We start from the raw sequence: 71,642 nt of genomic DNA, 5'->3' as shown, positions 1-71,642 counted from the left end.
ACACACACACATGTACACATGCCTATGACCACACCACATCTGTATCTTAAACAGTGATGAAGCTGGGGCGTGATGGCGCACGCCTTTGATCCCAGCACTCAGGAGGCAGAGGCAGGCAGATTTCTGAGTTCGAGGCCAGCCTGGTCTACAAAGTGAGTTCCAGGACAGCCAGGGCTACACAGAGAAACCCTGTCTCGAAAAAAACAAAAACAAAAACAAAAAACAAAACAAAACAAAACAAAAAAAAACAGTGATGTTACAATGGCAGCAAGCCATCAGGCAGGCAGTGTAGGTGGGACTGTGGAACGGCTCCTGCTTCCAGCTATGGGACAAGAAACCTCACAGCCATCTTTCTGAGCACCGCAATGCTACCTAATAAATGAAGTCACTCCTGAAACTGATTATGCTGAGCCTAAAGATGTACTTAAGGCTGCCCCTCTGTTGTCTCTCAGAGTCCTGGCTCTGTGGAGCCTACTCACAGTGCATGCTCTATAGTTGCTTTTGTCTCCTGCTGAAGCCCATTGGGAAGAGAGACTGTGCAGTAGGAAGCCAGTGGGCCTGTCCCTGTAAAGTCCTCAGAGGCTTAAAGCAAAGTCAGTAGGAAAAGAGAGGGGGCACACCATCCCCAACCAGCTGCCACTATCCCTGGGTACCCACGCTAAGGGCAGCCTCATTTGCATGTCATCTGCATAAGACACAATCCTATTCCCGGTGGGTCTTGTTGCCTATCATTTCATTTAGGCAGCTCTGTCTTCCATAAAGGAGCATCACGGGACTGGGAGATGACTCAGTTAGTAAAACACTTGCCTAACAAGTGTGAGGATGGGAGCTTGGATTTCCATAACCCACATAAAAAGCCAGGCACAATCGGGCACATTTGAGATACCAAAAGTGTCTTGATGGGAGCCGGAAACAGGTGCTCCCTGGATGCTTGAAGGGTATTTATTAATGACTACGTCCAGTTAGTGAGAGACAGACTAAAGGATGCTAGCACCTAAGGAATGGCCCTTAGGCTGTCTTCTGGCCATTACACACACGCTTACCAATGTACACAGGCACTTGAGTGTGCACATACATACGCACACATACACACATGTAATATAGAATCTGGAACCTCAAATTCTGGCTCTTTGATATGCTTCTGTGGGACCTTGTTTGGCCTCAAGCCATTTCTGTACTCTGGGAGCAATTTCCTCTGCAATCCTCTCCCCTGACTGCTACAGAAAAGAAAAGCAAACGCTGGAAGGCAGTGCTTTCTATGCAAGAAACTGGGTGCCAGGCAGCAGTCACCTCTCCCTCCTGTAGACACCAGGCAAATCTGATCTTGGTTAAACTGCTTGTTCAGTCTGGCCCAAGGGGCAGCTGCAGGCAACTATTTTGAACTCTGAATATGAACTCTGGATAAGCCTTGAGGACAAGTTGCCAACCCACAAGATCTATCGTGCCTTCTGAGAAGCTTCAAGATACAAGGACTCATCCACCTGGCTGTTGCTAATTATCCCAAAATTTCTTCCATTCTGCTTTGTGACAGAGTGTCATGTAGTTCTAGGCTTTCCTTGAACTTGCCACATTGCCGGGGATGATCCCGAACTTCTGAGCCTCCTGCCTCAATCTCCCAAGTTCTGGGTGCCTGATTTGTGTGGTGCTGGGGATGGAGGCAGAGTTTCTGCATGCTAGGTAAGTACTGAGCCAACTAAGCCTCATCCCCAAACTTCCGTTTTGGGTTCAATGTCTCACAGCTGGGAAGAACAGAGTCACTTCTGGAGTTAACAAAGACAACTAGAAGGGAATGACAAGCAAGTCCATGGATTTGACTGCCAACTGTCCATACCATGCAGCTGTCTTAGCCTTCTCATGCCTCAGAGTTCTTGTTTGAAAATGAGTAAAGTGCACTTAATTCTAAAAAAGATTAAATGAAAGAACATAGCTATAACACTTAATGCAAAATGCAGTCTCTGCTGTGTAGCAAGCAGACAAAGCAGTGTCACTTGTCTACCACAGACACTGTCCTCTTCAGTGTTCCCTAGATCTCACTGCCAGCAAAAGCAAGCCAGGCCTACCTCATCTGTACCTTTTCTCCCCAGCCCCTTTTTTGCAGAGTGACCTTGATATCCCTAACAGGCCAGGCTGGGTCACCAGACCTCAAAAGGCCAATAAAACACACAAATAATAGTAAAAAGTTGTTCTATAACAGTTTCCTTTGAGACTGCGACATTGTATCCTGAAGGGAAGTTCCTAAGACAGAGAGTAGCCAACTCAAAATAGCTTCAGGAAGTCCCTGAAGCTTACAGGATTCACTAGGGTCTCCCTTTCCAAGAGTAAACAATAAAGGCTACTGAGAGTTGCTATCAAACAAGCTTCAAAGAAGACTGATACGGGATCTGCTGCCTGGAAACTGAGCATCCTGAAAAGGGCTTAGGCCAACTGCACTGCCTGGAAAGGATACTCTTCAGCCCACTGAGTTGCCCGGGGTCTGTGTAGTGAGTTCCAGGTTTCAGCTTTTATGGTGAGCATTGACAATGAAGCTGTACTTGTGTCATTTCTCCTCCTGTAAGTAACCCCTCAAGCATAAGTAATCTGTGAGTGTTTGAATAAGATGGGCTCCATAAACTCATGTATTTAAATGTTAGTTGCAAGGGAGTGGAACTCTTTGAAAGGATTGGAAGGATTAGGGGGGGGTATGGTCTCTTTGTCACTGCATTGAGTTTTCAAAAGCCCAAGCCAGGCTTACCAAGCTTATTCTCTCTCTCTCTCTCTCTCTCTCTCTCTCTCTCTCTCTCTCTCTCTCTCTCTCTCTCTCTCTCTCTCTCTCTCTCCTCTCTCTCTCCAGATTAGGATATAAAACTCTCTGCTATTGCTCTAGCACCTGCCTGCCACCATGTTCCTTGCTATGATGATAATGGACTAAACCTCGGAAACTGTAAGCAAGCCCCAATTAAATGCCTTTTTTGTTTTTTTTTTTTTGTTTTGGTTTTTGTTTTTTTGTTTTTTTGGTTTTTCAAGACAGGGTTTCTCTGTATAGCCCTGGCTGTCCTGGAACTCACTTTGTAGACCAGGCTGGCCTCGAACTCAGAAATCCACCTGCCTCTGCCTCCCGAGTGCTGGCATTAAAGGCATGAGCTACCACGCCTGGCTTAAATGCCTTCTTTTATGAAAATTGCCTTGGTCATGGTATCTCTTCACAGCAATAGAACAGTCTCTAAGACCCAAGCCCAATAAAACTCATTGGTTCATCAGGTTGAACTTTGATGGTGTTATGGCTGTTCTTGATTGTCAACTGAATACATCTGGAATGAACTACAATCAAAAAACACACACCAGAGATTGATTATTTTTGCTTGGTTTGAAGTAGGTGAATCCACTTCTAGTCCAGACCTTTGAGGTGGAAAGACACACCTTTAATCTGGACCACACCTTCTGCTGGAAGGTATAAGGACACAGACCTGCTCTTTGCCTGCTTGTCCTCACCTTGCTAACACATCCATTCCTACTGGCACTGGGGCTACTTCTTTGGGATTCCAGCATATACTGAAGACCAGCTGAAATATCTAGCCTCATAGACTGAACAACTACTGGATTTTTGGACTTTCTGTTCACAGTCAGGTATACTGCAGCCTGTAAGTTATTCTAATAAATCTCCTTGTGTGTGTGTGTGTGTGTGTGTGTTGTGTTGTGTCTTCTCAGGAAATGTATGTTACACAACAAAGCAGAGAAAGCTTTATTCAATGTAGCAATGTTGGAAAGGGGAACAAATAAAGAAGTTCAGTGACACTTCCAGCTCCAACTTCCAGGTTCTGATACAAGTTTAGGTTTTAAAAGGGGACGAGAGGCATGCCTAGCTAGGCAGTCCTGCTCATGGTGTGGGCCTGCTTATTATGGTTGTTGGGGCTTCAGTATCTTCTGACAAGGCAGTCTGACATGGTGTCAGAGTTACAGGATGTCTCTTTCTAGGAAACTCATTTCCCCAAAGTCCACCAGACTTCAGATTTTTTTCTTCTCCCAGAACAAGATACCTGGAGAAATTCCAGTTTCTTGGAGTTCATTGTTTTAATAATCTTAGAGCTAAAGAACGTCTCTCTAGAATGTCTTCATTCCTGCCTGGAGGGCTATATAATCTCTAAGGTCCCCCAGCCTGTCACAGGATGGAGCCTTTTCCAGTAGCTTTTGCTGCAGTGGGGTGTTTCTAATTCAAGGGTCTAGGGTACCTCTAGTTGGTTGGTGAAGAGTCTGTGAGTAGCTGGGAAGATGGACTCACAAGCATGAGAACCTGACTAGCAATTGCAACATCTGGCAAAAACCAGGCACAACAGAGGACATCTGGATCCTCAGCCCCAAAGGGGCAGCACCCATGCATGTTCTATACTGATGGGTGACTCTGACGACAGAGGTGCCTCTTGTTCCTCTTTTACCCTAGAGGCCCCAATCTGAATGGTTAGAACACAGAGCCCTGGACATGCAGCATGCCCCAGGCCATCACTGCCTTTATTTGTTCAGGCCTCAGTTTCTCCTGGGCGTGGAAACCAAGTCTCAAGCTGGTTCTGAAGCCTGGCCGGCTAGCATGGGTGTCTAGAAAGTCAGTGGCACCAGGCAGAACCACTCTTGGTGACTTACTTGCTATGCCACATCCTTACTAAATAGCTAGGTGATTCTAGGGAGTTGGAGCATGGGGCTGCCACCTTGTTAAGAGGCTGGGGACAGCTGCTGAGCGATCCCTAAGCAGGGTGGGGTTTGTGGTGTGGTGTCTGGAGGAGAGTGTTATCTCCCTCCAGTCATTCAGCATGCACCACCCTGAGAGGCCTCACACTCTATCTCAGAGCTTGAGCTAAAGGACTCTCCCAAGGCGAGGGGGCTAGTGCTTACTGGGGCCCTCCACCTGGGAAGGAGAGGTTAAAGGTGATCCAGGGTTAAGGAGAACCTGGTTCAAATCTCCTCCGGTATGCCACATCTCAACTTATGATGGTGAGTCACTCTGTTATCTGAAAGATGGGCCTGGTCTGTTCTTTTCTTCTTACATTTTTATTACATTAACATTTTATTACCTTGATTGATTGATTGATTGATTGATTGATTGAGTATATGTGTGGGGATGCACATGTGGAAGTCAGAGGACAACTTGAAGGGAGTTGGTCCCAGAGATGGAACTCTGGTTGTCAGATTTTGTCTACACAGCAGTCACCTTCTGAGTTTTCTCATCAGCCTTGGTCCATTCTTTTTTGTCTGTTTTGTTTTGACAGACAAGGTCCCACTGTGTAATAGTGGCTGGCCTTGAATTTACAGAGAGCTGCCTGTTTCTGCCACGTAGAGCTAATCCTAGCTCTAAAGGTGTGTGTCACTACATTCAGCTCCGATCTAGTCATTTTGCTGAGTTCTCAAAGTGGCGCAAATGTCCACCACTGCCCTTCTCTCCCCTCCTTTTGCCAGGCCAAGTCTCAGGAAGTAGAGAACGAGAGGTTGGGCAGGGGGAATCCCAACCTTCACACTAGAGGCTCTGTGTCCACCTTTGACCTCGGTGTGCTTGGGGATGACCTGAGGTCATTGACCGACCGGCACCCCACCCCACCCCCATCCCACCAGGTCCAGGGCGGGGCTGTGACCTGCTTGTCTGGAACTTGGCTTACACTGTTTACCACTGCTCAATCGTTGCAGTGAGCTCCAGCCACCCAGCTTCAGAAGAAATGGCTTCAGAGGCCCACAGGCAGCAGGGCTCTTGCCCCACCATCCCCTCAGAGAGCTGTGGAAAATCACCAGAGAAGAAAGGCAGTGCGGCCGACTCTAGACCTGGTGAGCTGGGGTCTGTGGGGCAGGGAGGAAGCGGGGCATAGGCGACACAGGAAGCAACTCTACCCTGATTCCAGACTCAATCTGCATGGACTGATCCAAGGTGCTGGGCTCCTATCTCAGAAACCCCAGAAGTCCACGAAGGTGTGCTTCCTCCGAGCAAGTGTGCACTCTCTTCTTGTGCGTGTATAGATTTATGATGCCTAGTGTGTGTGTGTGTGTGTGTGTGTGTGTGAGAGAGAGAGAGAGAGAGAGAGAGAGAGAGAGAGAGAGAGAGAGAGAGAGAAATGTCAACCTCTGCCTTACTTTTTTTAAGAGGCTCCTACTTGGCCTGGAGTTCACTGGATTAGCTAGGCTGGCTGGTCAGCAGTCCCAGAAATTATTGGTTACTGCCTCCCTGGAGCTGGGCATAGCCCTGCATCTATCTGGCTTTGGGTGTGTGTGCCTATGAGGAAAGTTTTGGGGGAATCTAATTCTGATCTTCGTGCTTGCATCTCGAGAACTTTTCTTACGCAGTTCTCTCCCCCAGCCCACCTCATTCTTTCTGGATTATGGGGAAGGAGAAAGGGGTCACCAGTAAGTTGTGTGCTGATAGAGTGAGCCTGACCCAAAGGCATGGCTCACAGAGAAAAGCTTGCCAACTGAGCTAATAACATAATAAGGATAGCATTGTCAGGAGCATGGCCCCACGTCCTTGCCATCAGGTAAAGAAGGAAGGAAGGTCAGCTATATGGCAGCTGCTCTCAGAGAGGAGGACGCTCTAAGTATTTCCCCTGAAGCTTTGACAGGTATTGAGTGTCTGAAGGCTGAAGTCTTTTCTCCATATTTTCAGAAATTCAGGAATAGACTAAGTCGTGTGTGTGTGTGTGTGTGTGTGTGTGTGTGTGTGTGTGTGTGTACAATTTATAGGAATCATGGGTTCTGGGGCTGACTCAGGTTAGCAAGTTTGGCAGCTTACCTGCTGAGCTATCTCCCTGGCCTCCATATGGATGTAGCACACCTCCAAGTTTAGCCACAAGCAGGGACTGTTGATTGCACATGAAAATTTTGGTATAAGGTGATAGGTTATTTCTCCACCACAGGTGAAATGAGCAGATTCAAGCCAGATTAGATTTTATTAAAGGCAGGTTTCTTGGGAAGCTGTTTTCAGGCAAGTTCATTGACCCCACAGATTGAGGCCAGGGGAGTTGCCATGATGGGGAAGTGGGGGAGTGGAGAAGGAAATAGAAAGGAAGGGAGAGCACAGAGAGGTGAAGAGAGACCAAGATGTCTGGATTGTATAGGGAAGAGCATCTGGGCAAAGGACAGTTCAGCCCCTGGACTGGAAAGTTCAGGGTTGGGGGCAGGGTATGCTGGGTTGGGGGCAGGGTGTGCCAGGTAGGGACTGAGGGATGCTGGGAAAACCTGGAGGCTAGGTCTGCTTTGATATGTAAAATATGCAGTCCTTCGGTTCGAAACCAGACACTATGGAGTATTAAGGCCAGCTTGAGATACATGAAACTTTATCTAAAATAAAGTTCACTTCAATTAAAAAAAAAGTTCTACTTCAGTAGAGGAATAGAAAGAGGTAACCTTATTCTATAGTGGGGCAGCAAACAAGGTGCAGGGGATTTGGGAAATACTCAAGGTGGCTCCCAGTGTCTCATAAGCCACACCTTACAATACAGAGCGATATACCATACTAGGTCACAACAGGAACGATATACCTTTGGTTCCAAGACCAACTAGCCTCAAGGGCTATCCTCCTGCCCCCTCACCTGCCTGTCTCGGTTCTCTGGGTGCGTCTGAGATGGCCTTTTACCCACTGGGTTATGTTAATAGCAAAGGATTCCTCACTTTTCTGGGTCACCCTCACCAAGTGCAGTTTATCTCCCATATAGAAGAGAACAACCCCCCACCCCCCCACGCACCCCACACTGCCAAAGCTTGGGGGAGTCTCGTGGTGCCTGGCTTAGTTGGCACAACTGGACAATAGGATGTTCCCTGGGCCTCAGCCAGACAGGACCAGATTCAAGTGTCCTGGCTCTTGACCATGGCAGCCAGAAAACACGGTGGCTTCCTGTGGCCATCTAGTTTTAATAGTCAAGTAGAACATTTATTTTTGTACACAGAGACAGATGTGTTCTGTCCTCATCTATAAGTGGGGGATCAATCCAAGATAGAAAAGCAAACAATGTTCCACTCCTTGCTGGGTCAAGTAGAAGATGAATCTGGGTTTTCTTCCTGGATGCTCTTGTCCTCTTAGCCAAAGCGCTAGCCTTATCTTTATGTAAAAGAACTACCTCAAGGTCTCTGGAAATAGACTGCTCGGCAACTGAATGTACAGATACTGTATGTGTGGCCTCTGCTGTATCTGCCACATTCCAGTGCAGCTGGGTACACAGGAGAGTGGAGTAGCCAGAACCCCTCCCTCACTGACAGAAGCTTTGTGTATGTGTTCATGCACATGTGTGTGTGTGTGTAGATAAACGTGTACATGTATGTGTACATGTACTTATATGTAGAGGTCAGGCCTTGAGTGCTGTTCCACGGGGTACCATCCACCTTCCTTCTTGAGGCAAGGTCTCTCACTGGCCTAGAGCTCACCAAGTAGGCTGGTCAGTGATTTACCCATCTGCCTTCCTAGTACTGGGATTCCAAGCTTGTGCCGTCATGCTTGGCTTTTTTAATGGACCAAACCCCCAGGTCCTCATGGTTGTAAGACAAGTAAGTACTTTACTGGCTGAGCCTTCTCCTCACTTCCCCAGACACTTTTTCAAGACCAAGCACTGTGTGTAGGCAGCATGCTGAGCAAACATACTGTTCTAGACTCTGGTTCTTGTCTGTTCAAGACAGGGGCCAGCCCTCGAATTTTGCCTGCCATGAAACCTACCCTGTGTAGCAGGGCAATACCTTGGGGCAATTATACCTAAAATGGAACCTTTAAGAATGGCCACAGGAACTCAGAGATGTGTTTGCTGGTACATGTTTGGACAGTGGGACCCTTGAAGGAGGCTAGAAAGGATCTAGGCACTGAAGCAGACAGAAGAGAGAGCTGGTGGAAGAGGCAGGAGTGGAAGCCCCTAGCCGAGGAGAGGAAGTTCAGGATGCTTGTGGGAGCTCTGGGTTACTGGGAGAGCAGAGAAACCCTTAAGAGCAGCATTTCTTTCCACAAAGAGCACAGAACTCTGCTTCTTCAACCCACTGTACCTTTAAGAAAAAAAATCATTTATTGTGTGTGTGCACAAGCTTGAACAGTACACACATGGAGGTCAGAGGACAACTTTTCACTTTAGGGTCCTGGGGGTTGGGGGCTGAACTCAGGCTTGTTGGGAACTGCCTTTACTCCTTGAGCCATCTTGCTGGTTCTTCCTGGATACTTTAGGGCCATCCCTGAGGTCCAACCTTACTTCTGGCCTCTCAAAACCTTGTCTCCAGATACCCTGGGGCTTCCCAGAAAACAAGATTCTTAGAATTCCTCAATGTAACTTCCAACTGAGCTGTGAAGCTTCACACCTGTAATCCCTGCAGGGCAGGAGCTGTGGCCCATAACTGCTAAAAGGTCAAGGCCAATCTGGGCCTCTTAGGGAAGTGCTGTTTCCAAAACAAAACAAAACAAGGGGCCTGGGAGATGCTCAGTTGGTAAAGCATTGCCAAGCAAGCTGGAGGATCTAAGTTCCGGTCACCCACACCCATGTAAAACAGGCAGCACTCCATGATTGTGATCCCAGCACTGGGCAAAGGAGACAGCAAGCTTAGCCTAGCCAAACCAGTAAGCTCTAGGTTCTGCCAGAGACACTGTTTCAAAAAATAAAAATTAAAGTGGAGATCCAAGTGAAGAGAAGACCTACCGTTGATCTGGCTCCCATCCCCCAACACATGCGTGCACAGATATAAACACCTTCATAGGTTCCTCACCCTCCTGAACGCACTGTAAAAGTCAAAGCTCCTTAGTAGGAGTTAATGGACTTCTGCTCTAGGAAGTCTAGAAAGTCTCAGTCCTGTGAGTCAGGAAAACCACACTCCCATTTCCCATAAACTGAGCATGAAGCTAATGCCCCTAGGGCCATCGGTATCAGGTAGGAAAGGCCATGTAAGTCTGAAGCGACATCTTTATTCTGTGCCCTAGGGGGTTGCTGTGCCACAAAGCAAGGCGAACTGGGGCAGGGAATAGCAGTGGGCAGTGTCCCAGGGCAGGGGATACCTTTATCAGGGCAGGGTGGTATCTTAGAACTCAGAGGTGTGTGTAGGGGTTCTAGCTTAGCCAGTAGTTCCCAGAGAGCCATGATGGACCACCACAAAACCAACGGGGCATTGAAAGCTGAAGACTTCTGAGAGCAGGTCAAAAATCATTTCTGAGAGACAGATGTGATCCAGCTACAGTCACCCCGTTCTGGTTACAAACCTGTGCACCCTCATTGGAGTCAGAGGGGTTATGCTAAACTCACACCCGCTTGTCACCCACCTGTGCAGCCCTAGCCTGCTGCCTAAATGACCACTTTGACCTTGATCAAAAACTGCCCTTGAATTTTAAGTGTTCTTAGAAAGGGGGAGGCACGCAAAGGTCACCCCATCTTCCCGCTCCCTGTTCCTCCTAGTTCATGGTGGTGTGTTCTGCTGACTGTGGGCAGATCAGGAAGTGACAAGACAGGCTCTGAGACTCCCTAGGGGAACGGCTGGTGGAGGGGTGGTGGCTGGTGGCTTCCTCCACTTGTAGTGCAGGGCGGAGACAGCGATTGAGACTAGAAGGGGTGGCACTGCTGGATAAACGGCTACGAGCTGGCGGGCGGCCACTACCCCGCCAGGTCCTGCCCCACGGGCGGGCGGGGCGCAAGGAGAGGAGGAGCCTGAGGCCGAGCCACCGCCTCCTCCCGCGACCTGCAGCTGCCAAGGCTCCTCCAAGCGGCCGGCTGCCGAGGTGAGTGACCCTGCCCCGGCTCGCTCGCGTGCCTTAGGCTGTGCATGGTCCCCAGGACCCTTGTAGCGTGCCTGCTGTGACGCACCCTGAGCAGTCACTACAGGTCGGGAACCCTCGTCTCCTAGAACCAAGCCACGTGAGGCTGGAGGCAGAAGATCTCAGTGGGGTGCCCACAGACCAGGGAAAGCAGGCGTCTGGAGCCCGGGTTTCACTTGTGAGCCACCCTCCCGGGCAGTCCTGAACTACCAGGGTCCCACGTGCTCTTCGTTTTTTGCTCAGCGGGTTTCGGGGGAGGGAGTGCCTAGTACCCAATAGGCAGATCTGCCTAGTGCCCGCCTCTGTCCGCGGAACCTTAGCCTGGAAAGTTCTTCCTGTCCACTGAAATCTGGGAGTAGGTTTCCGGCAGGAGTATAGTGGTAACTTTGGTCACTCTGGTTAGATGTAGTGGAGGTTGTGTCTTAGGCTGTTTGGGTCAAGAGGCAGTTTGCGCTGGTGGAGGTCGGGGATGAGGGGCGGTGGGGGACCAAGAAGCCAAACAGGTGTTCAGAGCCACCTCCAAAACAGGCTCCAGAATTCGGGGTTTGTGAAATGCCCTAGGGAGGCATGTCTGTCCATCAGAGCGCTGCTATGATATAATTAGCAGCCAACATTTCTCCGACACTTATATGTGCCAGGGTGCATGTAGGGGCTCTGTGCACATTAGTTCAGCTAATCCTGGCAGCCAGGAGAGCCTGTTTTTCTGTTACTCAGGGGAATTCTGAGCCTTCCAAATTCCCGGTGTTTTGCAAGGACACAGGTAGCAAATTATAGAAGTTGTTAGACTTTCCCAACAAAGAGGGCTTCTATCAGGTAAAGGAGGCCAGATCCTCAGAATGTCTGGACAGCACCATGAACACAGTGCTGGGCGAGAACAATGCCCACAAGAGGAAAGAGCATGCCCTCTTAAGCCACCCCAAGGGCTGGTGTGTGTAGTCTGTCTGTCCATGTGGAGGCCAGAGGTGGGTGTTGGGTGTCTTCCTTTATTGCTTTGTACATTTTGAAAGATGGGCTCACTCCCTCAACCTGGAGCTCACCAGTTGGCTAATCTGTCTGGCCAGCAAGCCCTGGGAATCCTCCGGTCTCCGCCTCCCCAACTCTGCCATTACAACTGTGCATGAGTGCACTAGCTTTTTACCTGAGTTCTAGACATCCAATCTTAGCTCCTTGGGCTGGCACAGAAAGCACTTCACTGACTCAACTCTCGCCCCAGCCCTGCAAAGGGCTGTTAAAAACACAGATGTCCAGTCCTCCTGGGCAACCAACTGAGTCAGCCAGGAGCACGTGGAGGGCCCAGCAGTGTGTCTGTCTGCCTTGCTCATCTCTGTCACCAGTGGTCTGCAAAGGGGTTGGCAGGAAGCAAATGCTTAACCCAGTGTTCCACGGATGAAGAGACGGAAAGGGGCAAGCAATGTCATGGGGGAAAGGGTGGGGATGGGAAACATGGGAGGCTAGTGGCCTCGGAGCCAGCTGGGGGCTCAGGATGGCCCACCTGATCATCTAGAGTTCGATCAGATTACCTGAAGCCTCCTGAGGTCTTCCAGGCCTGATCTGGTTAAGCTTGGATCTCTCCAGTCTGAAGACACCAGATAGATGGATTCCTGGCCCAGCCTGTCTTCTGTCCTTGTTTCAGGATTCTTCCTTCCTTAGCCTCTTCAGAGACAGAGTATCAGGCAGGGTTTCAAGGTGTTAAAAAGTGAAAGTTCTTGATCAAAGTCCAAAGCCACACACCTTCGCAGTGGGTGGGATGAGGCAGGTAGGAGAGTCTGGCTTTGTAGCCAGCAAGCAGCGAGTCTGAATCTCAGCCAACGCTTCTGGATCTCTGGACTTGGCTCTTCAATTGGTAAAGCCTTTCCTGGGCCCTTAGGCACTGTATCCTCATAAAACAGAGAGAGTGCTACCCACGGGCATTCATTATACAGAATTCCAAATTGTCAGAGTTTGTTAAGTATCAGGTTCCTCACTCTGCTCCCAAGGGTTTGAGTATCGATGCTATGTGTTTAGGTTTATGTCTATGTCAGGGTGTGTGCAGGTGTGCAAGTGTGTGCTTACATGAGCGGGAAAACCAGACATCAACCTCAGCTGCCATTCTTCTTGTTCCTTGCTCTCTCACTGCTCTGGGTCTTGCCAGTTCAGCTTGGCTGGCTGGCCTGTGAGCCCCAGGGATTGCCTGCTTCCCTGGCTTTGTGATTACAAGTGGCACCGCCATCCTCAGCTTTTTCATATGGGTTCTGGGGGTTGGGCTCAGGTCCTCAAGCTTGCAAGGCAAGTAGTTTTATCAACTGAGTTATTTCCCTATGTCAGATTTGAGTATGAATCTGATTGGACCTTCCAGGCTCATGGAGAGAAGACCATCAAAGCCCAGAGTGGAGTCTGAGATCCCCTTCTCTGTGACAGGGCTGGCCCTAGCTCCAGGCCCCAGCAACCCTTGTTGAGAGTCTGGACACCTACCTCCAGGACAGGAAAGTGTCTTTCTGTGCTTCCTGCTGCCTGCAAACTGAAACCTTAATAGGCTGAGGCAAGGGTGGAAGGTCTTCCGGGACTTGGGTTCTCTGCCTTCCAACTGAAACTGGATCTGCCTCTTGCTGCCTTCCCTACCCTGCAGAGTGGTTAGGACTTGCTGGGTTGGGCAGGCAGGAGGTGGGTACTTTAAGTACGCTATGAAATTTCTCTCTAGTGTCTGGACCAGGAATGGGCCTCTGGATTTAAAAGGAGGGAGTTTGCCAATTTAGAACCTGTGTTGGCTCCTTTCCTCTGTGAAGGGATGAGTGTGTGCCTCTGTTTTGTAGTGTGTGAAGACATGTACATGCCATGGAACTTGGTTAGAGGTCAGAGGACAACTCGGGAGATTTTGTGGTCCTCTTGTGTCTTTACAGGTCACCAGGTCACCAGGTCAGCAGGTCAGCAGGTCACCAGGGCTTGTGCTTTAACCAATGACCCATCTTACCAGTGCTTGTTTCCTTCTCTTGCCCCACCCATGAAACCCCATTTTAATCTGTGAGGTTGTTAAGGTTATGAGGGGGGCTTCTCACATGATGTGCAAGTATAAAGTAAGGAAATCATATCTTCTAGTTGACCCCCAAACTGGGCCTATAATCTGTCCCACCCAGCCTCTGACAGAGAGCTTCAGCTCACCCCCTTCCTGTCCTTGGCCTCTGTGCACTGATGCCATCCCGCCTGAAATGACGTCCTCATTCCTGAGCGGCTAGCTTCCCCACACACCGGAGCCTGGCCCAAGCAATGGTGTGCTCCTCCCAACCACATGACTTTTCCAAGGGCCGACTAGCCTTCAGTCTCTTCTTTCAATCCCAAACCAGAGACTCCTTGCCACTCAGTCTAGGTCTGTTCAAATCGCGCTTCCTCATCCAAGTAACAGTTACAGAGCGCTCACGAGGTGCCAGGCACTCAGACCAGCACAGTTGGCAGCACTACCCAGCTGTTCCACTTCCAAACTCATCTATCTGAAGCCTCTGCATTACCAAGTACGAGTAAAGAAAGGCCTCTCTTCCATGTGCCTGGCCCTCCAGAGCAATGCTTTGAGTAGACCTCTGCCCAGTTGCCCTGCAGTGTAAAAGCCCTCCACCAGAAGAGTTAGCTCTCCCAAACAACACGTCTTTACCTCTCACCTTGGTCACCCACAGGAGCAACTATGCGTATCACTGTTCCGTAGTCAGGTCTGTCTTCCGCTCCATGCCAACAGCCTGGTGCTTAGACATTATTTCCATGCTGGGAACTAAACACAGGGTTAGAGCATTCTGGGCAAGCGCTCTTACACTGAGCTGCTCTCCAGCTCTGACTGCTTGTTTTGTGCCTCTTTAGCTCTTAGTTTAGGAGATTAAGCTTGTCCAAACAAGGAGACAGTCCCAAGAGCATCACACTAGCCAATGGCATGAATGTGGAGGAATATGAGGATCAGTGAAGGGTGGAGTGGGTTATCCCAGCACGTGTGAAGAGAGCAAAGCCTTCTTGAGGCTGGTGAGCAGGCCTTCCACAGTGACCACCTCCCCATACTATAGACGCCTGTTATCTGTGGGGTGGAGGTTTGTCATTCTTCCCGGCAGGCTTATGGAGGTAGCAGAACCCCAACAGTGAGGTTGGATGTCTCTGAGGGCAAACTTGTTCTAGGTGACTGTGACCCTCCTAGTGGAGTTGATCTGGACAGTGTGGGATGTGACAAGGAGCCAGTGCTCAGTTGTCTGGGTGGCCAGCCTTGCCTGTGCAAGGGTCAGAAGCATACTGGAAGCAGTGGCTGTGTCCAGCAAACCGGTGCCCCCATGAAGACTGAGCCAATGTAAAAAATGACATGAGTCCCTTGGATGGTCCTAAGAGGGATGGCTCCTGACTGGTTAGAGCTGGAAGGGGAGGAAGCAGCTGGAGCCCAGACATCAAGAGTTTTGATTGGGCGGGGATGGTATTCTGGAAAGCCTTACTCCTAGAGATCCAGGCTCTGTGACTGGAGATGGACACCTTAATGCACCTCTGTTTTCCCCTGAGCAAAGCCTCATGGGAGCAGGTAGAACCCTAAGGAACTGCAGAGAGTCTGTTAGCTCCTTTCTGCTTCACCCAGCAGGTGTCTTTTCCTGGGGAAGTGTCCCTTCCTCTTGGAACTGCTACTCTAAGGGGACCTGGAGATCGATCACCCAGCAACCTTGTCTGGGACACAGTAGGCTAAATCCTGTACTGAGTCAGGAATTCTGTCCCAAATCCTGCTGCTCAGAGCTTGGGATGACTCTGGGGCTCACTGGTGATGGAGAGTCCTCCTTGAACCCCACTGCCTCCGCAGGCATCTTCCAGCATCGAGGGGGCACAGCTCAGAATGAGGGACTAGAGGAGATGCACAGGTTTCTATCCTCAGCTGATAATGTCCAGGGATCACATGGTACCCCCCAGCAACAGAGAGCAGATTCAGACAGCAGGCAAACACTGAGTAACCTGTGTCTTTAAGAGCTTCCATAGTCACTGTTTTACTTAATGGTCAAAATAGAAAACACTGGGGATGTAGGCAAAGTCCAAAGTCTTGCTTATCATGTATGAAGTCCTGGGCTCCAACCAAAGACCCATATAAACTGGACATAGTAGAATATCCCTGTAATCCCAGTACTGGGGAGGCTGGGGCTGAAGGATCAAGGGTTCAAGGTCATTCTTTAAGACCAACCTGGTCTACGTGAGATCCTCAGAGTAGGAAAGAAGCCTTCCCAAGGTCACATTGTTAGCATGTGGTTAAATTCAAGTTCATATTTAGGGCAACCAACTGCTAGCCTAGCCTTACTCGTTGATTCAGAGTGGGTAAATGTTGTCCAGGACTACAGGAGCTGATAGATGCCGACAGCAGGGAATTGTATTTCCAAAGAAGTGGGATTTGGGTGGGTCACGAGTATGTTCAAACTCAGATGGAAAGAGCAGGCCAAGAGCAAGAAAGTCACAGGTCAGGGCGTGAAGAAAGAGAAAACAAAACCAGTCTCTGTATTGGCCTGCGCTGGACTCCATGTGATTCCAGAATCTAGCCCTACCCCCAAGAGGCTTTACTGTTAGGGACAGACATCGAGGACTGCCAGTCAGAGGAATATGGACCTGCTCTAGTTGCTGGTCCTTATAAAGCCACAGACTGGGACGTGTGTGCTTATCAACAGACTTCACTGGGCTGCAAGTTTGCTAGTTCTGAGAGGCTGAAAACAGTCAGATATGCCCAGACACAAGCCCAGACAGCACCGTTCCTGAACTCTGGGCTGCCCTCAAAGCCTTGGAACCCAGCAGTAAGCAGCCAGCAGCGAGTAGGCGTGTGCCCTTATCTACCATTTCCAGTGAAACGATAATAGAGCTGTCTGTCCATCATCTTCTGCTATGGGCACTGTCTGGCATGTGGTGACAAAGAAGCTCCCCCTATCAGCACAAACTGCTGAGAGAATTCTCGAGAACCCTGTAACAGCCATGGTGATTGCAATGAATTACCCTCCGAGAAATTGATCATTCGCTACTTTCTGTTACCATAATGCTGGCTTTGTACCTCCAAGGGTCTCAGTGTCTCTGCCCACCCTCTCCATGACATTTATTCATTTTATGCATCCTGGCTTCAGCTTGCCATCCTGCCTCAATTCCTGTACCAAAGGCTCTGCAGTCTGAGCCACTAATTACTACAGTGAGGTTTCCTCCCCAAACAGGAAGTCTCCCGCAGAATTGCTCTCTCAGGGCACTCTCTAACCGAACCTCAGCCACCTCTCCCGGGGCCAGTCCCTGTGGCCAGCTGTAGGCGGGCAAACTGAGAGGGGAGGTGTCCCAGTTACTCACGCCCTAGAAGGGCCCATGGCCTTCCCGATTCTGAAAAACCCCAGTCAGACTGCCGAAGGTGGAGACTTTAGTCAGAAGAGACGACTTGCAGTGGGGTTGTCTGGGCATTCTAAAACTTCAGACCTCCCCTGAGGCCAGATGGCGCAGTCACCTGTTGCTGGTAAGTCTGTCAGGGCTCCAGGGCAGCCACCAGATTCACTTACTAGTACACCATCCTCTGGTCTACTTGAGAATGCTGTTCTTTGAAGGTCTGCAGATTTACCAGAGCCCAGAGAGAGCAGTGTTTTCCTGAGAGTTGCACAGCCTCAGCCTGGCAGCAAGGAGCACAGTAGAATAAGATCTTGTCAAAATAAAGCGGGAGATTGATTGTCTGCTGTGTGTATCTCAGGGCCACCTTCTCAGAGAGGGCATTCAGGCAGTGAACACATGAGCCTCTTCCGAGTGCAGGGCTCCGGTTTGCACACACAGAGAAAGCAGCAGCTTCGTGGGTTTTACTGTGTGTTGCTTTAAAAAAAATTAATGTTCATGATGTATTTCTGAGGAATGTGGGCCCGTCGGGAATTATAAATTTTACACAGAACTGCCGGCTGCGAGTAATCGAACTGGATTTTTCTAGAAGGATTTGAAAAGCTAGATGTTTGTAAAAGCTCTATCAATTATTCATTCGCTTTTATTCTGCAAAGTGATGTGGAGAGAAAATGCTGTTTTCTAACAGATCAAACTTGTGTGCATGAGTGTGTGTGTGTGTGTGAGAGTGTGTGTCTGTGTGTGTGTGTCTGTGTGTGTGTTTGTGTGTGTGTGTATCTGTGTCTGTGTGTGTGAGTGTGTGTGTCTGTGTGTGTGAGTGTGTGTTTCTGTGTCTGTGTGTGTTTGTGTGTGTGTTTGTGTGTGTGTATGTGTTTGTGTGTGTCTCTGTGTGTGTGAGTGTGTGTCTGTGTGTGTGAGTGTGTGTGTCTGTGTGTGTGCGAGTGTGTGTGTGTGTCTGTGTGTGAGTGTGTGTCTCTGTGTGTGAGTGTGTGTCTGTGTGTGTCAGTGTTTATGTGTGTGTGAGTGTGTGTGAGTGTGTGTGTCTGTGTCTCTGTGTGTGTGAGAGTGTGTGTTTCTGTGTGTGTGAGTGTGTGTGTCTGTGTGTGTGAGTGTGTGTGTGTCTGTGTGTGAGTGTGTGTCTCTGTGTGTGAGTGTGTGTCTGTGTGTGTCAGTGTTTATGTGTGTGTGAGTGTGTGTGAGTGTGTGTGTCTGTGTCTCTGTGTGTGTGAGAGTGTGTGTGTCTGTGTGTGTGAGTGTGTGTGTCTGTGTGTGTGAGTGTGTGTGTGTGTGTCTGTGTGTGTGTGTGTGTCTCTGTGTGTGAGAGTGTGTGTGTCTGTGTGTGTGAGTGTGTGTGTCTGTGTGTGTGAGTGTGTGTGTGTCTCTGTGTGTGAGTGTGTGTGTGTGTGTGTGTGTGTGTGAGACTGTTTGTGGGGGGGGGGGCTGGCTTATGTGCATGGACATTGTTTCCTCTTCAGCAGGCACAAAACTGCCATCCTTTTTAAAAAAATGATTTTTATGATGTCTAAATAACAATCCCAGGTAGTATTGCAAGAAATGTAACAGCAAAATGTTTGTAAGAGTCCATCTGATAGGGGAGATGCCCACAGAGAAAACAGAAGTGTGCCACTTAGGACATGTTTGATGTCATTAGCTTTTATTTTGTTTGGGGCAGAGCCTCCTGTAGCCCAAGCTTGTCTCAACCTCATCATGTAACTAAGGACAATTTGGAACTTCTCATTCTCCTGCATTACCGCCCAAATATGGAAATGACAAACACACATTACCACGATGTTTGTATGGTTCTGGGGATATAACCCAGGGCTTCCTGTATACTCCATAAGCTCTTTACCAATCGGCCTCCATCTCCAGATCTGTCACTACATTTTACATGCTAATTTCAGACTGGCGGCCTCTTTTCTCTCCCCTCATCTTGGGAGGTAGACACAGGGGTTGGGCAAGGAAAGAGACTGTGGTCTCTGAGCCTAGGAAGGAACAAGGGCCTGGGTCTAAGTGAACGCCCACTTAAGACCCAGGATGGAGGACAGCCACACTCTAAAGGAACAGCAAGAAGAGTGACTGGGAAATTGTTCCCAGCAGCTCAGAGAGAAGATAAAGGACACAGGAAGGAAACAGACTTAAATCTAGAACCTGGTGCTGGCCAGGTGACATCTGTAGCACCCACATACAGAGCCTCTGCCCTCGCCACCCAAGATGTCAGTTGGATGCTGAGACTAGATGAAGGCAGAGCCAGCTCTGGGACCGGGAGGTGCTCCCTTTACCTTTCTGCAGCTCTGGGTCCAGGAGGTGCTCCCTTTGCCTTTCTGGGCCTTACTGTCTGCAGCTCTGGGACCGGGAGGTGCTCCCTTTACCTTTCTGCAGCTCTGGGTCCAGGAGGTGCTCCCTTTGCCTTTCTGCAGCTCTGGGACCGGGAGGTGCTCCCTTTACCTTTCTGCAGCTCTGGGTCCGGGAGGTGCTCCCTTTGCCTTTCTGCAGTTCTGGGTCTGGGAGGTGCTCCCTTTGCCTTTCTGCAGTTCTGGGTCTGGGAGGTGCTCCCTTTGCCTTTCTGCAGTTCTGGGTCTGGGAGGTGCTCCCTTTGCCTTTCTGGGCCTTACTGTCTGCAGCTCTGGGTCTGGGAGGTGCTCCCTTTGCCTGTCTGGGCCTTAGTCTGTGATGGGTAAAGTAGAAGCATCCTCTGTAGGTCATATCCCAACACACATCCAAAGTCATGTATTGCTGCACAGTGAGATCTGCCCTTGTCTTCTAATCTCTTCTCATTCGACCCTGAGGATTTGGGTTGTTCAGGGACCAGACACTTACAGAGTGCTGAGACGTGCTGGCTGCCTCCCTCAGTAGCCTTATGCCCCCAAGGAAACCTTGGATTACTACTTAGGGAAGTCATGTGGCAGAAAGAGGGAGAAGGCGTTGTCCCTGGGAATCTCTTCTTTTTGCACAGCAAGGGTGTAATTTTCATTCAGGCTGTGTGTGGGCAATCCCCTGTTTAATGATGGCTTGACACAGGATCTTTCAACTTTAGGGGAGGTACAACACCAACACTGTTCAGTGGAAACCGTTCTTCAAATTGTGAATTTGGATGTTTCCCAGGAATTTTAAACTCGCAGCATCATCAATTTACAGTGGATTTGCTGGCTGCCATGCCACCATAAATCAAGGTCCATATAACGAGGTCTTTCTCGATCACTCTCTGACATATATATTGAGGCAGAGACTGTCACTAGAAACAACTGCTCCCAATTTTTGCTAGTCTTACCCAGGGATCCTCTGTCTCAGTCTCTGGGATTACGGGCAGGCTACCACTCCTATCTGGCATGTATATGGGTGCTAGGGGTACTTTCATGGCATGCTTTTTACCCCTGATCCATCTTCCCAGCCCAGAACAATTTTATAGACATTATTATTCCCTCTACCAGCCTGAAGGTTGTAAGTTCATATCAGAGGATATTAGGTTTAACGTTGCCATAAACACGTGGGAAGGGTACTCTAAGGGAAGGTGCATGGCACTGTATACTTGGTCCTTCCCTGTGACAGAGAGCCTAGGGGATCAGAGGACAAAAATGTCTATTTTTATCTTAAAGAGGAACTGGGAGCCTTCTCTTCTTCATCCTCTTTTTTTAAAAGTGTATGCATATGTGTGTACTCACGTGTGTATGTGTGCTCACATGTATATACTGAGTCTGTATATGTATATGTATGTCTGTATGCTCCTAACGTGTACTCACATGTGTGTGTTGGGGGGTTTCATGTGGACCCAGAGGGTGACATTAGGTGTCACCTTCAGGAGCTCACCAACTGACTCAGAGACCATCCTGTCTCTGCCTCCCCAGCACTGGGATCACAAGTGCATGCCACCATGCTCTGATTTGTGTGTGTGTGTGTGTGGGGGGGGTGTTCAAGTTCTTTATACTTTCTAGGCAACCACTTTAACCGACTGAGCCATCTCCTTAGCCCCATCAGCTGGGCCTTCTGTCGGACCTCGTAATTGCTAATCTTAGTTATAAACATGACTGAATTTGGGACCAGATAGTTATAAAAATTTCTGGGCACTGCTGTGAGGGACTTTATTTTGGTTTTGTTTTTTGAGACAGGTTCTCATAATATAGTCCTGGTTAGCAGAAAATTTATTATATAGACCAGGTTGTCTTCAATCTCACAGCAATCTGGCTGCCTGTCTCTTAAAGTGCTGGGATTAAAGGTGTGTCAGACTTATTTGAGTCAAGAAGACCCACCCTAAATGTGGGTGGCACCTTCTGGTAGCAGCCCAGATAAAAGGACATGGAGTAAACCCCTGTTTTTTGCCTGCTGCCCTCAGTCTTGCTGACAAGCTCATCTATCCTGCTGCTGCAGCATACCCCCTCCACCCACCCCTCATCACCCCCACCCTTCCCCACCCCTGCTGATGCTAAAACCTTTGGGTTTCCATTGTAGACTAAAGCCCAGTGGTTCTCCAGGAATCTCCAGACCCATAGGGACAGTTTGAAACTGTGAGATACCCAACCAGAACAGTGAGCAACTCCTGGTTTCCTGGCCTCTCTAGCATGAGATGGCCACTGTTGGATTACCTGGACCACATCCTGTAAGTCAATCTAGAAATCAGCCTGATGCATCTCCTGTGAGGAGCAAGTAGTTTAGTGACTCTGTCCATAAAACTTTTGGCCATTTGTAGAAAAATAAGGAAAATAATGACGGGGGCTGGTGACTTCCAGAATCTCTGGGGTGGGTTATGATCTGGAAGTATTTATTACCAAGGAAACCCTTTCCTCCCCAAGCTGCTTTTACTCGGTGTCTTCTGCTCCCCTGTGTTCGATTGCTTTTGTCTGTCTGTCTGTCTGTTTTTGAGACAGGGTCTCTCTTCATAGCCCTGGCTTTCCTAGACCTCACTGTGTAGACTAGGTTGGCCTTGAACTCAAAAGAGATCTGTCTGCCTTTGGCTCCTGAGTATTCAGATGGAAGATGTGTATCACCATGCCCGGCCAAGCCAGTGGGCTTTACAGCAAGAGAAAAAAAGCCACTCGATCAGGCCTTGAGTTTTGTTAGATGGAGGGAAGAAGATTTGCAGGCAAAAAAAGATTAATTTAAAAAAAAACCAAAAAACAAAAAACCAAACATGATCCCTGAGGAAGAAGAAGGGAAGGGAGAGGAGGAAGGAAGAGGAAGGGAGGGAGAGAGGGGGGCGGAGAGGAAGGGAAGGAAAGAGAGAGGCGAGAGATGAAGGTTTGTGTTATTTTATCACCACTGGGATGCAGGGCCCCAGCTAGGTTCTGGGAGAACAGTTAAGACACACAAGCACACCCTGACCTTGGCATAGAAATCAGAAGTAATATTATTCAAACAAATATTAATTGAGCACCGACTGGATGCCAGGCTCTGGGCTAAGTGATGGATACACACGTATGATCCAAAGGTAACCTCTACTTCATGCAGGAACCCACAAGTGAGCCAGTTGGTGAAGTGGGCAGAGCGAGTCACGGAGCCCAAGGTGCCCCTCTGCCCCGGGACAGGAGGAAACCTGGGGTTAGTCTTTTGAGTTCTGGGAAAGAGCCTGCTCTGGCATGGCAGGGGTTGGGGATCGGTCAGATCTATGATCTGGTCCTCCCAGAACAGCTGGTGAGGATGTGGAGACCAAGTTCAGGGTCCTTAAGAATCCAGAGGAAGTGTCCGGCAGGGGAGGCTCCCCCAGAGGCTTTCTGGAAAAGAAACTCATAACTAGACAGAACGAGAAGAAGTGATGTCACAAGCTTGAGTCTCAGGAGGAAGGCCTGGAGCTGTCTTTGTGTGTCTTGGCTACCTCTGCCTTTTCTGTACCCCCACACTTCCCAGTCCAGGAACAAAGCTGGGCCAAACTTTTTTTTTGTTTTTTTTGTTTTTTTTTGTTTTTTTCTGATTTTTCAAATCCCTCCCCATGGCAAGGGGAGGGACAGCCACAGCCTTCAGGATGCACGACTCCTGGCTTTGCTGCTCCAGTCTCCCAGGAAGCAATGTCACCTCACTTCAGGTGCTGAGGATGTAGGCCTGGGTGTTGTTTTTCCATGACCTCCAGCCTAACTGGATTAATAGCCATTCAAGAGCTGGCTGACTCACAGGCCTCCTCCTGGAGGTCTCTGTGCACAGCTAAGCTGGCCCTCCCTGGCTCTCATGGTACCTGGTTAGGCTCTCATTGAAGTCTATGATGGTGGAATATGGATTATGAACTTTATAAAGTCTAGAATCGCCTAGAAGACAAGACTGTGGACACACCTATTATATTAAAATTATATTATGAGTATATTATATATTAACCTCTGGACCTGCCTTTGAGGGAGCTAGATTCTCTAAGATCCAGTCCTAACAAAGGAGAAAGTGGGCTGAGCCTCAGTGTTCATCCCTCTCCTGACTGTGGATGCCATGTGACCACCCTCCTCTCTTACCACCACCCCATCCATGCCATGGTGGACTTAACCTTGAACAATGAGCCACAATAAACCCCCCCCCAAAGTTGTTTTGTTAGGGTATTTTAATCACAGAAACAAGAAAAGAAACTAATACAGAGGGTTTTGGTTTTTTGGTTGTTTTTTTTTTTTCTTCCAGCTGTATTTTAGAGCCAGCCCATCTCCTAAGATCTCTTGGACCTAGTATCTTGTTTCCCCTGTGCACACAGTGGGGATTCAAGGAATACCTGAGGAGAGTCCTCTGAGGAGACATGGCAAGACTAAATGTTGTTTTGCACTGCCCAACCACAGGGAGCGCTCTGCACATGAATCACTGTGTAAATTGATGCATGGAGAATGTATGGAGAATGAAGAAGATGTAGGGGTTGGCTCATGTCCCAGCCTTAGGGCTGATGACAGGGCCTCCTCTCCCCTCTCCCAGTCCGCACTGACCACCATGCCAAGTTTAATGGCTACGAGTTGAACTGAGCTGCCCTAATGAGCAGCCATTCTGACTTTCTCTGTTGAGCTGAAGAAGTGAAACTTGAACGGATGGGAGGTGTCTATCTGAGTTTTTCAGCCGAAATGCTCAGTCCTTCAAGAACCTGCTTCCAGCCAGGAAGTGTGTTAACATCCTGGTCATCCAGCCTTTGTGACTTTGCAATACTGCACTCCTCACACTTGTTCCCAAGACTGCTGTGGGCCTGGTGACCTACCTGCCCCGCAGAAGCAGACACCATCAGGTTTGATTTGGCTGAAATGCCACCACACCCTCCACCCCCCTCTCCTCACTCCTGCTATGAATGGTTATCAGTGACCTTGCTCAAACCCCTAAGGGAAGCAGCTTCAGGGAGGGAGGGCTTGTGCCCTTTTCTTTTAATTGATTCCAGGTCTAGCCCATGTGCCTGGCCCTTCACATTTAGGGTAGGTCATCCTACTTCAGTCTAATCTAGAAACTCCCTTCCATGTACCCAGAACTTTGTCTCCTAAGTGATTCTAGGTCCTGCCAAAAGTTGACAGTATCGGTACTGATACTGTCAAGAAGGAAAGAATTCAATCAGGAGACAGCTTAAGCAGAAGTTTATTGGGTAAAGCTAAGCAAAACAAACACTGAAGAGAGAGTTGAGTAGACTGCTCCAAGGCAGGAAACAGCCTAGTAGGTTCTTATGGGTTTTAAGGACATTTTATGAATATTTATGAGTAGGTAACATATTCGTGGAGTAAGTTGGGATTTCCTCCCCAAATCATGTGAAACCTGTTATTGATGATTTTAAGTTATTTCTTTCCTCTAAGAAATCACATAAAACAGGCCTGGGGTAGTGGTCCCGAACCACAAATTGTGTGAGATGATAGTGATGTCAGGGTCTGAGGGTGCACGTGTCTGGGAGAATGTCTTGCTAGCCAAAACACTGAGGGTGATCTTGAACTTCTAAGATTCCCCTGCCTCCACTTTCAGAGTGCTGGGATGACCTTGCTTGGTGTATGTGATACTTAGTGAGCAGGCAGAGGGCACCATGCATGCTAGGTATGCACGATAGTCTTAAGTCAGCTTGACACAAGCTAGAGTCATTTCGGAAGAGAAAGCCTCCATTGAGAAGATGCCTCCATCAAATTAGCCTGTGGGCAAGTCAGTGGGCCATGGTCTTGGTTGGTCTAGAAAGGCCTACCCCACTGTGGGGAGTGTCACCCTTGGGCTCCTGGGTGCTAGAAATCAGGGGAAGAGGAGCAACAGGAAGCAGTGTTCCTGGGGTTGCCATGGCTTAAGGACTGTCACTGGCAGGCACCCAGGCTCCACTTCTAAACTTGCTGATGCCCTGCCCATCTTCCTACTGTGCCACCACCCCAGGCGCCACTTCCTCCCAGCCTCTGCTTCCTTTTGGCCATCTCTGTTTTCTTTTAGACAAGGTCTCATAGAATCCAGGCTGGCCTCAAACTCACTCTGTAGGTAAGGATGACCTCACAGTTCTGGTCCTTTTGCCTTTGAGATTATAGGCATGCACCTCCACTTCCAGTTTACTGAATGCAGGGGGCAAAGGGGTCAAACCCAGGGCTTCTCGCTTGCTAGGCAAGCACTCTTCTGACTCAGCCACACCCCCACCCTGCTCCTCACCCCATTAAGCTGGCTTGGGGTGAAATGCATGTGTGCCTTCAGGCCATTATCTCAGAGCACATATTAGAAAATGTGCTCTATTGATTTGGAAATCTATTTGTGCTTTACAAAAGACACAAAATGGAGTGTTTTGTTGTTTGTTTTTTAAACCCTAGACAAAAGGAGTGGAATGGAGAGAGTAAACTTAAGAATCCTAAAGACTGGATGTTGTAGTGCATATCTTTATGGCCAGCCAGGACCATACAGGGAAACCCTGTCTTGGGGAGGGTGGGGCACAGAGCTGAGCCTTTACTGTGAAGTATCATGGTCCCTGTGTAGGGAAGAGGCTGGGTTTAGACGAAGTGAACTTGCAGGAGTCAGTTCTCTCCTTCTGCCACTGGGTCCTAGGAATAGACCTCAGGTTGTCAAACTTGGTGGCATGTGCCTTTACCCACTCACTTGTATGTGCCTGTATGCACAGGGGCGCAGCAAGGAAATTGCCCCAGTAGCTGCTCCAGTAGGGGAAGGTTTGTTTGTTTGTTTTTTAATTTTATCTTATTTATGTATGTATTTTTTTTTACTTATTCATCTTACATCCCTCACTGCCCCTCCCAGTTACCCCCTCCTACAATCCTTTCCCCATTCCCTCTCCCCTTCCCCTGTGAGTGGGTGTCCCCACCCACCCCCTGCCCAGCACATCAAGTCTCTGTGAGGCTAGGCACTTCTTTTCCCACTGACAGGCCAACTAGAAGAACACATCCCACAGACAGGCAACAGCTTTTGGGAAAGTCCCCGCTCCAGTTGTTTAGGACCCACATGAAGATCAGGCTGCACATCTGCTACATATGTATGGGGAGGCCTAGGTCCAGCCCGTGTATGTACTTTGGTTGGTGGTTCAGACTCTCAGAACCCCAAAGGTCCAGGTTAGTTGACTCTGTAGAGTTCCTATCCCTTTGGCGCCCTCAACCTTTCTTCCTATTCTTCTATAAGAGTCCCCAAGCTCCACCCACTGTTTGACTGTGGGTGTCTGTATCTGTCTGAGTCAGCTGCTGGGCAGAGCCTCTCAGAGGACAACATGCTCCTATCTACAATCATAAAGAATATCATTAATAGTGTCAGACAAGTGGTGCTTGCCCTCATGATGAGTCTCAAGTTGGGCTGGTTATTTATTGGTTGGCCGTTCCTTCAGTCTCTGCCCCATCCCCTGTGCTTGAATTTCTTGTAGACGGGATAAGTTTTGGGTTGAAAGTTTTGTGGGTAGGTTGGTGTCTCTATTGCTCTACTGGGATTCCTGTCTGGCTACAGGAGGCGACCTCTTCAGGTTCCATATCCTCAGTGTGTGAGTCACAGCTAAGGTTACCCCCATTGATTCTTGGAAACCTCCCTTATCCCAGGTCTCTATTTCATCCTGGAGATGACCCCCCACTTCCTCACCCCAGTTCAGATTTCCATTCATTTTCATGACCATCTTTACTGTGCTTCCCCACACCTGATCCTGAAACTCCCATCCCCCTCCCCATCCCCACCCTCCCAGCTCTCTCCCTCCATCTGCCTCCTATGACTATTTTATTCCCCCTTCTAAGTGAGACTGAATCTTTCTAGCTTGGCCCTTCCTTCCTTCTCATTTAGCTCCGTTGGGTTTGTAGGGAAAGGTTTTGTAGTCAATAAGAGAGATAATATGCAGAGGCATCTGGAAAAGTCCAGAGCTGAGGCAGAAAGAAGCAGATTGGCTGTGGCCAGAGCTGTCCATGAGAGAGCACAGGGCGGAAAAACCATTTGGGTTATAAGGAGGATGAGCAGCCTGGGGAGGGAAGCCCATGAGCTGGAGCAGGGCCCACAGTTTAGGGTAGCGGAGGAGGTGAGAAAGGCCAAGAGGCTAGTGTGGGAGCTTGGGAATATATAGTGGGTACTTGTGGGTAGGAACTGAGGGAACCTAGAGAGCAGTGTGGGTTTTGATATGCAGACACAGGTATATGTCAATGGAGAGCCACATGCTCCTGCCAGAGGCAAGGAGAAATATCTCCTGTTAGGGGAACATGGATCTGTTTCACAAGTTCTTGTGGAATGCTGACTTTTATCTCTCTGCCAGAAATCCTTCTATAGTCCATCTTGGGTCATTTCTAGACATGGAGACTACTTGAGATCTAAGACCACTCAGTCATCTCATCAGGTCCCCGTATCTGTCTCTCTGGCCTGGGACTTACTGATGTAGCTATGTTAGATGCCCAGGGAGCCCCAGCGATCCTCCTCCCCGGCTGTGGGGTTACAAGGTGAGCACCACCATGGCTTGCTTTTCTACATGGGTCCTGCATATCAGACTTAGAGCCTCATGCTTGCAAGGTACTGTCAACTGAACATTCCCCTTCAGCCCCTTTAATCCACCTCTTAAATGTACCTCCTCTTTGTGCCCCTTAGTGGGGCTACATTTCAGTGTGAGTTTCAGAGAGGACAAACAAGATTCACAGCAGTGGGAGGAATGAGATGCACATTCCTCCTGGAAGATTTGCAGCTGTGCCCTATCCAGCTGCATGTCCTTATTTAAACCCCAGACCTTCCAGTGAATAGCAGAGTGGTCCCTCCCACCTGGAGCACAACTGTCCTAACACCAGGTCACTCTAAGAGTGGGGAGGGGATGCCCCCAGAGACTCCCACACATACCTATCCACACAGCCTTGGAATGATGGTCTCAGCAGAGGCGAAACAAGCCCCAGGGCCCTCCAGGACCAGGGATGTTGAGAGCCAAGGGTGTTGTTGAGTCCCAGGGACCAGACGGTGGCTCCTCTCCAACAGCTAACAGTGGCTGTTGCATAAGCTTGGCTTCTCTGCAGGTCACGGGGCTTGGAGGGCTCCACTAGGTAGAAGATGGAGAAACAGCCTTGGGGTGCAGAGTCAAGTGAGTCACAGAATCCAGGCTCAACCCTAAAGCATGCTTGCTCTTCAGTTACAGAAATCATAGCCCTTAGAAGCCCAGTTTCTTTAAAAACAAAAACAAAACTTGTATGTGTAATGCCTGGGATTAAACCCAGAGTCTCTAGATATGCTGAACAAGCATATAAAAACAACTTACTTTATTTTTATTTCTAACTAAGCGTCTGTGTATGAGTGCATGTACATGAGTGCAGCGCCCGTAGAGGTCAGAGGTATCAGATGCTCTTTGAGCTGAACTTACAGGCTGTGGGCCACACATTGTGGGTGCTAGGAACCAAACTTGTAACTCTTCAAACGCAGTGCACGCTCTAAAACCCTGAGCCACCACGGCTCTAGCATATATTTGCATGCGCCCAATTTGCATATTTGCATATGTTCAGGTTTTTTTTTTGCATATCTTCAACTGTGCAGCTGTCACCACAGTCAATTTTGTAATATTTGTGTCACTGCAAAAAGAAACCTGGTGCTGGTGAGCTCACTCTCCACTTTCCCTGAAGCCGTCCCTCCTCCGCCTGCCACCACTAATCCGATTTCTATCTGCAGATCTGCTTACTCGTGGTGTCTTTGCACTGATGGAGTCATAGGATATGAGGCCCTTCCCACTGCCTGACTCCTAAGCATCTGCTTTCATTTGTTTGTTTGACCCAGGTCTTAGCAAGTAGCCCAGGCTGGCTTTGAACTCAAAGTTCTTCCCCTTAAGCCTTTCAGGTGCTTGACCTGTAGGCATGTGCTACTCCAGCTGGCAAGCATACTATGGCAAGGGTCGCCATGCAGGAGCAGGAATTAGTGCATAGTTCCTCTTTACAGTTGAGCAGTGCTCTACTCCTGGGATGGCCTCTGTTCATTTAACAGTCGCTCATAGGCATTTGAGTTATGCCTGCTTTTCGCTATTACGAGTACTGCTAATATGTGTTTCGCATGGATGTGTTTTCATTGATCTCAGAAGCAGAATGGCTGGAGCAGTGGGAAACTCTCTGCCTAACTTTAGGAGGACCCGTCAGACACACCTCCTTCCAGAGTGGCCGTACCGCTTTCCACTTCTGCTCAGTGTGTGAACTTCTGGGCTGACAAGATCAAGGTCATCTCTTGTTCTTGTGGGTCAGCGTTTTACACATGTGTTGTGGACACGGGGGACTTGTGAGCAGCAGGTTAGCAGGACCTGGGTCTAGGCAGGGACTGTCTGTCAGAGGCAAATAGCTAACACAGTCCTGACCATGAGAGAGGAATCCGAGAATAGATAGACATTCTATCAAACATGGGATGCTGGGGATGTGGCTGTGGGTGCCTGATACAGTGCTTGCCCAACATGAATGGGAGATCCTGGATCCAGTCTCCATCACTGCATAAACCAGGTGTGATGGCCACATTTCTAATCCCAGCACTCAGCAAGTAGAGGCAGGAGGATTAGAAGTTAAAGGTCATCCTCAGCTACAAAATGAGTTCAAGGACAGCCTGTGCTACATAAGACCTTTTCTTGAAATTAAAACAAAACAGAATGGGGGAGATGGCTCAGCAGATAGAGAGCTTATAGTGCCAGCATAGAGAACTGAGTTTAGATTCCCAGAACCTACATTAAAGCCAGTGGCAGGGGTGTGTAATCCCAGTGTTCCTACAGCTAGATGAGTGGCCCAGATGAGAGCGTGGAGAGCACCTAGCCTGCTGTGCACACTAAACCACTGCTGTGCACAGGAACACCTCAAAAGAGGTGGTAGGTGAGGACCAACATCGAGGTTGTTCTCTGACCTATGGCAATGTGCACACCCTCTCAGCCCACCCACACTATAACACCGCCCTACGACATCTCCCTCCCCCCACATAAAGGTTAAGAAAAGTAAGTGGGAGCCGGGCGTGGTGGCGCACGCCTTTAATCCCAGCACTCGGGAGGCAGAGGCAGGCGGATTTCTGAGTTCGAGGCCAGCCTGGTCTACAAAGTGAGTTCCAGGACAGCCCGGGCTATACAGAGAAACCCTGTCTCGAAAAACCAAAAAAAAAAAAAAAAAAAAAAAAAAAGAAAGAAAGAAAAGTAAGTGGGCAGAGGGTGCAGCTTGGTAATAGAATGAATTCAAGCCTTAGTATGTGCATGATAACAGAATGAATTCGAGCCTTAGTATGTGCAAAGCTCTGGGCTTCATCCTCAGAGTGTGGACACACACCCAACGATCACATAGGGCATCCCAGGAAGCTGGGGGTAATCGTGGGTTCCGGGTGTTTTTTCTCATGTATTGTATTTTGGAAGGATAACTGCACCCTGAGGATTCCTGCAGGCCATCCCTGGCTGCTTAGAATCTGAAGGATTGTCACAACCCATGAGAAAAGGCTGGGGCCATTGTCTGCATGACTATCCTCATTGCTGCGTACCCAGGAGCTGGCAGGAGCTGGCGGTTGGCGGTATATCAGAGCCAGAATTGCAGCCCATGTTTTTGGCTCTGCTGGGAAGTACAAGGGGACAGGCAGCCTGGGTAGAGGCCCAGAGGGGACAGGATCACCCCAGGCACAGTGCTGTTTTGTCTGTAGCTTGGCAGGGAGGTGAGTAGTGCAGGCTACAGACCTAGGCCCAACAGCTGCAATCAGATATTCTCTCCCTCTGTGCCTTCAGTCTATAAATAGATCCCACATCAGAGGCACAGCTAGAGGCCAGACTCAAACTCTTACGTCCACCAAACACATAGGCAGTGGTGACTTCCCAGCCTCCCCATGGCCTTCAGACCAGTGGCAGGCTTTGTCCTTGGGTGTGGCCATACCCACAAAGGACAGTGAGGGCAGAGGCTGGGGAAATGCCTTAGTGGGTAAAAAGCCTTTGCTGTGCAAGTGTGAGGAGCTGAGTTCAAATCCTCAGAACCTAAAAGAAGAAAGCTAGATATGATAGTGAGCGTCTGTAATCCCAGCATTCCTTCGGGGAGGTGGGAAGCTCGTGGTCCAGCTAGCATAGTGTACTTGAAGGAAATCCACAAAGAAGCGATGTTTGAAACATGGTAGAGAGGCTGTCCCCTGATATCCACACATGTCCAGACTCATATACACAAATGTACACACACACACACACACACACACACACACACACACACACACGGACTGACAAACACCTACATCTATGCTAAATGATCTGTTTCCGTGCCAAGGCAAGGTTTCTCGAGCTTTCTTTGCCAATGTTTGTATGCTAATTTTGTAAGGTTTTGCACAAAGCCTTCCCCAGTCTTATTGTCTGCCTTATCCTCCTGCCTCAGCAACTTGAGAGTAGAAGCTTCTATCCATCCAGGCTACTGGGGTCACACAGATGGTAGCAAATGTGGACAACCTAGTCTGGAGGCCTTGCAGAGTCAGGCAGGATGCCCAGGTTCCAGGTGGCTGGACAGAGGGTCTCCATTGCCAACCTGCAGAGCACTTGCTCCTGACTCCCCTCTGGTCCAGCTCTTTAATCTCTAGGGCCTGAGGGGTGCCTGGCATTGGTGTAGAGGAGGCTTCTCCTGCAGTCAGTGCTTGCTCCGAATTTACTAATGACACCTGTGAGTGTAGATGTGCCCAGCCCTCCTTCTGGCCTTGTAAGGAAAGCACTGTGTGTGTGTGTGTGTGTGTGTGTGTGTGTGTGTGCGCGCGCACGAGTGCCAGCACAATGTCTCGTGTCTTTTTCAGCCACTTTCCACCTTATTTCTTGAGACAGGGTCTCTCACTGGGACCTGAAACCAGTTCAGCTAGGCTGGCAGGGCTGTGGTTGCCTGGGGATCTGCCTGACTGCACACACAAGCACACGCGACCTTGCCTGGCTTTTGTACATGGATTCTGGAGGTCCCACCTCAGATCCTCATGAGTCCATGTCAAGCACTGTCTCCACTGAGCCACCTCCCACCCCAGCTCGTTGCGTTTACCGTTCTCTCCGTAGAAAACAAGTATAGTCTGTGCTGGCAGCCGGCAGGGCGGATGTGCACTGTGCTGGAATTCCTGCTTCTCAGCTGCTGAGAGGCTTCACCCCTGTCCCATGTCCTCTTAAGTTATCTTGACTCACCCGCCCAATGTGTCTGTGTGCGGTATGTGTGCACGAGTATGTGTATGCCTGCTGTTCTCCCCTTATTCAATGAGGCAGGGGCTCAAGGTGAACCCAAAGATCACCAATACGACTAGCCTAACTAATCCGCTTGCTCCAGGGATCCTCTCCCTCTAACTTCTGAGCTCCACACCCATCCGGCATTTATGTGGGTGCTGGGAATCCACACTCTGGTCCTGTGCTCATGGCTTTACCTCCAGAGCCATCTTCCCAGTCTTTATTTTCCATGTCTTTCCAGTCTTCCTCATCGGATAGGAGTTCCCCCACACTGTGCATACGTGCCCTCATCTGGGTAGGGCTGCTCTTGATCCTCTAGTCCCTGTGTTTGCAAGAGGAACACTCATTGCTGTGTGCTGGATGAAGGCCTAACCAGCCTTTTTGACACAAATTGGGAGATGGAGAACCAGCTACCCTGGGAGCTCTCCAGTGACCTCCAATGACCTCCAGTGACCCAGTCTCTGCATTCTTTTACAGGCACTGCTATGTCGGGGGAGATGGACAAACCTCTGATCAGCCGCCGCCTGGTGGACAGTGATGGCAGTCTGGCTGAGGTCCCCAAGGAGGCCCCCAAAGTGGGCATCCTGGGCAGCGGGGATTTTGCCCGTTCCCTGGCCACACGCCTGGTGGGCTCCGGCTTCAGTGTGGTGGTGGGGAGCCGTAACCCCAAACGCACAGCTGGCCTCTTCCCCTCCTTAGCCCAAGTGACTTTCCAGGAGGAGGCCGTGAGCTCTCCAGAGGTCATCTTTGTCGCCGTGTTCCGGGAGCACTACTCCTCACTGTGCAGTCTCGCTGACCAGTTGGCTGGCAAGATCCTCGTGGATGTAAGCAACCCCACGGAGAAGGAGCATCTTCAACACCGCCAGTCTAACGCTGAGTACCTGGCCTCACTCTTCCCTGCGTGCACTGTGGTGAAGGCCTTCAACGTCATCTCTGCATGGGCCCTACAGGCTGGCCCAAGGGATGGGAACAGGCAGGTAGGTGCTAGGGAATGACTGCCAGCATCCCTCATGCCACTATAAAAATCTCATCTTACACAGCAGGGAGTTGGAGCTTGGAAACATTCATGATCTTAACCCAGAGATGGTGAGTTGGAATTTGAACCCTACTTATATAGACATGGGATCCATGTTCTTTTTGAGACAGGAACTGGGTTTCCTCAGAGTAAGAAGGAAAAGATGACAGCTGCTGACTTGGGAGTCAAGAAGGAGCTATTTTGAGTCTGGAGAGATGGCACAGTGGGCAAAATATGTGCTATGCCACTATTACAACCCAAGTTTAGCTCCCTAGCATCTGCATGGAAACTGGATGTGGTGGCTGTAATTCCAGTCCGTGGGGAGGTGGGGGTAGAGGGTGCAGAGACAGGGACCCCTGGGGCTTGGTAGCCAACCAGTCTAATGAAGAAGGCAAGTTTCAGGTTCAATGGGATAGAGTGAAAGAGGATAGAATAAGACATTATTCTCATTTCCTTCCTGTTGCTGTGGTAAAATACTCTGTCTGAAAGCAACTTAGCAGGCAAAGGGCTTCCTTCAGCTTACAGGTCACAGTCCACCATTGTAATAAGTCAGGGTAAGAACCCAGGCCTGTCTGCTATCCCATGCAGCATCACCTCTGTGCAGGGAACTCACTCACAGCCAGGGAAGTACAGCAGAAACCACAGAGGAATGCTGCTTGCTGGCTCACTCAGGCTCTTGGTTAACATGCTTTCTCACAAAGCTCAGGACCACATGCCTAGGAAAGGTGCCGCCCACAGTGGGCTAGGCCCTCCTGCATCAATTAACAAGGCACACACACACATGCCCACAGGCCAATCTGATCTGGGCAGTTCCTTAATTGAGGCTCTTCTCAGGTGACTTAATGACCATGTTGATAGATAAAGCTGACTAGGACAGAGGGCTTGGAGCAGACAGAGCAAGAAGACTTGCTGGAGACGTCTAAGGCCCTCAGCTGGCCTTAGACTCGGGCTCAGGAAGCAGAGAGGACACCTCAGGCTGATTTGACAACCTGCAAAGGAACCAAAGTTAAAAACAACAACAAAACTCCCCCTCCCTCAAACAAACAAACAAACAAAAACAAGGCTCTGAGACCCCAGTCTGTTCATCTGAAAGATGGGTATCATAATACTGACCTGCAGGCTTTGCAGGAAACTGAGGTCACTAAACAGACAGACTAACTGTCCAGTTACTATTTGAGACTAGATGGACCTCAGCTATGTCAACAGGGCCCTTGGGGTTCTTGGGGACCTGAAGACACTAATGTGTCTTCCACTGGAGTTCAAAGGGCACAGTGAACTTACAGGCTGAGACTGCAGGCAGTGCTGGGGACTGAGGTCTCTGTGGAACCAAGGGATATCCTCATAGAGAACACCTCTGCATTAAAGGGTGCATCTGCAATTGCTGCTACACATTCAGGAGCCACATGTAAGATGCAGTCACTCAGCACTTCGCCCTCAGAAGCAGCTGTTCCAGAGGTGACAGGGTCTGCCTGCCTGACCATCTAGCATGACAGCATTGCCATCGAGCCGGCAGGACACCCACAGGGAGAGCTTTGTCTATTTCAGTGGTGGCTCTCTTGGGGATGCCATGGGGACTCTGGGAACATCCTTGGGTCCAGCATCAGAGCCATCTTGCAATTCCACTTGTACCATCAGTTGGCCACTCATGGAACTGGTACTTGTCCCTCTGTGCCTCAATTTCTTCACTTCACTGAGGAGTGAGACCCTGGTGACCACCATAGCCTTGGCCACACCTATGACTCTGAACACCTGTCCACTTCTTCCCTACAGGTGCTCATCTGCAGTGATCAGCCAGAAGCCAAGCGCACCATCTCAGAGATGGCACGCGCCATGGGTTTCACACCCCTGGACATGGGATCCCTGGCCTCAGCGCGGGAGGTAGAAGCCATACCCCTGCGCCTCCTTCCATCCTGGAAGGTGCCCACCCTCCTGGCACTGGGGCTCTTTGTGTGCTTCTACACCTACAACTTCATCCGGGACGTTCTACAGCCATACATTCGGAAAGATGAGAACAAGTTCTACAAGATGCCCTTGTCTGTGGTCAACACCACACTACCCTGTGTGGCATACGTGCTGCTGTCCCTGGTGTACCTGCCCGGTATGCTGGCAGCTGCGCTTCAGCTGAGGAGGGGGACCAAGTACCAGCGCTTCCCAGACTGGCTAGACCATTGGCTGCAGCATCGCAAGCAGATCGGGCTGCTCAGCTTCTTCTTCGCAATGCTGCACGCTCTCTACAGCTTCTGCCTGCCTCTGCGCCGCTCCCACCGCTACGACCTGGTCAATCTGGCTGTGAAGCAGGTACAACCTACCACTATCCCTGGGAGCTGGCTGGTACCAGTGTGTCTATCCTTTCTCATGCTTAAACAAGGCGAGGCCAAGGAAGAGCAGACACTTAGAAGTTCTTGAGCACTGAGGAGGAAGTCATAGACGGGAGAGAAGTGCCGGTGTGTGTGTGTGTGTGTGTGTGTGTGTGTGTGTGTGTGTGTTGCTGCCTATAATTGTGGGTACATACCTGCTATGGAGCACCTGTGGAGGTTAGAGTTGGTCCTTACCTTGTTTGAGGCAGGGTCTACTCTTGTTGGCCTCTGTGTATCCTATTCTTGCTGTCCCCCAAGCTTCTGGACACTCACCCAAAGACTGAGCTGCCACCTGCTGAGAGGGAACAAGGGCAAGGAACTGGTTTTGGTTCCTGAGGTTTTGTTGGCTTGCTTGTCTTCGGTGCGTGTGTATAGTCAGAAGACACCATCAGTTGCCATCTCTCAGGTGCTGTCTATTTCTCATTTGAGATAGTGTCTCTCCTCAACCTAGAATGTCACCACACAGTCTAGATGAGGTGGCCAGCAAGCTCTAGGCATCTGTCTGTCTCCATCTCCCATTTTCACACCTCTGGGATTAAACCTGTGTGTGTGCACACATGAGTGTGCACGTGTATGTATGCGTGTGGGGGGTGCGCTCTCATGTGTCTCTGTGCACACGTGTGTGACCTCACACTTTTGTAGCAAACACTTTATCCACTGACCCATCTCACCAACCTTATTTATTTATAGATGTATGGAATAAATAAGCTTAGCTTAGTTATTCATGTATTCTGGGGTTCAAACTCAGATCATCATGCTTGCAAGGCAAGCACTTTACCATCTGAGATAGCACCTCAGTGCTCATCCTTAACTGAGCTGTGGGTCTTATTGACTCATTTAAGAAAGCCATATGGCACCACACATCCCAGTGGGTTCCTGGACAGTGGAGACCTTTGAGCCAAGAGAGTAGTAGTAAAGGTGGCACCAGAAGGTAGTGAGGCACACAGAAGCAGTCTGACATCTCTCCTAGTTTCCAAGCCGGTTCTCTACTCTTAGCTCCAAGCTCAGGACTATGCATGTCTCTGCTTTTCTTATTCTGTGTCAGTCTTGGGCCTCAGGTTGCTGGCTGCATCCTGCCCGCGTAGGACATCAATCTCCCAGCGGATTCAACCCAGGGCTAACAAACCACGTGTCACCCACCCTCATTCTAGCTCCAGCAGCTGCTCAGGGTGCAGGGACCCCATGAGGCAAGGCTCCTCCCTGTCATGCTCATCAAGGGACAAAGAGGTCACACTGTTGCTGGACCACTGGCCTCCACCCCCTGCCCACCTCAGGCTCCTACTTCCTTGCTGTGGCTTCTCCGAGGTCTCCATCTTCCCACCCACAGGCACCTGGCACAACCTCTGTGACTCAGGCTTTTCTTGCAGGAGCGAGGTCCTGGCTGGAGGTTAGAAGGGAAAAAATATTAGTCACAAGTTCTTCCAAAAGAACTCTCTGTGCTCCTGGCATGCTAGAAGAGCTATAGGAGGCCATGGTGGATTCCTCTGTCCCCTCCTCTGTTCATTCCCTAAGGCAAGGGCTTCACTATATACTGATCTTTACAGAATGAGAAAAACCAAGGCACTGAGAGGTTGTAGAAGTAGACTGAAAACACACAGCAGTATTGGGAACTAGAACTTGTCATTCTATACCAGAGCCATGCTGGTGCCCATATTACTTTCTGCAGAAAAACAAACAAATTAACAGCTGAGTAAATGATCTTAGAATTTGGTTCATCCATTCATTCATTCATTCATTCATTCATTTGCCAGGCACTTGCTCTATAGGGTCCTGTTGCTACAGGAATGAGTAAGGAAGGCTTCAGCAGGAATGCAGTGGCACAGAGGCCTGAAGGCTCATCCTTCCATCACTGATTAGAACCTAGACTGGGCTGGGAGGGTGTGTGTCACTCAGCCAGGAGAGTGCTTGCATGCGTGGAAAGCCCTGCTTTGAGTCCCAGCACCACATAAACTGAAGGTGGTGGTGAATGCTTGTAAAAGCAGCACTTGGGAGGTGGAGGCAGGAGGATCAGAAGTCAAAGGCTATCTTTGGCTACTTACTGAGTTGGAGGCCAGCCTGAGCTACATGCAACCGTGTCTCAAATACAAAATCATGAAATAGTTTAACTAATCAATACAAATAGAGCAATCAGTACAAGTGTCAAGCTCTCTTATCTTGGGGTCCCGATATGTAAGTCTTCATCTTTCTTAGTGTTAATGGTTTTGTTGCTGTGTACTGTTGCTGCTGCTGCTGTAGTGTTGTTTGTTGTTTTATCATACTAGGGATAAAAACTCAGGGTCTCCCATAAGCTAAAGTACTCTACCACTGAGTTACATCCCCAACCTCTCCTCGCTTTGTTTTGGTATTCTTTTTTAACTATTGACACAGGGTCTCACTAAGTTGCTTGGGGTATCCTTGAGCTCACTCTGAAGCCCAGAAATTGAAATCCTACAACCTCAGCTTCCTAAGGTAGTTGAGCTTACAGACCTCCACCATCAAGTCCAGGTTGATATTTTCTTCTAAAAGAGGGGGAGCTCTCCGGGTGTGGGGACCCTGTACTACTGAATGGGCTTCAGACAGAGTGTCCTGCTCTGCAGATGGTGGGTGCAGAGGCTGGAGCCCTGGGTATTCAGCCCTCTCTGCTGTGTTAGCAGGTGTTCAGGTAGAGCCGAGGGAGAAAAGGCCCACCGACTCCCAGTGCACAAAGGAAACCACTGCCCCCAGCCCCAACTGCCTAATTTCCTTTCTTTATGTGTGTGTGCATGCTCATCTGTGTGCAGGTACACATGCATGTGTATACACATAACTGTGTGTGCCTCTGCATGTGCAGGCAGAGGACAGCCTAGCTTGTTCTCTTAGTGAAGAGACACTATGACCAAGGTAACTTTTATAAAGGACAACATTTAATTGGGGCTGGCTTACAGTTTCAGAGGTTCAGTTCATTATCATCATGGTGAGAAGCAAGGCAGCAGGAAGGCAGCATGGTGCTGGAGGAGGTGCTGATATGATATGATATGATATGATATGATATGATATGATATGAAGGCAGACAGGAGAGGACTGTCTTCGCAGGAGGCAAAGCTTGAGCATTAGGGGCCTTCAAAGCCCATCCCCACAGCGATGAACCTCCTCTAACAAGGCCACACCCACCCCACCAAGGCCACACCTCCTAATAGTGCCACTTCCTATGGGCCAAGCATATTCAAACCACCACAGTTTTCGACCCTTAAGCACTCTCCACCTTGGTTTTTGTTCTTGCTGTTTAGGGGACTTTTTGTTTGTTTTGTTTTTTTGAGACAAGGTCTCTCACTTGCCTGGAACTTGCTAAGTGGGTTAAGCTGTCTGGCCAGGGAGACTTAGGGTTCCACTTGTCTCTGTTTTACCTGTGCTAAGGTTACAGGCATATGTCATGTCCAGATTTTTTCTTTACATAGGTTCAAGTGATCCAACTGAGGTCTTTGTGCCATTGACTGAGTCCCCACCCCTCCCTCTTAATTTATGCCATCCTCTAAATTCTCTGCAGGCCAGACCCTCCTTGATGCTATATTAACGCAGTGTTGCCTTCATGCCAATATCATGGCCCAGATGGCACTGGTGAATTGGTCTCACCCTTACAGGACATAGTCTTTCCTTTAATGGGGCTTCAGCTGTTTTGCCAAATTCTCAAAGGAAGAGCCAGGCTGATGGAACATGTCTGAGGTGACTCTCATAGCAAAGACTGGGGCTTAGCACGCCAATGCCTGGCAGGGATGGGCTGATTCAACCTAGATATGTTTAGGCAGGTGGTCCACTGATTGACTGCACCTTTGGGTCCCAGGCCTGGACACTGATGGGGGATGTTATATCCAGTCCCTGAAGCTTTACCTACAGGAAGCAGTCACCCTTGTCTACTATTGGCCACCTAGGAGAGTGCCTTCCTGTGGCCACTGCTCACACTGGCTGCTGCAGGGCCTTATGGGAATAGTGAACACATTAACATTAATATGGGCACAGAAAACCCTCCAAGATTTCCTTGAATCACAAGATAGTGCAGACTGGAAGGCCAAGGCCTTCAAGATCATGCTAATGACAGCATCATTACTATCTCTGACTGCCATTGGCATGGCTTTCTGACTTGCCTGTGTGCTTCATAGAGATGCATTTCCAGATTAGTCAGAAGTCAAGGTAGAATACAACATTTGACCCACAGGCAGCTTTCCCTGTCTTCCTTATTCCAAAGCTAGCCAGTGTGGTACCACCAGATAATACTTAGCTGACTGTGGGCCTGGGGAGTCATTCAACCAAGGGCTTGCCTTGCAAGCATAAGGATCTGAGTTTGAGCAAGCACAAGAAGCCATATAAAAAAGCTGAGAGTGATGGCATCTGCCAGCCCTCCCAGGGCTGGGGACACAGCAGAGACAGCCAAGTTCCACAGTCAGTAACACGCAGCCCCCCAGGCATGTTCCCTGTTCATCACTGCAGGGCAGGGGGTGAGGCGACCAGTTTTGCAAACCAATGTTGACTACACTGCAGTTATACAAAGCCGGACTTGTGATATTAACCACCCAAGCTCAGTGAGCAGATGAGTAATGAGTGAACAGCAGACCACGTGGAGATGACTTGCGTAGCCACCAGCAGCAGCCATGAGTCGGTCTTGTTTGGGGGCTGCTACAGCAAGGACCTGTGCCCTCTGTAAGGTCTGGTCAGGCTCTCCCCACGAGCAAATGCTGCTCCGGCAGATTTTACCACATCGTGATTACCAGCAAAATCCCAGCTTCTTTGGCTTTGTCAAGTAAAGAAACTCAGGTCTGGAGATGGTGTTTCAAAGTCCCACATGTCTGGCAGCCAAGAAAGAAGCAGGTCTCCCAGCTCCTGGCCCTCTCGTGGCTTTCAGATACCAATATGAAGAAGCCTACCCTAAAATAATACAGAGTGGGGAGTGGGGGGAGGAGAGGAATTGGTGGTGCCGCTGCTCAGTTGGTCAGCGCTTGCTTAGTGTGTTCAAAGCCCAGGGTTTCCTCCAGGACTGCATACAACCTGGCAATGTGGTGCACGTTTGAGATTGTGGCACTTACTTGGAAAGGGGAGGTAGGAGGATCCGAGTTCAAGGTCATTCATCCTTGGCTACATTGTGAGTTGGAGGTCAGCCTGAGCTACATGAGACCCTGTCTCAAAAAAAAACCCAAGAAGCCAGGCCATCAGTTTACACTCTACAGGCAGAGTGGCATTTTCTTGGTTTCTTTAGTTTCTGAGCTTTGTAGCCATTTTTGCTTAGCCCCTGGATTCATTTTTAATATTTTATGCCAGTAACAGGCTTATGTGAGTTTTTTTTTCTCCTGCTGAAGTAGTCACACACACACACACACACACACACACACACACACCTGACTCACTGACTCACCCTGTTAGGAGAGGCAGAGAGCAGCCTGCTTAGTCCTCTGTTCTCAGGAGAGGCTTTATTGCTTTTTTGATGGTAGATTAAAGCAAGAGTATTCAGGGCTGAGATGGGGCAAGACAACAGTCCTAATGGAAGGACCTTGATCTAAGTTCTTCCCCATGCCGGCGCTGGGTCAGGGAATGCCAGTGGCGAGGAGGGAGACCTCCGGGTTGGCAGAGCATCCCTGGTGGACCTATGTCCCTGCAGCTCAGTGGGAGACATCACTTATGACAGAACATGTCCTCATTCTTTGCAGCTCCGGGCTTAGCACACAGTAGGGTCTTCCTAGTGCTTGCTCAACTAACCAGGGAAGGGATGTCAGTCCATTACCTGGCAATAGTTGAGCTAGCTCTATGTGCCTCAGAGAGAAGAACACATGGAAAGAGGTCTGAGGGGTTTGAGTTTGGAGAGGGGAGGGGATGTTGTCGAGTGTCACTGCGTGCCCTGAGTGCAAGCCAGTAATGAAGCAGGTTGAAGCAGGCTAGGAGGGGAGGCAGCTGGCAGAGCTGTGGGAACACAGAGAGGGGTTGCAGCCTGAAACTGTTCCTTTCCACTGTCCTGCACCATGGGAGCTGGGAAACAATGTGGGACAGCCAGGCTTACGGAACATATATTTCTTTGATTGGTGGGGTTGAGATATGAGTCAGAGTCTCAGTGTGTAGCCCAGGCTAGGTTTGAACCGGTGATCTTCCTGACTCAGCTTCCCAAGTGCTGGGATTATAGGCACATACCACCAGGCCGGGCTGAGGGTCTGTATATCCTGTCAATCTCCCTGATCTCTTACCCTCTAGATGACCCCTATGCTTGGCCAGCAGCCAGAAAGGGAGCCATGACTTAAGAAAGCAACTCTAATTAATTAGTTAGAGATGGGGGGTCTCTCTGTCCTGGCTGTCTTGAAACTCACTCGTAGACCAGACTGGCCTTGAATTCACAAAGATCCCCCTGCCTCTGCCTTCCAAATGCTAGGATTAAAGGCCTGCACTGCCACCACCCTTGTAATAGATTTATTTTTATTTACATGTGTATGTCCATGTATGAGTATGTGCACATGAGTACAAGAGCTCTTGAAGGCCAAAAGAGGGGGTCAGAGCCCCTGGAGTGGGGGTTATAGGTGGTAGCGAACTGCCTGACTTGGGTGCTAAAACCAAACCCGGCTCTTCTGCAAGAGCAGCAAGTGCTTGTAACTGCCGAGCCATCTCTGCAGCCATAGTTAATGGCTTCCAGGGCCTGGCACATGTTAGCCATCTGGCAGAGCATGAACATAGCCATGACTCGCTTGTGCTTCAGTGCTTAGTCAATGTGTTCTGGGGTGCCAGCCTCAGCTACAGCGGTCATGGTTTTTCTCTTGTCAGGTCCTGGCCAACAAGAGCCGCCTCTGGGTTGAGGAAGAAGTCTGGCGGATGGAGATATACCTGTCCCTGGGTGTGCTGGCCCTGGGCATGTTGTCACTGCTGGCTGTCACCTCGCTCCCGTCCATTGCCAACTCCCTCAACTGGAAGGAGTTCAGCTTTGTGCAGGTAACGCAGATTCCCCTTGAGAGCCAGCTGCAGCTTGGCTCCTGGTCAGAGACAGGGCACTGGGTTGGGTGCTGAGAACTCCCCACCTTGCAGGGTCTCCCTAGTCATAGGCAGGGCACTGGGTCAGGTGCTGAGCACTCCCCACTTTGCAGGCTCTCCCAGCCTCCTGATTCTGCTTCAGCTTGCTCAGGGCAAGTTCATCTTTCTGACCCTGGGAAGTCTGTCACATAGAGGTTCTGACAAGAATGGAGGACAGAGCATGGAACCAGGGCTGAACTTACTCAGGGGACACGGTGCTTCCATACAGAGTCATTGCAGAATCCTGGTGTACATGGGAAGCAGTGAGCTGTGACTTAGCTTGGAAACTCTGCCAGCACACACCCTCAGCTCAACGTGTACCCCGTCCCCATGTGGGGCAGGTGGTAACTAAGTATGAGGCTTGCTGGGTGATGGGATCAAGCAGTGTTTCCTAAATGGCGCTGTTTCTTGGGCAAATCCAGAGAAAAAAGAATGAGGACCAGGGTGGCACTTACAGGTAGAGTACTTGCCAAGCATATGCAAGGCTCATGCTTCAATTTCTGCAATAGATAGATAGATAGATAGATAGATAGATAGATAGATAGACTAAATAGGTGATAGACTAGATAGGTAAATAGGTAAATAGACATATAGGATGAATAGATAGATAGATAGATAGATAGATAGATAGATAGATAGATGATAGATAGATAGATAGATAGATAGATAGATAGATAGATAGATAGATAGATAACGAGTGGGTCCATGTTGGTACAGATGTATGAATGAATAGCAGACATATAGATGAATGAGTGCATGTATGAATTGATGGTAATAGGTAAACAGACAGATGGACAGACAGACAAATGATAGTCCTCCAATAGATTATGGATTTACTTGCCCTAAGAGAGTCATGGTATACATTGACACATTGGAGACTCTAGTGTAGTTTATAGACACAGACTTCTGATAGCCAGGTATCTATGGACACTGTCATGTTGATTCTGTCTCTCAGCTGACAGCTGCCAACACTCAGGGAGCAAATGCTGCTGGGAAAGGGTCTCCTTTGCATTCCTCAAGGCAGTGGCCACTCTGAGCACACACCGCACACCAGGCGGCACTCTAGGCCCAGGATGCAGTTGGAATCAAGGTGACAGAGCTTGTAAGAGGCACACCACCCACCTGGGGACTTGTCTCAAATTCCCTGGGCACCTCCCACTATTTTTCATAAAGCCCAGGAGGGTCAGAACCTGCAGATTAACTCATCCCTCCGGGGATGCAGGTTGTCTCATCCTGGCTCCTCCCAGTTGGAGGCTGGCTCATCCTGGCTCCTGCCAGTTGTATCAGGGCAGAGAACAGCCTTGTACCCATCCCCCACTGTCAACCAAAACGTGTCGTAGCTTCTCTGTTCATCAAAAACTCAGAGGGACAGTGACAGAATACTGCTCTTATGTAACCCAAATTAATTCTTTGTGACTAGGGGCCCTTAGTGTACCTTAGAACCAAACAGTTGTGGTTGGTTTTTAAAGCATGGCTGTGAATTTCAAGGGCTCTGCTTCTCCCAGAAGGCCCCTGGAGGAGGGCTCAGGGCTGACGCACGCTGGCCTAAGAGGGTGGGGAGGAAAGGACTTTTCTTGATCTGGGACTAATCCCTGTTTGCCTCATACCCAAATCTTGGATTTTTCTCTTCCCGCCTCAAGTATCCCGGGTATGTGGTTTGGTCACAATTAAAACAGGCTGTGGGTCGCTTCCCTTTCCAGAAAGTTCTTTCCTTAAGCAGCTGTAGATTACATGCTCCAGCTCTGGCTGCTGCAGGAAGCCTTTGGATTTGATTTTGTTAGCAAAAGCCAGCTAGGGCTCCAGAAGTCATGCTTTGCTTTACATATTGAAGAGAGTGAAGCGAGGGTTTCATTTGTGGGTGTCTGACGCCTGTGCTCTAGCCTCAGATACCTCAGCCCCCTCTCCTGAGGGCCCTAGTATGGAGGAGGGTCTGCCAGGGCACCCTGAGGCCAGTTCCAGCACCACCTGCTCTGTGCATGTGGGCAGACCCTGCCCATGCCTCTGCCCCCAACCCTCAATTTACACTCCTGAAAAATGAAATTAATGCTGTAAGAGAAATGTTTGTGAGGCAGGTGAGAGGAAAAGGGAAAGCACCTTGCTCCTCTTCTTGGGGTGTCTGGCCACGCCCCTACTATCTCTGAAAAGCATCAGCCATCTGTTTCATCTGGGGACAGGGTCTCACTGCACTCTTGGGCTCCAAGATCCTTTTCTCTTGGACTACAGGTACATGCTACAGACCTGACTCCCAACTGCTACTGTCTCTGTCTCTCACTGTGTTGTGCCTGGCTGTCCACTGGACATGTGAAATACGTCATAAACTTTATTGTCAGCCACCATCTGGGGAAGGTTCTAAAGCCACAAAGAACTTCCGGAGAGATACAGATATCAGGCTTCCTGCTCAGATAAAATGCTCAGGGACAGCCTGGAAGTCTAGGTGACCCGTAAGCGTGCATGCTGCCCTCCAGTGGCAGGAACACAGGATCAGCTCCAAAGCACCCATTGGCCTTCCAGGTTCATCAGATACTTTATCTCCATGCTCTGGAGCTTCTGTCTCATCGCTTGTCCCTGTTCCCACCCAGGACTATGAGTGGACACACGTAAAAGGCAGGCTTTCTGTACCCAATAACAGATGGGAGGTTTTCAAGAGAAGAGCTGGCCTTCTTGACTCCTGTCAAGTTCACGTGCAGTGAGGAGCTATCGGATTTAGAAACCTATTGGTGTTCCAAAGACCCTGGGCCAACCCCTGGGCCTGGAATGCTTTGTTTAGCCTATCTGAGAGCCACTGAAATATTGATCCCATTAAAAGATCCCATATGCATGCATTTAACCTTCTGTTTCCAAAGTGATTCAGGTGTTGTTTTGTTATGTTTAGTTTAGTTTGGTTTGGTCCGATTTGGTTTGGTCTTATTTCGTTTGTTTCATTTTGGTTTGGTTTGGTTTGGTTTGGTTTCAGTTCAGTTTCGGGGACAGAGTCTCATTTAGTCCAGGCTAGCCTCAAACTTGAGCTATGTAGTAAAGAAAACCATTGAATGAGTGCCTGACCCTTCTGCCTCGGCTCCCAAGTGCTGGGATCAGGCATGGGCCATCACATGCATTTCTGTGGTACTGTGATGACAGTGGGCCTTTGCACATGCTAGGCAAGTGTCTGATTAGCTGATTTAGACCCGAAACTCCTCCCTTTGCTTGTTTCTTTCTCGAGACGGGATCTCATGAAGCCCAGGCTAGCCTTAAACTGGCTATATAGCTGAGGATGGCCTTGAACTTCTGGTTCTCCTGCTTCTGCCACCCAAATGATAAGATTACAGGTGTGCACCACCATGCCCTGTTTATGAGGCACTGGGGATGGATCCCAGGAACTTGTACGTCAGGCAAGCAGTCTGCTCCTGAGTTATATGCCTAGCCCTCCAGAGCGCTTTTCAAAGTTTTTGGTTTGTGTTTCTTTTTGTTGGGGAGGGTGGTGTTTGTTTTTATCTAGCATCAGCTGTATTGGACTCTCCCTATCAGTTAAACTCTATATCACTGTAAAGTGTCCAGGAGGACATAATGCAACTGAGCAGAAACCAGGGTGCAGCCCTGAAACCCCAAGTTCTGCCCCTGAATTATAGGTGATTCCTCTGACCTTGCTTGATGCAGCCACCACCTGAAATAATGACAAGGACCAGTCTGACCTGGACTTGGTGAGCGATGGCCAAAGCCCCTTCATGCTGTAGTAATTGAGTGCCAGCAGGAGCCACGGCTAACAAGCTTCTGTGTAATAAAAATGGCCCTAGCTTGGTGTGCGTGTCTGGGGCTGGGGTTATTAATGGCTTCTTGACAAGCCTTTTCCTTCTAATTTCCTTTGGTCCTCTAGAAATTTTAAAAACTGTTCCCAAGGACAGAGAGAATTTTAGGGAAAACAAATTCTCTGAAAACATCCAGGCTTCCCAGCAGGGTTGGAAAATCTAAAAGCTTTCTGGCTGTCGGCCCTGGCTAGAAACTACTGGCCCAAAGTTAGGATTCCTGCCACGTGTATCATGGAACTAACTCAGAAAACAAAAGGAGTGATAAAGGAGATGCTGGCTGTAGCTGCTGGACCCTGGGCAGGTCTCCATGCTGGGCCAGCATGCTTGTCCATCAGTGCTTAAGACACTGACCCACGTGGATCAAACACAGGGTGTATTCCTGGGAGAGATACCCGACCTCCTGTGAGGCCACATCCTAGGCCTGAGTGTGTTCTTACTGCTGCTTCATCGGACCATGCAGGAGACACTGCCCCTGCGTGCGGCCAGTGGTTCAGGATCTGAAGAGGAGCTGGAGCTGGACCCTCACCAATAAAACAGCCTGGGCCCTGGGGCCCTGCGTGGGCTCCTCAACCTCCAGCTAGAAGGGTGTGGGTGCCAGAGTTTCCAAAATTAGTGGCTTAGTCCTGGTGACACATTTGTATCATCTGCTGAACTCTGGAAAAAAAAAAAAAAAAACAAATGACTGCGATCCACCCTAAACCAGTTGAATCTGAATTTCTGAGGGTGGGGCTGACTCGTGTTTCCCCTAAGCTTCCCAGGTGACATTAACATGCAGCGTCGGTTCGAAACCAGCCTCTGATTGACTGATTTTTCAGAAATAAAATCAGATGGAGAGAGGCAAGGGCTCTTATTGTATGTGGGCTTTTTTAAGGGTGGGGGGCTTTTCTAGACATGGTTTCTCTGTCCTGGAACTCAAAATGTAGACCACGCTGGCCACCTGAGTTCTGGGATTAAAGGCATGGGCCTGGCTGCATTGGGGAATTTTATTTGAACTTTTAAAAATGGAGTGGGAGCAGATCTAGGAAAATGGATCATGGGCTAAAAGGCTTGCTACACACATACCTTGAGGATTAGCGTTTTGGTTTCCAGAACCCACATAATGCTGAGTAGACAGGGGGGCCACATATCTGCCATTCCAACCTCAGGAGGTGGGGATGAGAACCCTAAGCAAGCTGGCTACTGAGACTCGGCTCGTCAGCAAGCTCTGGTTTGACTGAGGGACCCCGCCTCAATACATAAGGTGGAAGAGTGAGCAAGGATGATTCCTGACATCAGCCTCAGCCTGCACATGCACACACACACACACATGCACACACATGCACACACACACACACACACTAAGGCAGTGCCCATGAAGACAGTGGGCAGCCCTTGGAAAACGCTTGTTGTAATGTTAGCCTGGAACATCACAAGGAGTGACCTTCTGCATGGCGCTCTCCCTCTATCTGGAGCTCACCACCATTCTTAACTACTTTGCCTTTCTCCTTAAGACAATTGATAATGAATTTCCTTTATAATCCAGCTAGGTATTATCTGTAAAATTCTGGTGGATATGCCAGCAGATCTTGTTTCTATTCTAATAGATGTGAAAATATACATAAAATCAGTAGAGTGTTTTGTTCTTAAGCTCCTTCAGTGTAATCCCACTTAAAAGTTTTCTGGGAGTCATCAGAATTCCAAACAGCATTGTTGGAAGAAAAGAAAAAGCAAAAGAGAGGACAGAAAGCGCGGTCGTCAGTCAGATCTGCTGGGGTCAGTCTTTATATGCCTTTAGCCTGGTGTGTTTTCAGCCAGGGATGCAGGCCCAGATAGGTTAGGAAGCAATCATAGCATCATAGAGAAGAAGAACAGAGGGCTCTGGGGCTGTGGCTCAGGAGTAGAGCTAGCCTTATGTGCATGAAGCCCTGGATTCTCTTCCCAACAGCACTTGTGAGACAGAGGTGGGAAGATCAGGAGGTCAAGGTCATCCTTAGATACATACTGAGTTTGAGGGTAGACTAGAAGAGGAGACGCCCTGTCAAGAAGAAGTAGGGGAGGGGATGGTGGCCAGGGCCAGCAAGATGGCTCAGTGGTCAAGGCAGTTGCTGCCAAACCTGACAACCTGAAGTTCATTCCTGGGACTTACATGGGGAAATGAGAAGATCGACTCCTCCAAGTTGGCACGGGGAGCTGGGATTTGACCCAGAGATGCCCTGGGCTCAGGGGCCATCCTCTCATTCCTGCCTTCTCTCTTTCCACAGTCCACGCTGGGCTTCGTGGCCCTGATGCTCAGCACGATGCACACACTCACCTACGGCTGGACCCGTGCCTTTGAGGAAAACCACTACAAGTTCTACCTGCCGCCCACGTTCACACTCACGCTGCTCCTGCCCTGTGTGATCATCCTGGCCAAGGGCCTCTTCCTCCTGCCCTGCCTCAGCCGCAGACTCACCAAGATCCGCAGGGGCTGGGAGAAAGATGGGGCTGTCAAGTTCATGCTGCCCGGCGACCACACACAGGGGGAGAAAACAAGCCACGTGTGAGGCCCTGGAAGTGGAGATGGCTTGTGGGGGCCCTGAGCTGGGTTCGGGTCTCTTTTCTGGATGCTGCACAGTGAGGTGATGATATATGCGTGGGTGGCTGAGATCCTAATTCCTGGGGTGCAAGTGTAAACTGACATACTCAGAATGACACCCCATACATGTGATATGTACTCACATATTTCACATATAATAAGATTTGCTATTATTCTTACTTAGCTAAAAAAAAAAAAAGTGGGTCCCTATATTTCAGCATAAGCATTTCAAAGCAAATGCCACACATTGAACAGCAGATCCCACCCTTGTGGTATCTACAGAGGCAGACAGACACTCTGGTATAGGAGAAACTGTCTTTTGTTGGATTCTCTCCTTTAATCTCTATGCTCCTTATTAGCTGAATCCTAAAGTTGGTGCAAAGCTGGGGCAAGAATTGCCTCTGGTGCCGCCTACCCCCACCCCAGGGCTAAGAAAGAAGCCTCCATTGAACAGGGAACCAGGTCTGGATTCTGCTGCTTCCCTGGGCGTGCGTGGGGAGGCTCAGCAAGATCCCCTGGCATCTATGCAGGAGCTTTTTCAGGCCTGTCCTTTCTTCAGGGAAGGGTCTGAAGCTGCCCCATCTGATCCTAGCTGAGCTGAGAAGATTCTTCCCCACCCCCTGAAAGTCCAGAGTCACCGCTGAGCCTGCAAATTGATCCTTCTGCAAAGGTGTGAAGTCACCGCCTCTCCAGAGCCATTAATGAGCCTGGCCTTCGGGAGGAGGATAATTGTTTCCTCTCCATTAAGTTGGTGGTGACCCCCCTTTAAATCACTGTGCCTTCTCGCCTTTTCCATCATTAATTTGGACATCTCCGTGGAGTGGACTCTTGTCTGGGCAGTTCAGTGGGGGGTGGGGGAGGCAAGGGGGGAGCATTAGAGGTTGCAGAGAATAATCATCGAATCCTCTTCTTGGGGCAACCCTCCCCTTGGACGTGCCCCAGGCCTGCCTTCATTAAATTGGTTCCTGAGGAGGATGATAGGGACCCCTTTTCATTTCCCTGTCGCCTGTAGGCAGAGAACCTACCTTCTGAGCACCCAGAAAACACAGTGGCCCCATGCTCTTCTTCAGGGGGTTCCACAGCCCCCTTCCCCATGTTTTTGCCTCCTTCCCTCCTTCCTTCCCTCCCTCCCTCACTGTTACATTCAACCACAAAAGTCTTCAAATATTGTTTTTTTTTTAATTCTTAAAGAGACCTCATTTTATTACAATAGTTAAAACTGTCCTTTGTTTATTATTCTTATTAAGCTTTCCTGGGTCTGGTTTATTAATTAGACCTAATCACAGGCGTGTATAGGAGAAATGTAACGTGTGTGTATGTGTGTGTGTGTGTGTGTGTGTGTGTGTGTGCGCGCTCGCTCACTCACACATGTTTTTTGATTATCTACAGTCTCAGGAATCCTGAGACTGCTTTATAATTCAAAACAACTGGGAGTGGCTTTTCTGCCAAAGCTACAAGTGTCAAGCTTTACTGCCCCAAACACAGAGGGTCAGACCATAGTCAGGGCATGGCACATCTATCCTCCCAGCCCTGTGACGTCCATCTATGAGGAAAGAGTTAGGAAAGAGCCAGTCCCCTAAATCCAGTGGAGCTTGAGTGATCTATCATCCCATAAGAGAGATCCTGTTGGCTCCCCTGGGCCAGGAAGCATCTTTTGACATAGGGAAGGAAGACGCACATGGCCAAGTACACAGGATGAGATGTTCTTCTTCCCACCAGGGAGGGCGTCATAAGGGTCCTTAAGTGAAAAGGGGACAAGAGCCCAGTGCAAAACTCTTTTGTTATTGGGCAGAGGTGTCACACTGGAGAGTCTGGCTGCTTCTTGAAAGTATGAGCAGCCAATATTCCATGCTAGAAACAGGGCCTACGACCTGAACTGGTGCCAGCTATGGCCCACAGAGAGGACCACTGGAGGCAAAGCAGAGATTCCAGCATAACAGGGACCAATGAATTCCCTGCTGACTGCAAGCAGGAAGAACATTGAAAATCACAAGTAGTCCCAGCTGGTGGGGATCTACTGCCTTCTCCATCTTTCTCTTGAGGGAGACAGTTCCTTGCAGCAAAGGTACCCACTGTAGCAGAGGTGCCCACTGTAGCAGAGGTGCCCACTTTAGCAAGGGTACCCACAGTGGGAACAAGACAAGTTCCTTTCCTCACCTTGTTGCTGTCACAGCTGCTTATCAGATGGGCAGTGGGTACTTGTCAATCAGCTCATAGGTGGCAGGTGATCTTGCATCTGTCCCTGTTTCTCCCCATCTCCCCGGGCAGTCAGCAGCTTCAAGGAGACTGGTCTCTCTAAGCCTGGTAAAATCCCAGAGTACCCCAGCCCAGTTATCTAGAGATGAAATGCCACAGCCTGCAGTGGACTTGCAAAGTCTCTCTATGGTGGACACAGTTCCTGTCTCATCTCTCAGAAGTGACAGCACAGAGCCATCATGTGAACGCCAGGCTTTCCTTTCTGGCAACAGGACCACACGGGCAATGGGTCCTTTGTGGCCGGAGCCTGTGCTCACTCGGCCATACATTAGATGATAGGGATGCCAAGATGAACATTAATCTGCGCCAAAGGTGGCCACTGAGGAATGGCAGGTGTGCAGAGGAATGACAAGCCAATGATGGAGCGGGCAAGGTCCCCACAACACAGTCTGGATTGTAAAACACAAGGTACCTGAGGAATGGTAGTCGGAGTTGTCCGCCACCCTGCACACACATATACGAAAAACTGCATATTTCCTGGGAAGCATATAAAGTGTTGGGTGTTGGTCTCGAAAAATTCTGCAATTTCAGATAGTTTATCTCCGCTGAGTTATATCTCCAACAGTTGCAGAGAAATGCTTCTGCCCCCACACAGTGGGAACGTGGGTACCCTGGCCATTCCAACCTCCCCTCGGACACAGGCCACGTGAAGCTTCCCTCCCCTCCCATGAGGTGAATAACGAGGCCCTGCTTACCGAGCGCTGGTTTTGTTTACTGGACTAGAAACCTGGCTTGTTTCTGCAAGTTCCCGTTGTAGTCAGTGGTTTTCAAAACACTTAGTCAATCGTGAAATATGTCCCACCCATCAGATTTCTACTTCCAAAGGATCTATCCTGCTAAATTCAGTCTCTGGACTGAAAATATACTTTTGATTTGTTTGATCTTTTTTATTTCATTATGTATGGGTGTGGTGTGGTGGCGCATGCATGTGCATGCGCGCGCACGTGTGCCTGTGTGTGTGTGTGTGTGTGTGATTGTGTTTGATTGTGTGTGGGTGTACAACTCAGGAGAACAAAGAGTCAGTTTTCTGCTTCCTCCAAGTAGGCTCCAGAGACAGAACTGAGGTCTTAGAAACAAGTGCCTTTACTCGCCAAGCCATCTCTCTGACCTTGAGACATTCTTTTAAGGCATGGCTCCACTTAACTCTCAGGAAGCAAGGTAGTTAGTGGGGCTGAAAATAAACAGGGGCACACAGATGTGCAAAGGGCTGCCTGGCTACTGGCTGCTTCCTAGTGGAAACCAACTTTGTTCATACCAGCTCAAGAGGAGCTCATTGTTCACTGTCTGAAAACCACAGGTGAGGCAGCACAGGGACATCCCCAAGGATCTTAAAGAGCAGAAATGGTGTCTTCTAGACATGACAGAACCAATGCATTCATGAACCTACAGCAGCTACAGCTGCCTGAACAAGACGGAGTCACTCAATATTCCAGCACGGAGTGCATTCCACCTTTAGCTGAGCAGCTGTGGACAGTTGGTGGCTTTTGGAGTAGGGAGAGTCAGTTTTCTTTAAGGGTGTGGCCACTGGCAAGCTGACCATGTGTCAGTAAATGGCCCCAGTCCCATGAATACAGAGACAGCACCAACTGAACTCAGTGAGTTACTAAAACAACAACAAACACCAACCAACCATCCATGGAAACCATGAAGTTGGTAGGAAGTAGGAGATGATTTGGGAGACATTGGCAGAACTAGTTGGAAGTAAATAGGATCAAAATTTGTTGTGCGCTCATGAAATTCCTAAGAAATTGATTAAAATATTGAATTTTTAAAAGAGGTGCTGAAGAGACGACTTTTCAATTAAGAGCACTTGCTCTCCCAGAAGACTGGGATTCAGTTGCCAGCACCTACATGATGGTTCACAATTCCCTGCAATCCCCAGGCGATCTAAAACCCTCTTCTGGCCTCTGCAGGCACCAAGTATGCATATAGTGCCTAGACATACATGCAGGTGAAACATCTATACACATAAAATCAAACAAAAGTAATTGTTTTCCAAGGAAAAAGCAATTAAAACTGAAGAGACTAATGGCCCTGGGGCAGGAGATAGAGCTCAGGTAGAGAGCACTTGCTGCTCCTGCAGAGGACAGGAGTTCAGTTCCCAGTATCTGAATCAGATGGCTTGTGAGCACCTGTAAATCCAACCTCCAGGGATCGTACCTGGCCTCAGTAGGCACCTGCACATATGTGGCAAAGACACACACACACAAACACAACTGCACACACACACACACACAGACACAGAGACAGAGAGACACACACAATACAAGAGAGAGAGAGAGAGAGAGAGAGAGAGAGAGAGAGAGATACACATACGGAAAGACATACAGACAGGCACACACAGACACACAGAGATACACACACACACAGATACACACATACACCCAGAGATATACACACAGAAATACAGAGAAACACACAGATACACACACAGAGATACATAGACACACACACACACATTCATATCTTCCAAATAAAACACCTTTAAAAGGGGGAGAGGCTAGAGAGATGGCTCAGTGGTTGGTAGCACTTTATTTTGAATAGAACCCAGTTTGAGTCCCAGCACCCACACAGTGGCTCACAAACGTCTGTAACCCCACCCTAGGGGGTCCAACATGCAGTGCATATACGTGCATATAGCCAGATATTGATACACATAAAATAAATAGACAAAATTTTAAGAAAGAAAGAGAGACTCACATGCCACCAATCGTTGGAGTTGCACAAGGAAAGAATTGTGAGAAGGCAAATCGGGGAAGGTGAAAACGAAGATCTTCTGAAGCCAGGAAGACTGGGATCTAGCTGAAGCAGGAGCACAGGGTTCACCAGCAGGCAGGAAAACAAAAGTAAGCCACACTCAGACCCAGCAAGCTGCTCTGAAAAGCAGCCAGGAAAGACAGAGACAAGCCACTCACAGTTGTGGATGGGAAGAGAATTCGTAACATGTCAGTGGGAATCAGCAAGTAGTGGCTACATCTCTTAAAAGGCAGGGAAGGAGTGATCATCTCTATTTACTTATGTATGCATTCTTTATTTATTAAGTTTTGAGACAGTCTCTTATTATGTAGTCTTGGCCAACCTGTAACTACGTAGACCAAGCTGGCCTTGAACAAATAGAGACACCCCCCCTGGCCTCTACTTCCCAAGTGTTGGGATTTGAAGTGTATGCACCAGGCCCAGCTCAAGTTAGGATTTGAAAGACATGAATGAAGCCTTGGGTTTGATCCCCAGACACAGGGATGCAATCATCCAAACCCACCACTTAGGAGGAGAATCACAAGTTCCAGGTCACCCTTGGCTATATAGCAAGTCCAAAACCAATCTGAGACGCATGCGACCTTGTCAAAAAGAAATCAAGGCAACATAAGTGTTTCCAGGAAACAAAAATTACGAGGTTCCCAACAGTTCTTCCCTAAAGTCAGGCTTGGTGAGAAGGCATAGGATCCCAGAGGAGAGGCTGAAAAGGAAACAAAGAAACCTCCAATGAGGCTCAGGGGGTAAAGGGGCTTGCTGCCAAGTCTGAAGACCCAAGTTTGATTCCCCAGGACCCCAGGAAGCCACTGTGCCCTGGGACAAACTCACCAATGTCCACTAAGAGCTCCAACTCCCCAGAGTCTCCAAGTCTGACAGGATCTTTCTAACACAGATGCACTGCCCTGAGCCTTTGCATAAACCTAGACACCAATGTCTACTGAGGCAAAGGAGCACAGCTCTTCTGCTCACAGAATGAACAGGAGCCCGGCCCCTGAGAGAGAGCCTGTCCTCTTGCACAGGCTGCCAGGACACTAACCCAGCCTCCCTGGGCTCCTCCCCACTGCAACTGGGGAGCTCAGGAGGAGGCCACTCTAGGTTTTATACTAAAGGGACACCAAAAGCAACCCTCCAGTGGGAGGACCTGTATTTGAATCCCAGAGGTCACATAAAAAGCAGGATATGAGGTGTCTGTAATCCTGGGGCTGCCAAAGGGGGATGAGAAGCAAAACAGGGGACTCCCCAGAAGTCCAAGTGCCAGATAACCTGGGGTACCCAGCAGTGAACAAGACTGTCTCAAGACAAGGTGGAAAATAGGGACTGGCACCTGAGGTTGACCTCTGACATTAGCCCAGGCTGGGTGGGCAATCACCACAATGTGCACTCATAGATGGTGCTCTTCAATCAAAAGACAAGAGATTGTGAGGGGTGGCTGGGGAGCTGTTGGCAGGTGATGGCTGGCGCAGAGGGACAGTCGGTGGCTGACCCTGTACCCAGGTGCATGCCTGCTGGCAGCATTAATTAGATTCAATGGCTTAAACAAAAGACATCATGACACTGTGAAGAGGACGTGACAGGGCAGGCCTGGAGCAGCCAAGGGGGAAGGAACAGCAACCGATTCGATCAAAACACGTCGTCAGCCTGCATGAAATAAATAAATATAAAAGAAAGTTTTTATTCTGAAAGAATAAACAAAAATCTATTTTAAAAGATGGAGACTGGAGAGGGGCGGGGAGCAGGAACTGGGAGGAGAGGAGGGAGCTGTGTTCTGGATGTAAATAAATAAGTACATTAATTAATTAAAATAACATCGTGAAATACTATCATTATAAAAATAATAATAGTAAATAGTAAACACATCAAATATTTGCAGCAAAGAAACGTATGAAGATTAAGCTTTCTAAAATGAAAGAAATTTAAGGTATTTTTCAAACTAAGTGAACTTTCTTACAAAATAAAAACAAATTTTTTATTATTTCAAAAAAGATGGAGACTATCTGATTAGATTTTGTCAATCTAGTTATGCATATAATTAATTATGTATACAGCTGCATACCTAAAGACCAAAGGCAATGGTAGAAGACAATGTGTTAGGAAGAGGGAAACATTAAGATAGGGGTGGTTAGATTACCACATCAAGTATAGTTTATGACAAAAGGCATTATTTGGGGTGGAGGATCATCATATAAAGTTAAAATATTTAAATATTTATAAATGAATGCATTAGATAATGTCTCAACATACATGAGGAGGGGCTAGAAAGATTTCTCAGTGTTTAGGAACACTTGCTGATCCTGCAGAGGACACACATTGGGCTCCAGAGGTTTCCAACAACCCCTCCTGGCCTCGCCAGACACCTGCACTCACATGCACAGACTCACATAGACACACTTACATACACATAATTTAAATATATATAATTTAAATATGTGTGTGTATGTGTGCTTGTGCCCGCATCCTAGCTTGCTTTCTGTTGCTATGTTAAAATACCAAGACCAGAGGCAACATGCAACAGGGAAGATGCACCTCTCAGGACTCTCAAATGACACAGTCACCATGTCCTGGAAAATCAGAAGAGTGGAAACATTCTCGTAGCCACTTGGAGGCTTTAGCCGGCCTGCTCTTCATTAGCATAAAGATCTGCTGAGGCTGGAATTTGGCTCAGGCGGTAGTGAGCTTGCCTAGTGCATGCAAAGCTCTGAGTTCTATTTCCAACCCAGAATAAACCAGGGCTGGTGAGTCCATCCCAGGACTCTTGGGGAGGTGGGTGGAGGCAGGAGGATCAGAGCTCAAGGTCAGCTTCCACTGCTTGGAGAGTCTGAGGCCATCCTGGGCTACATGAGACCCTGTCCCAAAATAGATAGACAGACAGACAGATAGATTGTTCAACCTTCAGGATCCTCTCTTAAGAAAATAAAAAATACTGAATTCTCACACGGTAACAACAGTGGTAAAAAAATTTTTTTTCTTTTTTTTTTTTTTTTTTTTGGTTTTTCGAGACAGGGTTTCTCTGTATAGCCCGGGCTGTCCTGGAACTCACTTTGTAGACCAGGCTGGCCTCGAACTCAGAAATCCGCCTGCCTCTGCCTCCCGAGTGCTGGGATTAAAGGCGTGCACCACCACGCCCGGCTGGTAAAAAAATTTTTTAAATGGCTTTTACAATGACAAAAATACAAGCTGTGTAGAATAAAGCCTAATCCATATGGGAAAGACCTATAATGAAAGGATGGGATTTTATTGAAAGCATTATATATTATGATCTTGGGAAGGAAAACTCCATGTTAGTCATTCCAGTTGTCTCTAAATTTATTTATATATTCAATGAGATAAAAACCCAATCTGTTTGAAAAGAAACTGTCCAGCTGGTTTAATAGGTTTTGTTATTATTTTATTATAGTACTGTCAATAGTGCATTACTCACAGATCTAATGAAAGAGAAGCATCAGCGGCAGTTAGCCACCCGAGGGTGCACTGGAGTCAGTTGGGGGTCAAGACAAAGGGGGCTTCATCATGGTGTCCAGCACAGAGGATTGGCATGGTAGAGCAAGCAGGTTTAGAATATCAGTGGGCCCTGGGAATATGGGCTGTCTCTGGGTGCTGAGTGCCTGGCTACGAGATGATTATGTGGGAGCAGAGAGAGCTGAAGTGTGAGACCCCAATACAGAAGTGGCACATGCTGAGGATGTTGTTTTGAAAGTGTGTCCTGGAGAGATGGCTCAGTAGGTAAGAGTGCTCACTATGCGAGCATGAGGACCTGAGTTCAGATCCCAGAACCCCCACAAAAAGCCAAGAGTGGGGGCTGGAGAGATGGCTCAGCAGTTAAGAACATCGGTTACTCTTCCAGAGGACCCAGGTCCGATTTCCAGGACCCACATGGTGGCTCACAGTTGTGTATTAACTCTGGTTCCAGAGGATCCAACATTGTCTTCTGGCCTTGTGCAACAGATACTCACATGGTGTACAGACACAGGCAAAACACCCATATGCATAAAACAAAAATAAGTAAATTTTTAAAAAGGGTCATGCTTGTCTGCATGCTTCTGTAACCTCAGTCTTATAGGGAGGAGGAGGAATTGGGGAACACGGGGGCTTGCAGGTGCAGTCTGCCATCTTGTAGAGTGAGGGATAGAATGGAATGCCTGACATTGTCCTCTGGCCTCTGCATGTTCACATGTGGGCACATACACGTGCACACACCATATACATACACAATGTGCACCCAGAAGAAGGTGGGTGAAAGAGAAGCAAGGGACCAAGGCAAGGTGGCTTGATCATCTTATCAGGTTGTCCAAATTAAGGTGTGCCTGGCAGGCACAGGTGGGGCAGGGGTGAGAGCACAGGTTCCCCAGAAGCTGGAGTCACACGGGTGAAGAAGCTGGTGCCAACATCTCCGCAGAGGAACCAAGACAAGTTAAGGTGCTCGTGATGAATCAGGCGTGGAAATGCACTCTACCAAATATCAAGATGTATTTTAAAGTTATCCTCATTAACACAATGTGGTGGAAGCCCAGGAATAGATAGAACAGAAAACCTAAAAACAGGCCCACACAGATACGGAAACCTGAGGCACCACGTTTTGTTGATTCAGAGACACATATTTTGCATATTTTAATTTCTCTGAAATTAGAACACTTCTTGCAATTGATAATGTCTAGAGCACCACTGGTGAGCAGTTACTAAACTGTTCCCACCCACCAGCACATAAGGTTTTTTTTTTTAAATAAATTATACATTTACTTATCATGTGTGTGTATGTGTATGAACATGTGTATGTGTATGAGTACATCCATGCCACAGTGCACATGTGGAGATCAGAGGTGCCCTGGCATCAAACTCAAGTCATCAGGCTTGGCAGCAAGCATCTCCACCCGCTGAGCCATCTTGCCAGCCCTTGCACCAGCTTTGGACGCTACATCTTGTACTTGATCTTTCAGGCAGGAAGTGATTTAAGGAGTAGCATAAAGAAGAAGCTATAGCTACCTGCCGGTGAAATCAGGACAGGGACTTCGGGTAATATGGCGGTGCAAGCATGTAATTCCAGCATTTGAAAGGTCAAGGCCCGAAGATCAGGAACTCAAGGTTATCCTCTGCTACACAGCAAGTTTGGGGCCAGCCTGATGTGCAGGCTGAAAGGGAGAGGGAGGGAAAAAGGAAGGAGGAAAGGGCTTTTACTGTAACTTATAGAATAGTTATCAGTGGTATGGAAGAAAATTCCAGAAAAAAAAACAACACCAAAGACTAGTTCATCACCCTTCTGAAAGTCTTGCATAGTAAAAAAGAACCGAGTTTCTGATACATACAACTATTGGTTCGTCAACAAAGACTTCATGCTGAGCCAGAGGAAGGCAGCCACAGGACACACTCAGACTCCACTCATGCCTGAAGAGGGCGATGTTGAGAGACATGGGTTGGGTTTTTTTGTTGTTGTTGTTTTGTTTTGGGGGGGTGGTTGGGCTTTTTTTTTTTCTGAGACAGGGTTTCTCTGCCTATGTGTCACATGTGTGCAGTGCCCTAGGAGGTCAGAAAAGGGCATCAGATTCCCTGGAACTGGATTCTACTAACGTCTGTGAGTGCTAGAAATCAAACCCAGGTCCTCTGGGAAAGCAGCCAAAGATCTTAACCGCTGAGGGGGAGGGGATAGGGGTTTTTCGGAGGGGAAACCAAGAAGGGGGATAACATTTGAAAAGTAAATAAAGAAAATACCTTAAAAAAAAAAAAGCAGGGCGTGGTGGGGCACACCTTTAGTCCCCGCACTCAGGAGGGAGAGGCAGGCAGATTTCTGAGTTCAAGGCCAGCCTGGTCTACAGAGTGAGTTCCAGGACAGCCAGAGAAACCTGGTCTCAAAAAACCAAAAAAAAAAAAAAAAAAAAAAAAAAAGATCTTAACTGCTGAGTTATCTCTTCAGCCCATGTCCAGTTTTATGCCTTGGATCTAGATGTCAAACCCAGGCTCCATGCTTACAAAGCAAACAAACAACTGAGACCCCCTTTCTTCTAGGGGGTTTCATGCCTTAGTCCAGGCTAGCTTTGAGCTCACGGTAACCTTCTGACCCCAGCTTCCCACAGGCTGGGATTTCAGGTATGTAAGTACCTGTGTTTGCTGTTTTTTGATCTTAAAGTCTTACTAATTTGTTCAGACTGGTCTTGAATTCAGTTCTCCCAAATAGGAAAACACCACAGTGCTCAGCCAGAGATGTTTGTAAAAGACAAAGACAGACATCATTCAGACATCACATCACAGTGTAGCTGCCTCTGATATTAGATAAGAGACAGGGCAAACTGAGCTATAGAGGAAGATCTTGGGGCAGGGGGGAGAGACAGAGACAGAGACATTGGAAGGAGAGAATTCATTCCCATAGGTTGTCTTCTGACTCCCGTACATATGCTGTGGCACAGGCACACACATGCACACACCCCCACACACAAATAAGTATTTTTAAGTGTACATAGCATTATCATGCATAATTTCTCTAATCTCGAAAGCAACTGAAATTTAATCTATAGGGTCCTTCATATATAAATTGTGCTGTTCAGATGATGAACAGCCTATAGCTGAGTGAAATGTAAAAAACGTAACATGGGATGGGGGAAAGGCAAGTAACAGAACGCAGGATGTCATAAGATGCTGTTTGCGTAAACCTCAGACACTAAGCAGAAACTGAGTAATACTGTTTCAGGATGCAGAATTACATGGCCTTTAAAGCTGTCTTTCAAGTTTGCTTTTAGGCTGGGCACGGACACCTTTAATTCTAGCACTCGGGAGGCAGAGGCAGGCGGGTCTCTGTAAGTTTGAGGCCAGCCTGCTTTACAAACTGAATTCCAAGACAGCTAGGGCAAAACAAGCAAACAAAAACAAAAAACAAAAATCCAAGCCAAACCAACAAACAAAAAAGCTGTGTTTCAAGAAAGCATGAGAACTAAAAACAAATTTAGGGTAGATTCTCTCCTTTTTGACATTATTTTTATAATTAAACACAACAGACTAAACATTTAGCAATACGATTTAACATTTTAAAATTACATTTATTTATTTATTCATTTCTTTAAATTTACTCTGTGTGTGTAACATGTGCATGCATGCCTCAGTATTCATGTGGGGGTCAGAGAACTCCTTGCACAAGCCTGTTCTCTCTCCAGCCTGTGGGACTTGAGAATCACATGAAGGTTGCCAGGCCTGGCAGCAGGTGCTGTTACCCACAGAGCCCTGGATATGTGATTTTTTAAATTGTGTTGTTGTTGTTGTTGTTTTTAATGAAAACAAAGTTTAGGACAATATTTGTTGTTTTATTTGTTTGATGGAGACAGTGTCATGTATTCAGGCAGGACTAGAACTTGCTGTGCACCTGAGACCTTGAACTTCAACACCTCCTGCCTTACCTCCCAAGAGCTATGTTTGCAGGTGTGTCCCAGGCCTGGTTTATGCTGTGCTGGGATCGACCCCAGGGCCATGCATGTTGGTAAGCACTTTCCCAAATAAGCGACACCGGCCCTGAGGCTACTTTTTACTTCTAAGAAAGTAAAGGAGATAGGAGCTATATATGCAGTATCTAAAGCTCTGTGGTAGCTACATTAGGTTCATGGTGTGCCTTTTATTATTGGGATTTACATTTGGGGATTTACATTTGTTCTAAATGAGGAATATGGAGGGTTTGCACACAATGAATAAAAATCCACTCTCACCTTTCAGCAGCCATTAATTCAGGTAGTCACTCAAAAGGCAGCTGTGATGCACCTGCAGGTGTAGGCACATGTGTTCCAGGGCACAGCAGTTCAATGTCACTGAACCCATTCCTATCTTCTTATCTCACCCTTCCAGGATTTAACCACACTGTCTGGGAGTAGTTTTGGGGAAATCTCAGAAAGCAAGAGCCAGAATAAGAGTCATCGGTTTCGGGATAATTCAGAGATATTTTCTTGGTGTCACTTGAAGGAGGTAACTAGAAAACTAAAGCTGGCTCAACAGGTAATGGGGCTTGCCTTGTAAGCCTGAGGGCCGAGGGCGACTCTTGGGATCCATGTGGCAGAAGGGAGAGAAGCAACTCCCACAGTTATCCTCTTACTTCCACACGTGCTCTATGCACGAGCACATACACACGCTATACAAAATGTTTTAAATTCAATTCTATTGGTCGAGAAAACTTACAGGAGAACATTTTTTCTCTTATATAAAAAACCTCTCAAAGGAAGCTGAGAGAGACCTGAGGGGATGTGGTACAAGCTGAGACGGCCTCTTCCCTCAGTCAGAAGACCTGTGAGAGAACTCCAGGCAATCTTCTTCTCTCTGTCACCCGGGCTCATGTCCCACTGCACCAGCGTCACTGGAGCAGCTAGGGTCAGAGCTTGGGTCCCTGCAGGTCGGCTCGGCTTGAGAAACTGTCCTCCAGAGGCCAGACAGACAGACAGACAGCAGTGAAAAGCAGAGAAAAAGGATGGATTCACTGTGGCCACACTGAGAAAAGGGACAAATAAGAAGGTCCTGTCCCCTGTGAATCCAGCTTCTGAGTCCTAACGTGAGGTTCAGGTTAAATCAGAGGGCAAGAGGCATGCACAGGCACATGGGGTCAAGGTGTGGTCCTGCCTGTCCCTGATCCATCTTTGCCTCAGCTCCATGTGGTCTGACAGGTTGTCACACTGTATGAAGTCTCTTCCCAGGGACATTGCTCCCCGTCTGGCAGGCATCTGCTCAAGTCTTTCCCTTCCCCCAGCAGGCGACACCTCGGGAAACTGTACTTTCTTGGAGTCCACTGATAACCAAAGCATCACTCACAATGTCTCTTTACAATATCTCCATGCCTCCCAAGATGGTTACACATGTACGTGGCCTGTAACGTTCTGGAAAGGGCCATTAAGATGTAAAAAGTTGCTGGGCGGTGGTGGCACACCCCTTTAATCCCAGCACTTGGGAGGCAGAAGCAGGCAGATTTCTGAGTTCGAGGTCAGCCTGGTCTACAGAGTGAGTTCCAGAACAGTCAGGGCTACACAGAGAAACCCTATCTCGAAAAAAACTGAGAAAACAAACAAACAAAAAACCAAAACAAACAAACAAGTAAAAACTTCTCGAAAAGCCAAAAAAAAAAAAAAAGTAAAAAGTTGAGGAAGTTGGAGGTGTGCTGAGTGTAGGGGTTTGTATAAGATTGGTCCCATAGACTCATGTGTTTAAATATGCTTGGCCCAGGAAGTGGCACTATTAGGAGGTGTGTCCTCCTTGCTGGAGGAAGTGTGTTACTGTGAGGGTGGACTTTGAGACCCTCCTCCTTGCTGCCTGGAAGACCATCTTCTCCTGGCTGTCTTTGGATTAAGAAGTAGAACTCTTGGCTCCTCCAGCACCACGGCTGCCAGGATGCTGCCATGTTCCCACCTTGATGATAATGGACTAAACCTCTGAACCTGTAAGCCAGCCCCAAGTAAATGTCCTTCCTAAGAGTTGTATTGATCATGGTGTCTCTTCACAGCACTGGGACCCCTAACTAAGTCAGTAACCAACATAAATGAGGCATGGCAGGAGGAGTCCTCTGTGGTTCTGACGACCATCATCCCCGAGAGGAGAGAAAGCTCTGGAAACGTACCTTTCTCAGATGCAGAAATCTGTTTTCACTTTGATTGGAGGCTTTGATGTCAAGAGGCACAGTCAGGACTGGACTGTCACTCACCAAGCCTCTTGCTGTCCTTGATCTGGGAGTGACTCAGCACTTCCCAGAGGTGATTCCAGGTGACATCTGCGCAGCCAACTTGCCTTCTGTCCTCTTTGGCAGACAGGCTCATTCTTGACTTCCATGCATTTATTCCCTCGCCATTGGAGAGAGGGATAGACGGTATTAATAGATCTGGGATCTGGGTGCCTCTGAGCCTCCTCCCTGGTGTGGCTCTCACCTGAGAGGCCCATGTAAAGTGTCTGTCTCTGGGGTCTTTGTGGACGGGGCAGGCACCTGTGCATCCCCCTGGGAGAGCATCAAGGGCATGGTTTGAGAGCAGAGCTTTGTCTGTCCCTGGAGAACGGGTACCACGGAGTCAAGAACACGCCGTGCAGATCTGCATAATCAGTCCAACCGCAGAATAGCAAAAACAGGAAAGCAGCTTAAAATGTAATCTGGTTTGCAGTGCTGAGGGCTGTGAAGAAGTAAGGATCAGATGGAGGGGTAATAACCCCAAACTGCCAGTGTGTGCAGGTAAATATGCGTGCGAGAGTGTGTGTGTGTGTGTGTGTGTGTGTGTGTGTGGTACACACACGCACAGACAACAATGTCTAATTTAACTGGACAATTAGTTTAGGCTTTCTGGGTATGTCTGTGAGGGAGTCTCTAGATCTGATTAATTGAGGTGGGAAGACCCACCCTAAGGTGGGTGTCACCATCTTTTGGGCTGGGGTCCCAGACTGATTGAAACATGAGAAAGTGAGCTGAGCCCAGCCTTCTTCTCCCTCTGCTTCCTGATTGTGGATTCGATGAGAGCAGTTGCTTTGAGCTCCTGCTGCCATTGATGGACTGTACCCTCAAACCATGGACCAGAACAAACCTTTCTATCCTTAAGTAGCTTTGGTCAGTGTGCTAGTTACTTTTCTGTTGCCGTGATAAAACATCATGACCAAGGAACTTATAAAAGAATGCATTTAATTTGGGGATCACAGTTCCAGAGGGTCAGAGTCCATGACTATCACAGTGGGCAGCAGAGCAGCAGGCAAGCAGACATGATGCTGGAGCAGGGTCTGTAAACTCACATCTTAATCCACAAGCTTGAGGAAAAGACAGTGAACTAGAAACTAGCTTCCTCGAAGTTGATGATTAGCATTAGCCATCACAGCCCCATGCCAGTCCAGGGAATTTATACAGAGCTCTTTCTGGATTCTCGGCTGTCTGAGACATGTTGAGAGCATCTCTTTTGCCGAGAGTGTCTCTTTTGAGGCTTTGGCTGGATGCCCACGGTGGCCTCAGTGACTTGTAGTTGGGGAAACACAGGAGCTAAGCCAACAGCCTGGGTGGCTGCCCCTGCCTTCCCATTCTGTGTTATGTAACACATTTGGCAGGAGAAGATCCATACCCCCTCCCCTGCCACAGTCTCCTCTGCCTACACTCCTGGAGCCAGCCCAGCCTCTGCACTTGCTCCAACTTTCTCCTCCCTCCATTGTCCTTACTTTCTGTTTTCCCATCTCTCCCCTTTTCCTTCTTTACATCCATCTCATTTTTACAATATTTAAGAGTTCAAACTTGAGGATTGTTATACACCATCTTTCTATTGTTATACACCATCGCCAAATTGAAATTGGTACTTTGACACGTGGGACTGAACTTTGACACTGGGGCTTCCCCAAAAGTCTAGCCTCAGGTGACCACAGCTGAGACCTTCATGAGCACGGTGAGGGTAGTTTCTTAGCTGTTCTGCTATTGCAAGAGAATAAAGCAATTTTTAGACACCAAACTCGGGGTAGGTGAGGTGGCTCCGTGGCTAAAGGCACTTGCTGCCAAATCTGATGACCCGAGTTCAATCCCAGGGATCCACATGGTAGGAGAGGTCCAATTCTCCAAAGTTACACACACACACACACACACACACACACACACACACACACACCAATTTTAAAACATCAGACTCCCTTCGCTCCTTAAAGCAGTTTCCTCTTTCAGAACATCTGTAATTAACCAGGACCAACTTCAGTTGCACGTCTTCACTGTTTGCAAGCAGGAGAGTGCACTCTGTAAACCATGCATTCTTCACACCCCAGAGAAGATCTCTCTCTCTCTCCTCCCTCCCTTCCTCTTCCTCCTTCACTCTGTTTCTTCATTTCTGCCTCTCTCTTTCCCCTTCCCTCCTTCTCTCTCTCCCCCTCCCTCCCTCCTTTTTCTCTCTCCCACGTCTACCCACAGTAGTTCTCCTGTTTTTAAAGCTAAAATGAGTACATGAGGCAAGGCCAGCAAGACAGCCCAGGTAAAGCTCCTGCAGCCAAACCTGCCAACCTGACTTTCATCCCCAAGACCCACATGGTGGAAGGAGAGAAACCAGCTCTCACAAGCTGTCCTCTGACCGCCACCCCCCACTGTGATACAAGCATCCACACATACATATGCACATGCAAAATAGTAAATAAATAATACAGAAAACATGAGAACAGTAAATACTGTTCTCTGTGCAGCTTACACTATACTCGGCTATCGCTCTGAACCAGGCACACCAACCATCGTGAGCAGGGAATTCTGGTTTTAATCCATTGACAGCACTGTGTGTGTGAGGAGACTGGGCACCATCGACACTACAGAACTCCGTTTCTATGGCTTCCTTGAAGATACCCTGTAGTTTTTGATGCATGTTAGGTTTTCTTTAAATGGCTAGCTTTAAAGTTTCTTTTTATTTTATGTGTATGAGTGTTTGCTTACAGGTATGTATGCACGCCAGGCATCCCTTGAAGCTAGAAGAGGCCTCCTTGAAACTAGCATTAGAGATGGCTGTGAGCTGCTCCGTGGGTCCTCTGAAGGAGCAGCTAACTGCAAAGTCATCTCTCCAGCCCCCAACTGATGTAACCTTAAAAGACCTGAGTTTGGGGCTGGGGAGATGCTCAGTCATTGAAGTGTTTGCCCTGCAAGCATGAAGACCTGACATCCATCCCCTGAAACTCACATTTAAAAAGGTATAGTGGTATACATTTGTAATCCCAGCACTGGGTTGACAGAGACAGAAGGACCCTGGGGCTTGCTGGCTGCCAGGCTAGAACTGTGAGCTCCAGGGTCAGTGAGACCCCGTGTCAGAGAAAAGGGTGGGGGGGGAACAGCTGAGGAAAACACTTCATGGATCTCTCTCTCTCTCTCTCTCTCTCTCTCACACACACACACACACACACACACACACACAAAGTTGTCTTCAGTTTTTGACTATCATCTCCCCTTGTGGTCAGTATGGCTTGAGGGTATAACTCAATGGTTAGGCTCTTATTACCTATTTGTTAGACATTTTTTAGCTACTCATTCACACACACACACACACACAATCACACACACAGTATATCTCTGTTGTTGTCAGGCAGTAAAGCTGTCAAGGAATTTTCACCCAGCTGAAGCTAAATTCTTGTTAAGTTGAATACCATTCACAGTGCTTATACAAAAGCACCAGGAACCCCCAATTTTGTTACCTAGCCCTGGGTTATTATGTGACAGTGTCAAACAACATTGGTTTATTTAAAAAACTTTCATAAGAGAAAAACGGAAACACACATGCGTGGATCAATATAGCTTTAAAAATAAATATGCCATGGGTATTTACTTACAGAATCTCCCAGGTGTCAATGTTCTAAGGGATTTCACTCGAGATTTCATGTGAGTGTATTTAGATTTGGATACCTCTAGGCAGCAACATATGCGCTACTAGTCTGTGGTGAGGGCTGTAAGAGACTCCAGACAGCTTAACCTGCTGAGCTACAGTGTTCTTCCTTGGAAGGGGTTATAGCATTTAGGCTCCAAGGGACAGAGACAAAGACTCACTCTCATTTTCTTCAGTCTGGGCTGTGGCTATGTCAGGAATGTGTTTGTCATGCAAGCCCTAAGCCAGGGGCAAAGGTAGGAAGCTGAAGCCATAGCTCCACAGTTAGGAGCAGTGGTGGCTTCCCTAGAGGTTGGTTCCCTGCAGGGAGACTCACAATCGTGGCTAACTCTTGTACAAGGACACCCGACTGCCCTTCTCTGCCTTCCATAGGCATGAGGCATGTAAGTGGTGCACAGTTATTCATGCAGGGAAAACACCCATAAACATTAGGAAGACCCCTGGGCTGCTGGCTGGCCCACCTCACCTAATGTGTGAGTTCCAGGTAAATGAGAGATTCTGTCTCAAAAAACAGGAAGGGTAGTTCCTAAGGAATGGAATGACACTCATGGTTAACCTCTGGCCTCTGCATGCACATAGACATGTGTGCACCCATCTGAACTCAAACACACACACACACACACACACACACACACATACACACACACCAATAAATGAATGGATCAATAGGAAATATGAATCTGTTTACATGTTCTCTTCTCTCTCTCTCTCTCTCTCTCTCTCTCTGTGCGTGCGTGCGTGCGTGCGTGTGTGTGTGTGTGTGTGTGTGTGTGTGTGTGTGTGTATACAGATGCACACGGGAGTGCAGGTGCCCACAGAGGCCAGAGGCATTAGAACCCTCTGGAAGTGAAGGTACAGGTGATTGTAAGCTGCTGGACTTGAGTACTTGGAATTGAACTCAGGTCTTCTGCAAGAGCGGCATTCTCCGTTCAACCACTGAGCCATCTCAGTGGCCCCTATTTACCTGTTCTCACTAAATCCTTTAAAAATTGAGAAGGGAGTCAAATCCAAACCACACATAACACGTTTTCTAGAATTATCTGCAGTGCATTCTGAAGAGATGACAGGAAACAATCGAGTGACATTTTATTTAACATGATGTAGTGCTGTGGTCTCTGCACAAAGTGACCTTAGCTGCTTCTGCTCTCTGTCCTTATTTTTACTGCAACAAATGACTGTGGTGAAACGAGACCTTGATGGGGTCACATGGCTCAGAAGGGCGACCCTGTAGATGATTGCAGGCATCTCCGAGGACAGGGAAAAAGGTCTCATTAGTTGATGTCAATGATTGTTGTGCATCCCACCCAATGGATTTATCTTACCTTTTTTTTTTTTTTTCTTTTTTTTTCTTCATGTCAGGGCTTCAGTAGCTGGGACACTGCCTCTGTCTCTAGTATCACATCACAGACTCCCAGCCAGTTAAGCCTACAACTCAGGTACAACCAGGTACATATCCCACAAAGTGTGGCAGGGATTTTGCATGTAGAAACTGTGGTCTCCGCATGCGGCACAGATAATCTTGCTGAGCAATTTGTGCAGTGGCTGTTGTATCTGGAGATCAATGCTGGTATCTGAATCTCCTGATGTAAGTTCTGGAAAGCCCAGTAAATTCAAGAAGGACATCCAGGGGAAGATGGAGCGCCAACTGGCTCATCCATACACAGAGAAGCAGATCCATTCTTTTGTTACTTCCCAGTGTGTGCCAGGTAGTGAAGATGAGAAAAAGCATAGCCCAGTAGCAGAGGCTTGACCATCATGCATTAAGTTCTGAGTCCCATCCCCACCATGCAAAACAAAGCAAGTCAGAGCACACTATCAGTGTTCTAATGAACTTGGAGGTCGTGGTTTCATGAAGGAGAATTCCTAGAAAGAAGTTGTGTCTTCAAAGGCTGACTGATTGGCGCTTCAGTGATGGGAGGAGGTTGGAATGTTGCAGGTCCAGAGTCTAATTACAATAACCTGGTCGATCTTTAGCCCTCTGAATAGGTGTTCCTTGCTCACTTCTGTCAGACTAATATCCCACGACTAATGTGGGTTAAAATCTTCAGGGATGTATTAACAAGCCTATTCTCCACCAATCAAAGGGTTTAGAATACTGAAGCCTCTAGCTAAGGTTTCTTTCCTTGGCTGTAACCTACATCTGGGATATTCTGCCCATGTATTTGAAGAATTATCTTGGTTTATTACTGTTCTGAATAGCAGTTAGCATAAAAACATCATGAAATGACATACACATTAGAAGACAGAGTCTGGCGTGACCTAAATCTGGGTTCCCGAGCCAGTCACTCATATTTGGCTCCAGAATGAACTATTTCTTATGCCTGTTCAGGTGAGAGCTGTTTTGTGTTCAGTTGTTGGGGTCAGAGCCTGGCAGCCCTAACAAGCTAGGATCAGCCATCATTCTCAACAGGCCAACTGAGGAGGCACGTGTTAGTGAAAAGCAGAGAGAGATTTCGTCACTGTGGACACAAGAGGAAGAGAAACAGGGAACCCCCTGCTCCCACATCCATCTTTGAGGTCCTGACATGAGGTTTAGATCTCAATAGTAGGCAAGGGTTCTGCATAGCTAGGCAGGCATAGCTAGGCAGGCCTGGTCAAGGTGTGGTCCTGTCCATCACTGACTCATCATTGTCTGGGATGCAGGCTAGCTTCCCAAGTCTGCCTACACTATGGTAAGTCTCTCCCCGGGAGGCGTGCTCCCCTTCTGGTGGACACCTGCACCCAGCAAGAGATTCCTGCGGAGATTCCTTAGAGATTATTGTTTTACCATCTGAGGGCAGAGGGGAGGGGCACAAGAGCCTCTTTAGAAAATCTTTATTCCTGCCAGGATGGTGACACTGAGGAACCAAAGAACAGAGTTGAGTCTGCTGATTGGAGGTGGTAGTGTGCGTGCAGTGAGGGATGGAGAGTTAGGCAGTGGACTGGAGAGGTCTTAGGGATGTGGTCTGGACAATAGCTCACAGGGTGGGAAAGAGTCTGGAGCAGGGCTGCGGCGAGCAGAGCATTCTGAGAGAGCAGAGCGGGTTCTGAGCAGTGCAGAGACCTGGAGCGTCCGCGGAAAGCAGTGGAGCGGGTGGAGGGATGTGCTACACACGGTGGGGCAAAGCACATAGTGAGAGAGAGGTGGGAGATGGAACTAGGGGCTACATGGTCCCTTCTCCCTTACCATAGAGTGTACTTCATCAGAAGGAAATGGGGTCCCATCGGGAGCCACAGTCAGATATTGAAAAGATCCCTTTCCAAGCTGGAGATCCATCAGAAAAGTGCTTACAAATAAGCACGGGCATCTACCTGAGTGGATCACAGAAGCCATATTTGGCTTTTTTTGTTTTTTGTTTTTTGTTTTGTTTTGTTTTGTTCGTTTTCGTTTTTTGTTTTCATTTTAAGCAAGATATGGCAGTATTCCACTGTAATCATTATCTCTGGAGAGGTGGAAATATGTAGATCTCTGTGGCTTGCTAACCAGTAGGCTAGCCTATTTGATCATCTGAGGAAGAGAGCAGAGGTTGTCTTCTGGTCTCTACACACACATGTACCCATACACACACATGCACCTGCAAACACATGAACACACACATACACACGTTTGCACACACACTTACATGTACACAAACATTAAAATATATTCATGAGGACGTACGTAAACCAAAGGCAACTCTGTTTCCATCTGTAGAGGGCACTGCAGCATCCTGGGATGTGGCAGCCACAGGTCCTGGACGTGTCTTCCTAGGTTACAGTGGACAGCTGTATTTGCAAGTGCTTCACCAAGGTCTGGCACAGTAAGCACTCCAGCACTGCCTCGTAGCCTCCCAGAGCTTACTGACCCTCGTGACTGGGCAAATCAAAATTGTGACATTTGGCTTCTGTTGCTTGTGGAAGGTCTACAGCAAGTCACTGAGCATCAGGCCAGGACCAGACTCAGCACCCTTCAGTCCTCAGCATGTGGTATCGCGGGTGCTTGCTCACTGTTAGGTGTTGGATGCTGGGAGAGAGGGTTCAAGAGGACACTGAAATGGATTATTGGGGACTAAGAATTTGTTAGATTTATTAGCACGATGGACAGACAGACAGACAGACAGAGGGGCAGCAGCATGGCAGGGCTCCAAGGAGAATTTGGGTACCATCACCCGAAATAGAC

General features: G+C 48.4%; 1 protein-coding gene across 1 annotated transcript; it reads left to right on the top strand.

Annotated features, from left to right (window-relative positions):
* The first annotated feature begins 17,028 nt into the window (after nucleotides 1-17,028).
* On the top strand, nucleotides 17,029-50,408 carry Steap3 (STEAP3 metalloreductase). Its single transcript, XM_029482900.2, is given in 6 exon segments — nucleotides 17,029-17,156; nucleotides 32,976-33,475; nucleotides 35,284-35,811; nucleotides 42,618-42,782; nucleotides 48,883-49,131; nucleotides 49,133-50,408. Coding segments are annotated over 6 exon segments (1,575 nt in total). The 5' UTR covers nucleotides 17,029-17,134; the 3' UTR covers nucleotides 49,244-50,408.
* The last annotated feature ends 21,234 nt before the right edge of the window (nucleotides 50,409-71,642 follow it).

The sequence above is a fragment of the Mus caroli genome, unplaced genomic scaffold, assembly GCF_978045245.1.
Source record: "Mus caroli unplaced genomic scaffold, Mus_caroli_1 scaffold_1, whole genome shotgun sequence".
Lineage (NCBI taxonomy): Eukaryota > Metazoa > Chordata > Mammalia > Rodentia > Muridae > Mus > Mus caroli.
This window is presented reverse-complemented; position numbering and strand designations above follow the sequence as displayed.